Raw genomic sequence first — 72,089 nt, 5'->3', positions numbered from 1 at the left:
TGGTTCCTGGTCTCTCTCATTCTTGTGTGTAGGCCCTGGAGCTGGACGATACTAATGAAAAGGCTCTATTCCGGAGGGGGGAGGCGCTGTTTGCCATGAAGGAGTTTGATAGGGCGAGAGCAGACTTCCAGCGTGTCATACAACTGTATCCTAGCAACAAGGCCGCCAAAAGCCAGGTACTGTACTAGAATGGTCTTTGTGTGCCTCAGTCGAAACTTCCCTCCTCTTCTGGATGCCCCATCTCATGCCCTGCTGTCTGTCTGATCAGGGTCTCTCTGTTTTTCTGCCCTTCCAGGTGGCTCTGTGCCAGAAATGGATTAAGGAGCAGCATGAGAAGGACAAGAGGCTCTATGCCAACATGTTCCAGAAGTTTGCTGAGAGAGACGCTAAGGTGAGACAAACAGCCCTTAGCCCCTACACACTACACACTTTTCCTAGTCCTTCCACACCACACAATTCCCCTTGCCCCAATGTAAGTGGTGATGGAATACTGAAGAAAACACAGAACAAGGCTTTAGTTCTCTAAATTAACCACCAGAGGGCAGACTAACTCACACGTAGCATCCTGTAGACAAGTTGGTTGTTAATCAACAAAACTGACGGTATACCAAAACTTTGGCACTTTTTCGATATTAGAACATGAAAATTAAAAACATTTTGGTATCAGAATGTGTTAATTTCGGTAATTCTCATGTCTCATGGATCAAGTTTGTCTATCAGCACAGTCGACCCCTTATCATAGCTTATTATAACAAACAACCTGCTTTCCTTCCATTTGGGACTTATTATACTGATCAACAACATTTGCATAGAAGTATCTTAATTTATAAATGACTAAGTGGATCAGGCACGATCCACTTAGTCATTTATAAATTAAGATACTTCTATGCAAATGTTGTTGATCAGTATAATAAGTCCAAAATGGAAGGAAAGCAGGTCGTTTGTTATCTTAGCCCCATGAAATCAGCCAACACAAGCTCAATAACTCAATGCGTGTACACACTCTTATTGAAAATGCCAGGCTCTGTCGCAGCCGGTCACGACCGGGAGGTCCATGGGGCGACGCACAATTGGCCGAGCCTGATTCATTTGGAAAGCATTCAGACCCATTGACTTTTTCTGTCCTTATTCTAAATTGGATAAAATATTTTTCCCCCTCAATATACACACAATACCACATAATGACAAAGCAAAAACAGGTTTTTGCCAATTTATTGAAGAAGAAAAAACAGATACATTTTAGATTGTAACGTAAAAAAATGTAGAAAAAGTAAAGTGGTCTGAATACTTTCCAAATGCACTGTACATGGCTGTGTCTGAACAAGGTTGATGTTTAAAAAAATAAATAAATGTGTAACATGTAATGATATTGAACTCGAAAGGTGCCCAACGATTGAACAGAGCAGTAGGTGAGTTTCTGTCTGGATCAAGTGCCATTCTGTGACTTTGGTTAATATGTCATGTTTATGTGGTGCTGAGTATTGTGATACTAAACCTGGTATTGAAGTCAATTCTGGTACCATGACAACACTGCGCAACTATGGGGCAAAATATACTGGGTTGGCTTAGACTGTTGACAACATGCAAACTATAATTAGTCTCCAAATGTTTGTTGAAAACATAAATACATTTGCATTATGAGCACATGTCTCTCAAATACATTGTTATTTGAACCATATTAGCATAGACATGACATCAGTCAAAACACCTAAAAACAAGACATGGTATCATTAACGAGCCACCTACAATTCCCTACATGGTAGCAGCTTGTTGTTGTTGTTGCTAGCTATCTGACCATTCAGAATCATAACCACACACGCCTCCTGGCCACAGACGCATCATTTTCATGACATTGTCAGCCAACCTGTCTATGAAGCTACATCACCTCTGAACATTGAACTAAACTGTATTAATATCTCTCTTACTCTCTCTCTGCTGTGATGATCAGGAGGAGGCTGACAAGGGGATGGAGAACGGAGGAGGGATGGAGGTGGAGGAGAATGGAGGACAGGAGTAATGACTGCTGGAGACAGATGTGTTGTAGTCTGTCTGTCATGAAGACTTAACTTCAGACATTTGTGTTTCTAAAGAGAGAAAGTGTTAGTGTGTTTGAGAGAAGTGCATGTGTGTCCATGGCTCGACTGTATCTCCTGTGTGTCTGTGTGCTATCATCATGGCAGCTAGCTGGCTGGGTGGGCCTTCTGTAGCTGACTGCACTCCAGAGGTGTGGCTAAAAGGATTCCCCCTCCCCTCCCTCTGGTTAGCATGTAGCAGGCTGCCCCCTCCCTGCACACCCCTGCTCAGACTTCTTTGCTTAATGGAGCTGGAAGCTCAGTACTAGATGTGTGTAATCACCCCCCCCCCTTCCAAGGCCAACTAATCAATTCCTGGGGACTGCTCCCTGTGTGTGTGCGACTGTCTGCTGACCGTAGCAGCACCCTCTCTAGCAGAAGTCATGCTCACTAAACAATTGCTCTCTGCTTCTCAAACACTGTATGTTCTTACCCTGGGTTTATGATTTCTCTCTTTAACTTTTCTTAATGGGATGATTTACTTCACGACTGGAAAGTGTGTGTGTGTGTGTAGTAGCTGATATGAACTAGCAGCTTCTCCTGGTCGAACTCAGCCAGTATAAAGCTCAGTCAGATTACATATATAGTCTTATTATAGTCTATGGCTGCATCCCAAATCACACTCGATACCCTGTAGATGACATATGTCCAACTTTTTGACCAGTGCCCTGTGTCTAACCTGAGGAGGCTGCTATAAAGTAGTGCACTATATAGATAATGGGTGTCATTTGAGATGCAGACAGCATCTAGCTCCAGCGGACCTGGCTCTAGAATAATACCTGATTCAGCTAATCACAGTCCTGTATAGCAGTTGGTTTGTAGAATCAAGTGTGTTGGAACAGGATGGAGCAGCTAGGGAGTGAGATTGGTCAGTGGGTGGGGTTTGGGGTGTCAAATTCTTGTGTTGATGGGTGGGGGTCTTTCTGATTGGAGCATTACGGTTGGTTCTCTGTAGGATCTAATAAACAGAAATGACTCAAACTCTTGTTTTTGTGTATCCACATGTTTTGTACAATACAACTTTCTTTGGCCAACTGTTAAATCAGAAATGCATCTTCTGCCCCCCCCGAAATGCATCTCCCCAGTGGTGAAAAAAGTACCCAATTGTCATACTTGAGTAAAAGTAAAGATACCTTAATTGAAAATAACTCATGTAAAAGTCACCCAGTAAAGTACTACTTGAGTAAAAGTCTAAAGTATTTGGATTTAAATATACTTAATTATTAAGTCAAATAAATGTACATTCCTTTATATTAAGAGAACCAGATGGCACCATTTTGTTTACCTTATTTTTTTATTTATTTTTACGGATAGCCAGGGGCACACCAACACTCGGACGTTATTTACAAACAAAGCATTTTTGTTAAGTGAGTCCACCAGATGAGAGGCAGTAGGGATGACCTGGGATGTTCTCTTGTCCTAAAAGCATTTGAAATATAATCAGTACTTTTGGGTGTCATGGAAAATGTATGGAGTAAAAAGTACATTATTTTCTTAGGAATGTAGTTAAGTAAATGTTGTCATATATATATATATATATATATATGTAGTACTCTAAAATATTTGTACTTAAATACCTTATGCCACTGCTTCTCTTCCCCCTACTTCCCCTACACTGATTTGAAGTGTGTGACCTCAATAATGGATCATAGCTTTCACCTGGATTCTCCTGGTCAGTCTATGTCAAGGAAAGAGCATGTGTTCCTAATGCTTTGTATATACCATACAAGCGCATTAGTGGAAAATATGTATCTTTATGAATAATCAATTTTCACCATATCTGAGTATATATGGTATATCTACAGCCTAGCCGGAGTATCTAGGTAGAAAAGTGTTTGTTTTAGATAAATAATACATTTTCACAAAAATATAATTGCGCTCAACTCTAAACTGTCTTCATAAGGCTTCCTTAATGGAAATAGACATCAGTTAGCAGTCTGCGAGGCCTTGTATAGTACAGTATATCTACAACCTGATCAGAGTACCCAGATATAGGAAAATGCATGTAAAACTCAAAAGAAGCCATTTTCACGATCATTGCATTTAAACTTTAAATTAACCAGTCTTGAGCTGGTATTTGTATGGAAGCGTATAGCTGCCAAAATTAAAAATGTAAATTAGGTAAAGATAAATCAATTTTATTTTTATTTCACCTTTATTTAACCAGGTAGGCTAGTTGAGAACAAGTTCTCATTTGCAACTGCGACCTGGCCAAGATAAAGCATAGCAGTGTGGACAGACAACACAGAGTTACACATGGAGTAAACAATTAACAAGTCAATAACACAGTAGAAAAAAGAAAAAAGGAGAATCTATATACATTGTGTGCAAAAGGCATGAGGAGGTAGGCGAATAATTACAATTTTGCAGATTAACACTGGAGTGATAAATGATCAGATGGTCATGTACAGGTAGAGATATTGGTGTGCAAAAGAGCAGAAAAGTAAATAAATAAAAACAGTATGGGGATGAGGTAGGTAAAAATGGGTGGGCTATTTACCGATAGACTATGTACAGCTGCAGCGATCGGTTAGCTGCTCAGATAGCAGATGTTTGAAGTTGGTGAGGGAGATAAAACTCTCCAACTTCAGCGATTTTTGCAATTCGTTCCAGTCACAGGCAGCAGAGAACTGGAACGAAGGGCGGCCAAATGAGGTGCTGGCTTTAGGGATGATCAGTGAGATACACCTGCTGGAGCGCGTGCTACGGATGGGTGTTGCCATCGTGACCAGTGAACTGAGATAAGGCGGAGCTTTACCAAGCATGAACTTGTAGATGACCTGGAGCCAGTGGGTCTGGCAACGAATATGTAGCGAGGGCCAGCCGACTAGAGCATATAGGTCGCAGTGGTGGGTGGTATAAGGTGCTTTAGTGACAAAACGGATGGCACTGTGATAAACTGCATCCAGTTTGCTGAGTAAATTGTTGGAGGCAATTTTGTAGATGACATCGCCGAAGTCGAGGATTGGTAGGATAGTCAGTTTTACTAGGGTAAGTTTGGCGGCGTGAGTGAAGGAGGCTTTGTTGCGGAATAGAAAGCCGACTCTAGATTTAATTTTTGATTGGAGATGTTTGATATGAGTCTGGAAGGAGAGTTTACAGTCTAGCCAGACACCTAGGTACTTATAGATGTCCACATATTCAAGGTCGGAACCATCCAGGGTGGTGATGCTGGTCAGGCGTGCGAGTGCAGGCAGCGAACGGTTGAAAAGCATGCATTTGGTTTTGCTAGCGTTTAAGAGCAGTTGGAGGCCACGGAAGGAGTGTTGTATGGCATTGAAGCTCGTTTGGAGGTTAGATTGCACAGTGTCCAAGGACGGGCCGGATGTATATAGAATGGTGTCGTCTGCGTAGAGGTGGATCAGGGAATCACCCGCAGCAACAGCAACATCATTGATATATACAGAGAAAAGAGTCGGCCCGAGGATTGAACCCTGTGGCACCCCCATAGAGACTGCCAGAGGACCGGACAGCATGCCCTCCGATTTGACACACTGAACTCTGTCTGCAAAGTAGTTGGTGAACCAGGCAAAGCAGTCATCTGAAAAACCGAGGCTACTGAGTCTGCCGATAAGAATATGATGATTGACAGAGTCGAAAGCCTTGGCAAGGTCGATGAAGACGACTGCATAGTACTGTCTTTTATCGATGGCGGTTATGATATCGTTTAGTACCTTGAGCGTGGCTGAGGTGCACCTGTGACCGGCTCGGAAACCAGATTGCACAGCGGAGAAGGTACGGTGGGATTCGATGGTCAGTGACCTGTTTGTTGACTTGGCTTTCGAAGACCTTAGGGCAGGATGGACATAGCTCTGTAACAGTTTGGGTCCAGGGTGTCTCCCCCTTTGAAGAGGGGGATGACTGCGGCAGCTTTCCAATCCTTGGGGATATCAGACGATATGAAAGAGAGGTTGAACAGGCTGGTAATAGTGGTTGCGACAATGGCGGTGGATAGTTTCAGAAATAGAGGGTCCAGATTGTCAAGCCCCGGTGATTTGTAAGGGTCCAGGTTTTGCAGCTCTTTCAGAACATCTGCTATCTGGATTTGGGTAAAGGAGAACCTGGAGAGGCTTGGGCGAGTAGCTGCGGGGGGGCGGAGCTGTTGGCCGAGGTTGGAGTAGCCAGGCGGAAGGCATGGCCAGCCGTTGAGAAATGCTTGTTGAAGTTTTCGATAATCATGGATTTATCGGTGGTGACCGTGTTACCTAGCCTCAGTGCAGTGGACAGCTGGGAGGAGGTGCTCTTGTTCTCCATGGACTTCACAGTGTCCCAGAACTTTTTGGAGTTGGAGCTACAGGATGCAAATTTCTGCCTGAAAAATGCTGGCCTGAGCATTCCTGACTGACTGCGTGTATTGGTTCCTGACTTCCCTGAACAGTTGCATATCGCGGGGACTATTCGATGCTATTGCAGTCCGCCACAGGATGTTTTTGTGCTGGTCGAGGGCAGTCAGGTCTGGATTGAACCAAGGGCTATATCTGTTCTTAGTTCTTAATTTTTTGAACGGATCATGCTTATCTAAAATGGTGAGGAAGTTACTTTTAAAGAATGACCAGGCATCCTCAACTGACGGGATGAGGTCAATGTCCTTCCAGGATACCCGGGCCAGGTCGATTAGAAAGGCCTGCTCACAGAAGTGTTTTTGGGAGCGTTTGACAGTGATGAGGGGTGGTCGTTTGACTGCGGCTCCGTAGCGGATACAGGCAATGAGGCAGTGATCGCTGAGATTTACATTTACATTACATTTAAGTCATTTAGCAGACGCTCTTATCCAGAGCGACTTACAAATTGGTGCATTCACCTTATGACATCCAGTGGAACAGCCACTTTACAATAGTGCATCTAAATCTTTTAAGGGGGGTGAGAAGGATTACTTTATCCTATCCTAGGTATTCCTTAAAGAGGTGGGGTTTCAGGTGTCTCCGGAAGGTGGTGATTGACTCCGCTGTCCTGGCGTCGTGAGGGAGTTTGTTCCACCATTGGGGGGCCAGAGCAGCGAACAGTTTTGACTGGGCTGAGCGGGAACTGTACTTACTCAGTGGTAGGGAGGCGAGCAGGCCAGAGGTGGATGAACGCAGTGCCCTTGTTTGGGTGTAGGGCCTGATCAGAGCTGAGGTGCCGTTCCCCTCACAGCTCCGTAGGCAAGCACCATGGTCTTGTAGCGGATGCGAGCTTCAACTGGAAGCCAGTGGAGAGAGCGGAGGAGCGGGGTGACGTGAGAGAACTTGGGAAGGTTGAACACCAGACGGGCTGCGGCGTTCTGGATGAGTTGTAGGGGTTTAATGGCACAGGCAGGGAGCCCAGCCAACAGCGAGTTGCAGTAATCCAGACGGGAGATGACAAGTGCCTGGATTAGGACCTGCGCCGCTTCCTGTGTGAGGCAGGGTCGTACTCTGCGGATGTTGTAGAGCATGAACCTACAGGAACGGGCCACCGCCTTGATGTTAGTTGAGAACGACAGGGTGTTGTCCAGGATCACGCCAAGGTTCTTAGCGCTCTGGGAGGAGGACACAATGGAGTTGTCAACCGTGATAGCGAGATCATGGAACGGGCAGTCCTTCCCCGGGAGGAAGAGCAGCTCCGTCTTGCCGAGGTTCAGCTTGAGGTGGTGATCCGTCATCCACACTGATATGTCTGCCAGACATGCAGAGATGCGATTCGCCACCTGGTCATCAGAAGGGGGAAAGGAGAAGATTAATTGTGTGTCGTCTGCATAGCAATGATAGGAGAGACCATGTGAGGTTATGACAGAGCCAAGTGACTTGGTGTATAGCGAGAATAGGAGAGGGCCTAGAACAGAGCCCTGGGGGACACCAGTGGTGAGAGCGCGTGGTGAGGAGACAGATTCTCTCCACGCCACCTGGTAGGAGCGACCTGTCAGGTAGGACGCAATCCAAGCGTGGGCCGCGCCGGAGATGCCCAACTCGGAGAGGGTGGAGAGGAGGATCTGATGGTTCACAGTATCGAAGGCAGCCGATAGGTCTAGAAGGATGAGAGCAGAGGAGAGAGAGTTAGCTTTAGCAGTGCGGAGCGCCTCCGTGATACAGAGAAGAGCAGTCTCAGTTGAATGACTAGTCTTGAAACCTGACTGATTTGGATCAAGAAGGTCATTCTGAGAGAGATAGCGGGAGAGCTGGCCAAGGACGGCACGTTCAAGAGTTTTGGAGAGAAAAGAAAGCAGGGATACTGGTCTGTAGTTGTTGACATCGGAGGGATCGAGTGTAGGTTTTTTCAGAAGGGGTGCAACTCTCGCTCTCTTGAAGACGGAAGGGACGTAGCCAGGGGTCAGGGATGAGTTGATGAGCGAGGTGAGGTAAGGGAGAAGGTCTCCGGAAATGGTCTGGAGAAGAGAGGAGGGGATAGGGTCAAGCGGGCAGGTTGTTGGGCGGCCGGCCGTCACAAGACGTGAGATTTCATCTGGAGAGAGAGGGGAGAAAGAGGTCAGAGCATAGGGTAGGGCAGTGTGAGCAGAACCAGCGGTGTCGTTTGACTTAGCAAACGAGGATCGGATGTCGTCGACCTTCTTTTCAAAATGGTTGACGAAGTCATCTGCAGAGAGGGAGGAGGGGGGATTCAGGAGGGAGGAGAAGGTGGCAAAGAGCTTCCTAGGGTTAGAGGCAGATGCTTGGAATTTAGAGTGGTAGAAAGTGGCTTTAGCAGCAGAGACAGAGGAGTAAAATGTAGAGAGGAGGGAGTGAAAGGATGCCAGGTCCGCAGGGAGGCGAGTTTTCCTCCATTTCCGCTCGGCTGCCCGGAGCCCTGTTCTGTGAGCTCGCAATGAGTCGTCGAGCCACGGAGCGGGAGGGGAGGACCGAGCCGGCCTGGAGGATAGGGGACATAGAGAGTCAAAGGATGCAGAAAGGGAGGAGAGGAGGGCTGAGGAGGCAGAATCAGGAGATAGGTTGGAGAAGGTTTGAGCAGAGGGAAGAGATGATAGGATGGAAGAGGAGAGAGTAGCGGGGGAGAGAGAGCGAAGGTTGGGACGGCGCGATACCATCCGAGTAGGGGCAGTGTGGGAAGTGTTGGATGAGAGCGAGAGGGAAAAGGATACAAGGTAGTGGTCGGAGACTTGGAGGGGAGTTGCAATGGGGTTAGTGGAAGAACAGCATCTAGTAAAGATGAGGTTGAGCGTATTGCCTGCCTTGTGAGTAGGGGGGGAAGGTGAGAGGGTGAGGTCAAAAGAGGAGAGGAGTGGAAAGAAGGGGGCAGAGAGGAATGAGTCAAAGGTAGACGTGGGGAGGTTAAAGTCGCCCAGAACTGTGAGAGGTGAGCCGTCCTCAGGAAAGGAGCTTATCAAGGAGATCCTGGTTGAAGACAGCGGAGGTGTATTTGGAGGGCCAGTTGGTCAGGATGAGGTCTATGAGGGTGCCCTTGTTTACAGATTTAGGGTTGTACCTGGTGGGTTCCTTGATGATTTGTGTGAGATTGAGGGCATCTAGCTTAGATTGTAGGACTGCCGGGGTGTTAAGCATATCCCAGTTTAGGTCACCTAACAGAACAAACTCTGAAGCTAGATGGGGGGCGAACAATTCACAAATGGTGTCCAGGGCACAGCTGGGAGCTGAGGGGGGTCAGTAGCAGGCGGCAACAGTGAGAGACTTATTTCTGGAGACAGTAATTTTCAAAATTAGTAGTTCGAACTGTTTGGGTATGGACCTGGAAAGTATGACATTACTTTGCAGGCTATCTCTGCAGTAGACTGCAACTCCTCCCCCTTTGGCAGTTCTATCTTGACGGAAAATGTTATAGTTGGGTATGGAAATCTCAGAATTTTTGGTGGCCTTCCTGAGCTAGGATTCAGACACGGCAAGGACATCAGAGTTAGCAGAGTGTGCTAAAGCAGTGAGTAAAACAAACTTAGGGAAGAGGCTTCTGATGTTGACATGCATGAAACCAAGGCTTTTTCGATCACAGAAGTGAGGGTGCCTGGGGACATGCAGGGCCTGGGTTTACCTCCACATCACCCGCGGAACAGAGGAGGATTAGAATGAGGGTGCGGCTAAAGGCTATCAAAACTGGTCGCCTAGAGCGTTGGGAACAGAGAATAAAAGGAGCAGATTTCTCATCTCATTCGCAATTTATTTGACCATTTATGCACGCATAATCAGACAAACTTTCATGCAAAAATCCAGTTTGCATAATTGTTTTATTTAAGTACTATTTGCCACATTTAAAATTAAAATATTAGCCTAGTGGTTAGTGTTGGGCCAGTAACTGAAAGGTTGCTGGATCGAATCCCTGAGTTGACAAGGTAAAAATCAGTGGTCCTGCCCCTGAGCAAGGCAGTTAACCCACTGTTCCGTGGATGTCGATTAAGGCAGCCCCCCGCACCTCTCTGATTCAGAGGGTTAAATGCGGAAGACACATTTCAGTTGAAGGCATTCAGTTGTACAACTGACTAGGTATCCCCCTTTCCTTTCCCATATAAGGAAATCAGTCCATTTAAATAAATTCATTAGGCCCTAATCTGTTGGTCACAAATACTGTTAAAAAAAAGAAGGTAGAGGCGTGGTCAGAAAACCAGTCTATCTGGTGTGCAGTGCAACACATCTCCTTCGCATAGAGTTGATCAGGCTGTTGATTGTGGCCTCTGGAATGTTGTCCCAATCCTCTTCAATGGCTTTGCGAAGTTGCTGGATATTGGCGGGAACAGGATTACGCTGTGGTACACGCCATTTCAGAGCATCCTAAACATGCTCAATGGGTGACATGTCTAGTGAGTATGCAGACCATGGAAGAACTGGGACATTTTCAGCTTTCAGGAATTGTGTACAGATCCTTGCGACATGGAACCGTGCATTATCATGCTGTCGCATGAGGTGATGTCAGCGGATGAATGGCATGACATTAGGCCTCAGGATCTCGTCACGGTATCGCTGTGCATTCAAAATTCCATAGATAAAATACAAATGTCTTTGTTGTCCGTAGCTTTTGCCTGCTCAAACCATAACCCCACCACCACCATGGGGCACTCTGTTCACAATGTTGACATCAGCAAACTGCTCACCCACACAACGCCATACACATGGTTTGTGATTGTGAGGCCAGTTGGACGTACTGCCAAATTCTATAAAACGACATTGGAGGTGGCTTATAGTAGAGAAATTAACATTCAATTGTCTGGCAACAGCTCTGGTGGACATTCCTGCAGTCAGCATGCCAATTGCACGCTCCCTAAAAACTTAAGACATCAGTGGCATTGTGTTGTGTAACAAAACTGCACATTTTAGAGTGGCCTTTTATTGTCCCCGGCACTTTGTGGAAAATGTGTAATGATCATGCTATTTAATCAGCTTCTTGTTATGCCACACCTGTCAGGTGGATGGATTATTTTGGTAAAGGAGAAATGCTCACTAACAGGGATGTAAACAAATTTGTGCACAAAATTTGAGAGAAATAAGCTTTTTGTGCATATGGAAAATGGTAGGTGTCTCTACTTCCTGTTTCGGTCACACACACACTGGTGTCCTAGTTTCCATATCAAATAATAAGTAAACAGATGAAGATCACATGCTATGGATGGAGAGAAAGAAGGGGAAAGCAGGTTAAAGCAACATGATGGAGGCCGAGCCCAGATATTAGCTTTCACCTGCTCTTTGACATTAATCTAACGGAATAGAGATTCCTGCTGAATGAATTGAATATTGAGCTACATGAGTTAGGGTTCTTATTTTCTAACATATGCCCTTACAACCTAGCATAAAAATAATTATGTATGAAGATTGAAGAATTGACGCTAACCTGTTACGGCATTAACACAATCTGCCTCTCCAGGGTCACAAAGGGTGGAAAAAGTAGCCAATTGTCATACTTTAGTAAAAGTAAAGATACCTTAATAGAAAATGAATAGAAAGTAAACTTAAAAGTCACCCAGTAAAATACTACTTAAGTAAAAGTCTAAAAGTATTTGGTTTTAAATGTACTTAAGTATCAAAAGTAAAAATATGAATAATTTTCCAATCCTTAAGCAAACCAGACAGTAAAAAATGTATGGGGCACACTCCAACACTCACACATAATTTAAAAACGAAGCATTTGAATTTAGTGAGTCCTCTAGATCAGAGGCAGTAGGGCTGGCCAGGGATGTTTTCTTGATAAGTGTGTGAATTGGACCATTTTCCTGTCCTGCTAAGCATTCAAAATGTAACAAGTATTTTTGGGTGTCAGGGAAAATGTATGGAGTAAAAAGTACATCATTTTATTTAGGAATGTAGTGAAGTAAAAGCAGTGGTGGAAAAAGTACCCAATTGTCTTACTTGATTAAAAGTATAGATACCTTAATAGAAAGTTACTCAATTAAAAGTGAAAGTCACCCAGTAAAATACTACTTGAGCAAAAGTCTAAAAGTATTTAGTTGTAAATAAACGTATGTATCAAAAGTTAATGTAATTGCTAAAATATACTATACAAGAGTAAAAGTAAAAGTATAAATCATTTCAAATTCTTTATATTAAGCAAACCAGAACCATTTGATTGTTTTGAAAATTGACAGATAGTCAGGGGCACACTCCAACACTCAGATATAATTTACAAACGATGTATTTGTGTTTAGTGAGTCCGCCAGATTAGAGGCAGTAGGGATGACCACGTGTTCTCTTGATAAGTGTGTGAATTGGACTGTTTTCCTGTCCTGCTAAGCATTCAAAATGGAAGAAATACTTTTGGGTGTCAAGGAAAATATATGGAGTAAAAAGTACATTATTTTCTTTAGGAATGTAGTGAAGTAAAAGTAAAAGTAGTCAAACATATGAATAGGATAGTAAAGTACAGATACCCAAAATAACTACTTAATTAAGTACTTTACACCACTGAGTAAAAGTTGTCAAACATAGAAATAGTAAAGTACAGATACACACAAAAAAACTACTTAAAGAAGTATTTTAACTTAAGTACTTTACACCACTGAGGGTTCCTGCTGGATAAAGATAAACACACACTGGGCGCCAAGGCGTGACATTTTACGGGTACTCTCTCATCTGATAAAACACACACACATGCTGCCGCGCACACACACACACACACACACACACACACACACACACACACACACACACACACACACACACACACACACACACACACACACACACACACACACACACACACACACACACACACACACACACACACACACATAATCTATCTATATGGGGTCATCATTTTTTACGTCCATATCCTATCCTTGAACATTCCTGAACCTTGAACCTAACCTTACCATTTTAAACCTAGTCCCAAGGATTCCCGAAACTACCTGTGCCACTGGCTGCGAATTAGATGTGGGCTACCGAACCACACCCCCAAATCTCTCTCGATGGCCGGGTGCGCAATCTGTTTGTCCGTGTTCTGTGTGCATGTGCAGTGGGTTGGTAGGCATTTTGTTTAATTCGTTCTGCAGCTTAGTCAGACAACCCACGTGCCAGATTCGGTTAAATCCAAGATAGCACTCGAGTCAGAGCAACCGAAGCCAGCGCGGTTTTTTTACGGGATGAAAAAAAACCGTTTCGGGACCATCGCTAGGTGGGAGTGTTGGGGGCGCCGCAGGTGTGTCACGAACAGGGTCGCGAGACTAACGAGTGGTCAGTCTGGTCCAACTTTTCCGAACAAAGCCGTTAAATTCACGGTGGCAGAATCAATGACTGACGGAGTACTCTGGAGCAAGCAGCAGGGAGATCAATCAACATGTTCAAATCGGTCTTCCCGCTGAAGAAGCTGAGACGGAGTCGGAAACATCTGCTGTTCTTAGCCTTGCTGATGCTGGGAGCTTTCGCTGTTTACCAAGAGTTTGTAGCTACTAGTGTGTGGAGGATCACCAATAGCCGTGAGTAGGCTATATTGGCCATCTGAACCGTTGCTATGATGATCATCTTGTGTGTGTGTGTGTGTGTGTGTGTGTGTGTGTGTGTGTGTGTGTGTGTGTGTGTATGTATGTGTGTGTTCGTGCGCATTCGGAAGTATTGTGTATATATTGAAGAAAAATAAAATGTAATTATCAATTTTAGAATAAGGCTCTACCGTAACAAAATGGGGAAAAAGTCAAGCAGTCTGAATACTTTCCGAATGCACTGTGCATGTGTGTGCAGGGCCGGCTCTAGCCTTTTGGGGGCCCTATGCGAGATTTGGTTTGCGGGGCCCCTACCTTTGGGTAAAACATTTTAGTGTTCCCCCCTCTTGTCGTTGGGGAGAAATGTACGTTTTAAAGAAAATTCTCTGCAATTCTACACATTTTGCCATGGCATTGGGAAAACATTGCAATTGTATAACACATTTCATGCACTTCTAGTCATTTTGCCATTGGGCAGGGATAAAACTTGCATTTTTACAGCTACTTTCCTGCAATTCTGCACATTTCGTAATGAAGAATGCATTTTTTTAAACCTTTATTTAACTAGGCAAGTCAGTTAAGAACAAATTCTTATTTTCAATGACTGCCTAGGAACAGTGGGTTAACTGCCTTGTTCAGTGGCAGAATGACAGATTTTTAGCCTGGGGATTCGATCTTGCAACCTTCCGGTTACTAGTCCAACGCTCTAACCACAAGGCTACCTGCCGCCGCAGTATATGTTAATATGACATTTGAATGAGAATGAATAACAAAATCAATAGGGGCCCCCTGGAGGCCTGGGCTCCAAGGCACATGCCCTGCATGCCCAGCTGTTATTCAGCAATGATTAATTCTTCCATACTTACTCAAAAAAAAAAATAATTGGGTCGGGGGCCCTAAGTGACCGCTTATGCCCTGAACCGGCCCTGTGTAGGTGTACTGGTAGTTTTGTTCCTTACACTCTAAAGTGAAAACGTTTCTGGATAATATTTTAGGGGTTCTTCAAATTGAAACTGCGAAGAAGAACGGTGGTTCTTCAAAGAACCCCCATTAATGCTTCCTCGAAAAGGGTTTATTTTTAAGCATTATTTTTGTTGTTATTATTGTTAATAATAATAATCAGCATCACAATATTTTAGTTGTCAGTGTTTATTATGATTTTAATGGAAAAGCAGATTATATATATATATATATGAGCAGAGCCCCAAGTCCAATGGGTACATCCTCTGGCATGTTGATGTCCTCTGTTGGCTATCCATAGCCAGAATGATTTTGCAGTGCATAGTGATCAAACAGATTTTCATTTGAGGTGTAGGGAGGGTGAAGTCTGAATACTAACAATTACAATTATACAGATGATTGTTGTTTAAGGACTTGTAAGTAAGCATTTCACATGTATTCAGTGCATGTTACAAATAAAATGTGTTTTTATTAACAAAAGGTGCACAACAGTATTCATACCTTGGTTTTTGTGATACATGTGAATGAAAAAACATCACTTTTAAAAATGGTTTTCATACACATAGCCTTCCTTGTCCATAATGTAGAGGCCTCTTGGATGTTCATTGAAGAGGTAAGGGAGGAGGAAAATGGCTGATGAGACTGATTCCTGTAAGGTTTTAGAGAAACCATTAATTAACATTAACTGTAGATGATACATGTGATCTGCATAACATTATGAGGCAAACCGATATCAATTGTACACACAGTACCTTTATGTGCATCCTCATCAGTATACTTGCTGACACACACACACACAAAAGGGAGCAGTCACCTGCGCCCTATGCATCTATAGCCTTTAAGATATTCTTACCTCTTTGTTGATTGATATCCATTGAATTGTGCCCATTCTGTTTTAGAAAGGATTTTATAAGGGAGATAAGTGTCAAACAACACATCCATTTTCACAAATATGAAAAGTTAGATGGTATCATCATAAACAATATAAATGTATGTCATACAAGGGAAAAACATGACCTTAAATTGAGATCTTTCAATTCTTCAGTTAATGGATAGGCGCCATTTTTTCCTTGCAATTTTCGCCTAAATGACGTATCCAAATCTAACTGCTTGTAGCTCAGGCCCTGAAGCAAGGATATGCATATTCTTGATACCATTTGAAAGGAAACTTTGAAGTTTGTGGAAATGTAGGAGAATATAACACAATAGATCTGGTAGAAGAAAATACAAAGAAAAAGAAAAAATTCTACCACCATCTTTGAAATGCAGCTAAGGTCCCACGTCTAGCCTTCACTCTAGTTGTAATTCTGATAGTGTCCACAAGATGACAGCAGTGGATGTGCAAAGTTTCAGACAGATAACTTGAAGTATATGAGCAAACTACATGACATTTCGTGTGAAGTCACCCAGGTACATTTGGGCAAATCGTGAAGGAGACATTTGCATTAACATTACATTTTTCTGCAAGAATATTGTCAAATCTGTATACTTGGACTTTTGATTTAGCTTTTCCAGCATTAGTATTCATATTATAAGTTCAACATTTGCAAAACAACCAGTTTTCATAACTTTATAACTCTCCATATTCTTATAATTTTTGTCCAAAAAGAAAAGTCTTGCTGTCGCACAAGGTTAGCAGCTACATTATGCGACTGATACAGGGTTTCTGTCGCAGAATGGGCTTTACTCCCATAAAGCCCAGCTCATTGGCTATCTAGCTAGCTTTGTTTGACCCTGATTGGTGCTTATTTGACAAAGTTACAGTCGATCAAGTGAAGACCGCCCGCGTCATCGGCGTGCAATGAAGGCATCGCTCTCTGACCAAATTTGGTGTCCTATAGGATATACTACACCCTAATGATATAGTGAAGTCTGGTTACGCTCTAGGATCTCTGAGGAATAAATACGGATGGGATATGACTGGTTGAAACAACGTTTAGGGTTAGATTTCCACAGATTCCGATCTTTGCAATACAAAATCAGTCGTGCATGCTATATGGACCTTTTTAGGCTATGAAAAAGGATTTTATCTAACAAAACAACATTTCATATATATATATATCATATATATATATATCTGGGACCCTTTGGATGATAAATCAGAGCAAGATTTCAGAATGTAAGTACACATTTAACCTTTAGAGGTGAATTTATCAAACCTATTGCAGTGAAAAAAGTGTTTTGTTGTTAGGAGCTCTCAAACAATAGCATGTCATTATTTTGCAGTAATAGATGTATTAACAAGAATTTAAGCATTCAGCCAATATAAGACACTTATATGTACCGACATTTGTTGTTTCTCTAAAATCTGCGATCGTGACAGAAGGCGCTGCATGATTTACAACTGTCCCGTTGACGGGATGCCTATCCCTAAGCAGTTTTATTAAGTACCTGCACCAGCCGTTGTCTCAAATTCAAATCAAAATGTTTCTGTTAAGCAGTTAGGTTCCTGCAAGAACCCCCAAGAACTAAAGAGGATCCTCGATGAACCCCAGCTCCTTTGGGGTTCTTGCAACAACTTTTGGGGGGAATTTTTCAGTGCCAACAACCCTAAGGTTCTAGCAAGGCAGAGGGCCTCGGTTCGAGCCTCGTGTGAGCCTAATCAGAAGGAAGTGGTACTTGCTAATCAAGCGGTGTGACTTCCTTTACATGTAGATATTAGTCTTTGTGGATGGCTTTTCTTTCCCACCGTCCTTTTTCTCCTGCTGTCTACACACACACACACACACACACATTTGTTTGTAGCAGTGGTAGCCTCATACCTGGGGCTGGAGGGAACAGGGCTTTGGAACCCTGCTGTCAATACACGCACACGGGTGTATGTTTGTGAAGATGGGGCTATTCTCAGGAGCGAGGACATCACCCTCTTAACATATGTATGTTTGTGCAGGTTTTTGTGTGCATAGTGTTAGGACAGATGTTGTAGATTTGTTTATGTGCCCACACACTTAGCCAGAGGAGAGGAGAGTGCAGAGAAGTTGGGAGGAACAGGGAGAGGAGAAAAAGACTTACAAACATGAGAAGGGAGATAGGAAGGGGATAGAATATTTTATTCCTTGAGTTAAAAATATCATTCTTTTTCTGTCCTCAACTACCACTCTAAAATTACCCTGTGTGTGTCTCCACCCTGGTGATAATTACAGACTTCCAAACTACCAGTACTTAAAGTTCTTTCTCCCCATTGCAACCCCCCAAACACACACACGCTAACCCTGTAGCACTGCCTCTATAAATACACACAGGGTAGCCTAATTGTATTGTTTGTTTGTTTGTGTGGGCACACACCTGGCTAGTGTTTCTGAGTCCAGAAGGCTGTTGTTGTTTACCAGACCCGATGCCTTTAGCTCAGCGGGTTAACATGACCCTGAATCAAGCAGAGGACACTTGTTGGAACATCAGCAGTAGAGGGTTGTACGGGAAGCAAGGAGTGTGTTCAAGTGTGCATGTGTGTGTGTAGTATGTTCAGATTCGTATGTGTAATTTCCATTGTTATGACCAGCTGATTGTGTGTTTAGAGTTAGATCTATGATTTAACTTTGAACTAGAACCAAGGAGATAAAGTGTGTGTGTTTGTTTGTTTCTTGTAAATACTCCTAATTTTAGAGTGGCAGTTTGTTTCTCTTTCTTTCTTAAAATTTCTCCCTCTCTCTCTGCTACAGGTTTCAGTCCTACCAGTGAGGGCAGTCCCAGGAGAAGACCTACCCAAGAAAGAGTGGTAAGGATAGGGGGAGAAGAAGAGAGAGAGAGAGTTTGGAGTGGAGGGTAAGGGAGAGTGGGAGACAGAATTTGTCACATACCAGTTTTTCCATACACACCTATCACAAAACCCAGAAAAGTAGTTACCTCATCTGTGTGTTCCAGGTTGGAGGTGATGTGGGGGAGGATTATTCAGAAGCCTGGTGTTCCAGCTACACCCCACAGCCTTGGAGGCCAGAGGTACATTATTCACCAACAGGAACCTTCCACAACCTGCCCAGGCTTGCCCAAAAAGTGTGTGTGTGTGTGTGTGTGCGTGTGTGTGTGTGTGTGTGTTGGTGTGTCAGTGTAGTATGTGTGAGTTTGTGGGTAGAGCCCGGTAAGTGTGCATAGAGCCAGTGGAAGAGAGTCAATGCAACAACAACAAAAAAGGGGATCAGTGCAAATAGTCTGGGTAGCCATTTGATTAAATGTTCAGCAGTCTAATGGCTTGTGGGTAGAAGTAGTTTAGGAACCTTTTGGTCCCAGACTTGGCGCTCCGGTACCGCTTACCATGTGGTAGCAGAGAGAACAGTCTATGATTTAGGTGGCTAGAGTCTGACCCTTTTTAGGACCTTCCTCTGACACCTCCTGGTATAGAGGTCCTGGATGGCAGGGAGTTGGGCCCCAGTGATGTACTCGGCTGTACACACTACTAGAGGTCGACCGATTATGACTTTCCAACGCCGATACCGATTATTCGATGACCAAAAAAAGCCGATACTGATTAATCGGATGATTTTTATATATATTTGTAGTAATGACAATTACAACAATGCTCAATGAACACTTTTATTTTAACTTAATATAATACATAACATCTATTTAGACAAATAAATAATGAAACATGTTCAATTTGGTTTAAATAATGCAAAAACACAGTGTTGGAGAAGAAAGTAAAAGTGCAATATGTGCCATGTAAAAAAGCTAACGTTTAAGTTCCTTGCTCAGAACATGAGAATATATGAAAGCTGGTGGTTCAGTATTCCCAGTTCTTCAATATTCCCAGTTAAGAAGTTTTAGGTTGTATTTATTATAGGAATTATGACACGTCGACTATTTCTCTATACGGTTTGTATTTCATATACCTTTGACTATTGGCACTTTAGTATTGCCAGCCTAATCTCGAGAGCTGATAGGCTTGAAGTCATAAACAGCGCTGTGCTTCAAGCATTGCTAAGAGCTGCTGGCAAATGCAGTAAAGTCCTGTTTGAATGAATGCTTACGAGCCTGCTGCTGCCTACCACCGATCAGTCAGACTATCAAATCATAGACTAAATTATAATATAATAAACACAGAAATACGAGCCTTTGGTCATTAAAACCTGTTTGGGATAGGGGTCAGCATTTTCACGTTTGGATGAAAAGCGTGCCCAGAGTAAACTGCCTGCTACTCAGTCCCAGTTGCTAATATATGCATATTATTAGTAGATTTGGATAGAAAACACTCTGAAGTTTCTAAAACTGTTTGAATGATGTCTGTGAGTAACAGAACAAGCGAAAACCTGAGAAAAATCTAACCAGGAAGTGGGAAATCTGAGGTTTGTAGTTATTCAACTCTTGGCCTATCGAAAACACAGTGTCTATTGGGTCAAATTGTACTTCCTAAGGCTTCCACTAGATGTCAACAGTCTTTAGAACCTTGTTTGATGCTTCTACTGGGAAGTGGGGGCTCATAAAGGCTCTTTGAGTCAGTGTTCTCGAAGAGTGCCACGAGCTCGTGACGCTCATTCACGTGAGAGTTAGCTCGCGTTCCATTGCATTTCTGAAGACAAAGGAATTCTCCAGTTGGAACATTATTGAAGATTTATGTTAAAAACATCCTAAAGATTGATTCTATACTTTGTTTGACATGTTTCTACGGACTGTAACGGAACTTTTGGACTTTTCGTCTGCTCATGCGTCATGAAGTTGGATTACTGGGCTGACAACAACAAGGAGGAATTTGGACATAAATTATTAACTTTATCGAACAAATCAAACATTTATTGTGGAACTGGGATTCCTGGGAGTGCATCAAAGGTAAGTGAGTATTTATAATGCTATTTCTGACTTCTGTTGACTCCAACATGGTGGATATCTCTTTGGCTTGTTTTGTCCTCTGAGCGCCGTACTCAGCTTATTGCATAGTGTGCTTTTTCCGTAAAGTTTTTTTGAAATCTGACACATTGGTTGCATTAAGGAGAAGTCCATCTTTAATTCTGTGAATAACACTTGTATCTTTTATTAATGTTTATTTTTGAGTATTTCTGTAAATTGATGTGGCTCTCTGCAAAATCACTGGATGTTTTGGAAGCAAAACATTACTGAACGTAACGCGCCAATGTAAACTGAGATTTTTTTATATAAATATGCACTTTATCGAACAACACATGTATTGTGTAACATGATATCCTATGAGTGTCATCTGATGAAGATCATCAAAGGTTAGTGATTCATTTTATCTATATTTCTGCTTTTTGTGACTCCTAACTTTGGCTGGAAAAATGGCTGGTTTTGTTGCTTGGCTCTGACCTAACATAATCATATTTTGTGCTTTCACTGTAAAGCCTTTTTGAAATCGGACACGATGGGTAGATTAACAAGAAGTTTATCTTTCATTTGGTGTATTGCACTTGTTAATGTTATAAAGTTACATTTTTTTTTTTAAAGAAAAAGAATTTGCTCGCTGCCTTTTCAGTGGAATGTTGTCAAGTGGTGTAAGAAGGTCATTAATATGGTCAAATCCAGAAACTATAATTTCGAAAACAAAATGTTTATTCTTTCAGTGAAATACGGAACCATTCCGTATTTTATCGAACGGGCGGGAACCCTAAGTCTAAATATTGCTGTCACATCCTTCAATGTCATGTCATAATTATGTAAAATTCTGGCAAATTAATTACGGTCTTTGTTCGTAAGAAATTGTCTTCACACAGGTTGCAACGAGCCAGGAGGCCCAAACTGTTGCATATACCCTGACTCTGCTTGCACAGAACGCAAGAGAAGTGACACAATTTCCTTAGTTAATATTGCCTGCTAACATGCATTTATTTGAACTAAATATGCAGGTTAAAAAATATGAGAAAGGGATTGATGTTTTTGGTTGGGTACATTGCAACGATTGTGCATTTTTTGCAAATGCGATTTTGTTAAATCATCACCCGTTTGGCGAAGTAGAAGTAGGCTGTGATTCAATGATAAATTAACCGGCACCGCATTGATTATATGCAACGCAGGACAAGCTAGTTAACCTAGTAATATCATGAACCATGTGTAGTTAACTAGTGATTATATGAAGATTGATTGGTTTTTATAAGATAAGTTTAATGCTAGCTAGCAACTTACCTTGGCTCCTTGCAGCCACAAGGTCCTTTTGATGCTGCACTCGCGTAACAGGTGGTCAGCCTGCCATGCAGTTTCCTCGTGGATTTCAATGTAATCGGCGTCCAATAAGGCAGATTACCGATTTGATATGAAAACTTGAAATCGGCCCTAATTAATACACACTACCCTCTGTAGCGCCTTGCGGTCGGATGCCAAGCAGTTGCCATACCAAGCGGCGATGCAGCCAGTCAAGATGCACTCAATGGTGCAACTGTAAACCTTTTTGAGGAGCTTCCTGAGGGGGAAGAAGCATTGCCATGCCCTCATCACGACTGTGTTGGTGTGTTTGGACTTGATAGATCGTTAGTCATGTGAACACAGAGGAACTTGAAGGTCTTGACCCGCACCATTACAGCCTTGTTGATGTGAATGGGGGCATGCTGCTTGAATACTTAGGTATTTTAGACTAGGTCAAGGAGAGGTTGAAAATGTCAGTGAAGACACTTGCCAGCAGGTCAGTGCATGCTCTGAGTATGCGTCCTGGTAAATCCGTCTGGCGCTACGGCCTTGTGAATGTTAAGTTGTTTACAGGTCTTACTCACATCGGCTATGGAGGACGTGATCACACAGTTATCTGGAACAGCTGGTGCTCTCATGCATGGTTCTATGTCGCGAGCAAGATGAAACATTATTGCGCGAGCAAACACTTGAGTCAAGAGAGAGAGAATAAATGTGGTCAAACGAGCAGAGGACAGGCCCCGCGAGTGCAGGCCAGCATGGTGTGCGCAAATGAAACTTGAGTACTTGCGAGTGTGACTTTGAGCGAGCAGAACTGCATTTAAATCGAGAGCGAAGACTTTTGTTCGCCTGAAGAAATACTTACTATATGCCAAGACTTAGAAATTAAATAAGCCCCCCCCCATGCAACAATGTTGATGACAACAATGCTGTTTTCACTTTGCTTCTTAATATGAATCCACTAGCGTTCTATAATTACACTATTAGTTTGTTTCTTACATCAGCAAACAGCTAGTTTGTCTTTTCTTAGCAAGTTGTCCTAAATCTTGTTAGCTGCTAATACATGTACGGGGTAAGAGCAAACCTAGCTAGCTAATACAGCCTGATAATACCAGTGATGGTGTAGACCTAAATCAGCATGTTGTTTGTGCAACAGTATCTTCTAAATCAAAGAGGAATATGCAAAGCAAGAATATGTTAGCTACATGAAGTAGCTAAGAGAGAACATGCAATGTAGCCAAAGCTTATAGGGTCCCCTAGGAAACACTTAACACTTTAGTTCTTACCCTGTCACAATAACTCCTTCCTGGCATTTTAATTTGTTGTCATCTCAAACAACACTGTATTCAAAGTGCCCACTATTATACTCTAACTATATAATTAGAATAGTCATTCTATTTCCATGATTCCAACATTTTTGCTCTAATTCGCAAGTCAAATCGCAATTGCAACATTTGGTTAAAAATAAGTCTTAGATAATTTGCCCATATCGTGCAGCCCTACGTGGCAGCGTGGAAATGATCTCAATTGAGCAGTGGTGTATTTAAGTAAAAATAATTTCAAGTACTACTTACGTCTTCTACTGTTTTATTTTTGCAACTTTTACTTCTACATTAAAGAAAATAATGTACTTTTTACTCCATACATTTTCCCTGACACATAAAAGTACTCATTACATTTTGAATGCTTAGCAGGCCAGGAAAATGGTCCAATTCACGCACTTGTCAAGAGAACATCCCTGGTCATCTACTGCCTCTGATCTGGGAGGACTCACTAAACACATGCTTTGTTTGTAAATTATTTGTGAGTGTTGGAGTGTGCCCCTGGCTATCCGTAAATTAAAAAAAAAAAATTGGGGCCCTCTGGTTTTCTTAATTTAAGGAATTTGACGTTTTACTTTTGATACTTAAGTACATTTGATCAATTACATTTACTTTTGACACTTAAGTATATTTAAAAACCAAATACTTTTATACTTCTACTCAAGTAGTATTTTACTGGGTGACTTTCACTTTTACTTGAGTATGATAATTTGGGACTTTTTCCACCACTGCAATTGAGTGCAGGAAATGCTGAAATTATAAAAGTGCTCATTAAACTCACATACAATGTATGTGTTGCCACCCTAGGACCACTCACTGCTCATTAAGCAAATGTAGAACACTTATTATTCAAAACTCAAAAATACCGTCTTATTTAAAAATTAATAAAAAATATCGTTATATAATATTTTGGCCATTTCGCCCAGCCCTAGTCTCACACCAATTTTTCAGTTTGTGCTCCAAAATCCATTTTGCTCTCGCAACTGTTTACTATACTTTTATAACCAGTGGAAATTCTAGCCAATGAACATAGCCTGTAGCAGTCTACTGAAACGCAATTGGTCTGGTTTTTGGACAAATCACGGCTTGACTGCGCTCTAACCAGATGTTTTACCATAGAGATGAAACGAAGGCTGACCATCATGAAAAGGTAAGTATGATAGTTTTTCCAGTAGAGAATTAGCTTATCAACTAGCTCGCTAATCGACTATGATTTCAAAATTGAAATAGTAAGTAGTTCATTATTCTCTTATAAAAGCAGGCTATTGACGAGGCAAGCTAGGTTAACGTCAGCTAGCTAGGAAGCTAACTAACCAAAGTTATCTAGCTAGCTAACATTTAAACGTGGTTTAACTAAAGCCAAGGTGGTTTTGTTTTCTATACCATCTCTGGCTAAGTCAAGGAGGGGTTTAGAAGAGGAGGAAGACTTGGAAGACCAGCATGGGTGGCAGAAGAGGGAGGAGAGGCAGGGTGAGAACAGACAGGGACGACCTTCACTGGGGAAGAGGTCAGTGATTGAGGAGAGGGAGCCAAGAGATGTCAGACGTTGAACCAAATAATAGCCAATATTGTAAACCGCCAACTGCATACTTTGAGATACAATCTGATTAAAAAAGATTAGTTAACTTTTACTCTTGTTAGTTTTTGCGCAGTTACAATAAATGAGAATGACCTCAAACCGTTTCTCTCATTGCTCTTTCCATCCAGGTCCACTGTCACGAATGTGTTCTCTGCTCAGCTGACAAGATACAGGATCCATTTTGTTCCAAGTAGGTTACCTTGGCTCTCCTCTATGCACAGCACTCTGGGGACTACCTGCAGGTTAACCATGACATCCACCAATCACCCACATAACTTAATCATTAGTGGTACTGAGTTCCTCTAATTTGCTGTATGAGGGCATTGTAAGGCATTGTGCATAGGACATTTGTCAGGTACAGAGTATGATGACCAGCTGCTTTCTATTGGTTAGAAATATTTTTCTACACTGAATGAATGTGACAGTCATTAACCATGTTTCCATCCACAGTTTTTAGTGTTGAGTAAAGTCATAAAATTTTTTTGATAATTTGTTTGTTCAACATGTTGGGATCTTTTTGTGTCTGTAAAATTAATTATGCGAGAAATGGCTGTGGAAACACCAGTATGCGCAAATATTGATATAATAACCATCATATTGAAGTAAACTTGGAGTCACGCAATGACCTGGTGTGTGGTCCTCTCACTAGGACTTGGGAAACCATGCAGTTTGTTAGAATACCAATTAAATAAATGATGAGTAACTTCACAAGGTGGGGAAAGTGCACGGTATGAGCTTGACGCTCCCTTCCAATAAATGTCAAGGGGCTTATTCTGATGACATGATGATTGAAGCTTGACTGCCGTTCAACAAAGAAAAAATATTCTCGTTCTTATCCATAATGATATTATTATGTAGACTAACATACCCGCAGAGTAGGCCTATCTGCCAGCTGTTGGCTAGAGTTCATGTGTCAAGACCAGAGTGGGCTATTTAACGAAACAGCTTGTGACAAAACTATCAGTAGAGTTGAAAATGGGATGGAAACACATTGAACTTCAGATTTGTATTCGGTACATGAAAAACTTTATCGAAAAAGTATGCACTGTGTGTGCACTACGTCATCACGCACGGATCTTTATCTGTAACAAGTCAGTTGGTTGGAAAAATGCCCATATTTTTTTAGATTCTCATAACTCTTTTGCCAATTGGATGGAAACCAAGCTACTGCTAAACAGTATGAGAAGTGTAGGTAAGGGGTGAATTGAAAACCTATAGGAGGATAGGGGGCGGCAGGGTAGCCTAGTGGTTAGAGCATTGGACTAGTAAAATAAAGGTAATAAAAAAATAACAAAAATAAAAATAGCTCTCCTCGAGGTGTGTTGGACATGACATGACAGCAGGCTGTCATAGGGTCTGACAAGTGGTGTGGATTGGTACAGGGCAATTCCACATTATTAAGAGTGACGCTGAGACTCAGATTAATTACTTTAAAATGTATGTCATACAAACCAATGATTGCAAGTTGTTCAAAGTAGTCCTTGTGCATAGAGTTGTGTGGTTTGTTTCACTTTGAAATCATTTGTTTTTGTTTGACATACATTATAAAGTGAGCTGCCCTACAGCTCGGCTCAGTCCCACATTGCTCTTTGTACTCTGCACATTTCTTACATGCATAATTTACAATGTAGCATATAGTGTTCATAGTGTACATACTGTATGTGGATCTTTGGAAATTCTGCATCTATATATATTTTGTTCTGTATATTCTGTTTATTGTGGCAGCACCATTTCACAGTCAAATTCCTCTACATGCAAATGTATTCTGACATGTTAACCTGAGTTTAGTTGGTTTATCATGTCAGTTGGAGTTTACAGTATATTATTTGGGACTGGTTATGTACTGTAGCAGGTAACAGATTATACCCTTTTGTCTTCATATAATAAAAAATTCCCTGTGTGTGTGTGTGTGTGTGTGTCCTTGGGCTTCATACCCCAAATATTGTCTCTTTCCTGCAATTAGTGGACTCGTTTTATGGTGTCTGCTAGAACTGTCTGCTTTTTGTTTTATATACAAAAGTTGCTGGCTAACAAATAAGCTAGATAACTTTAGCAAGTATACTGAACAAAAATATAAACGCAACATGCCACAAAGATTTTACTTAGTTACAGTTCATATAAGGAAATCAGTCAATTTAAACAAATTCCTTAGGCCCTAATCTATGGATTTCACATGACTGGGCAAGGGTGCAGCCATGGGAGGGCATAGGCCCACCTGCTTGGCAGCCAATCAAATGCATTTTCCCCCACAAAAGGGGATTTATTACCTGTCAAGTGGATGGATTATCTTGGCAAAGGAGAAATGCTCACCATTAAGGATATTAACACATTTGTTCCAAAATTTGAGAAAAATACACTGCATATGGAAAATGTTTGGGATTTTTTTTTTTTTACTCTGGAAACATGGGACCAACACTACATGTTGCGTGTATTTTTTTGTTCAGTGTAAAGTCTACTCAACTCAAGGTATAGTATACGTATTATAATTAATTTCACAATTAATTTGGTTGTCAAGTTGCTGGGTTTCTGGCTCAAACCGCTAAACAGATGGCTCGCAATAGCCAATCACAACACTGGACTGGCCAATGGCAGGAATTTGTTAGTTCTTCCTTCACTCCAGTGAAATTTACCAATCTAAGGTTTCTAGACACACACCCGTCCCCATCTCCCTGAAATCCAAACCTAAAGGTGCCAAGACATGAGAGAGCAATTTGAGAAATGTAAATGTTCACAAATTCATACAAAATGAAGAGCTGAAATGTCTTGAGTCACTAAGTATTCAACCCCATTATTATGGCAAGCCTAAATAAGTTCAGGAGTAAAACTTAGCTTGACAAGTTGCATGGACTCACTGTGCAATAATAGTGTTTCACATGTATTTAATTTTGTATCGTCACCTCATCTCTGTAAGGTCTCTCATTCGAGCAGTACATTTCAACCAGAAAGACCAGGGAGGTTTGCAAAGGAAAAGCAGACATTGAATATCCCTTTGAGCATGGTTCCAAAACATGCATCCTGTTTGCAACAAGGCACTAATGTAATACTGCAAAAAATGTATCAAAGCAATTCACTTTTTGGCCTGAATACAAAAATGTTATGTTTGGGGCAAATCCAATACAACATATTACTGAGTACCACTCCATATTTTCAAGCATGGTGGTGTCTGTCATGTTATGGGTATGCTTGTAATCGTTAAGGACTGGTTCAGTCTGCTTTCCACTAAACATTAGAAGATTAATTTACCTTTCAGCAGAACAATAATCTAAAACACAAGCCCAAGCTACAGTTTTGACGTAAATCTGCTTGAAAATCTAGGGCAAGGCCTGAAAATGGTTATCTAGCAATGATCAACAACCAATTTGACAGAGCTTGAATCATTTTGAAAAGAATAATGGGCAAATGTTGCACAATCCAGGTGTGGAAAGCTCTTAGAGACTTACCCGCAAAGACAGCTGTAATTGCTTCCGAAGGTGCTTCTACAAAGTATTGACTCATTTTTCAATAAATTTGCATACATTTCTAAAAGCTGTTTTTACTTTGTCATTACTTTGTCGGGGGCAGGGTAGCCTAGTGGTTAGAGCTCAAGTTCAAATCCCCGAGCTGACGTTCTGCCCCTGAACAGGCAGTTAACCCACTGTTCCTAGGCCGTCATTGAAAATAAGAATTTGTTCTTAACTGACTTGCCTATTTAAATAAAGGTAAAATAAAAAAAAATGGGGTACTGGCTTCGCCAAAAAATTAACAAAATAATTATTTTGCATTTACATTTAAGTCATTTAGCAGACGCTCTTATCCAGAGCGACTTACAAATTGGTGCATTCACCTTATGACATCCAGTAGAATAGTCACTTTGCCAATCAGAGTTGAGCTAAACTGACTGAGCTCAACTGTTAATGGTACTGGCGCACCAAAAAAGTGTCAAGGTAAGCCAGCTTGAATTTGACTTCACTCCCATCACATCGCTTCAAGATAAATAACTCATTGACAGAAACAACTTGAATTGTGGCATCTCGTTTTGTTGTCCTCCGGTGGCTAGATAAAATTTGGACTTTATTCTCCATACAGGCCAATGATTATAAAGGTGATTCTGATCCAATCATAAATTCATAGATTGTGCTCATGGATTGAGAGGAGGGGAGTTCAATAGCTAGATGTAGAAGGCTAATGTTAACCAGCTAACGTTGCCCATGAAAGGAAGTTAGGCTAGCAAGCAAACATTTTAGCCAGGTAGCCTATGACAATCAAATCAAATTAATTTAAATAGCCCTTCGTACATCAGCTGATATCTCAAAGTGCTGTACAGAAACCCCAAACAGCAAGCAATGCAGGTGTTGAAGAACGTTGGCTAGGAAAAACTCCCTAGAAAGGCCAAAACCTAGGAAGAAACCTAGAGAGGAAAAAGGCTATGAGGGGTGGTCAGTCCTCTTCTGGCTGTATCGGGTGGAGATTATAACAGAACATGGCCAAGATGTTCAAATGTTCATAAATGACCAGCATGGTCAAATAATAGGTCTGGGACAGGTAGCACGTCCGGTGAACAGGTCAGGATTCCATAGCCGCAGGCAAAACAGTTGAAACTGGAGCAGCATCACGGCCAGGTGGACGGGTGAGCAAGGAGTCATGCGAGGTAGTCCTGAGGCATGGTCCTCCGAGAGAGAGAAAAAGAGAATTAGAGAAAGCATACTTAAAGTCACACAGGACACCGGATAAGACAGGAGAAATACTCCAGATATAACAGACTGACCCTAGCCCCCCGACACAAACTACTGCAACATAAATACTGGAGGTTGAGACAGGAGGGGTCAGGAGACACATAAAGAGAGCATGGTTTATGTTGTCATTGTTTCACTGTCATGTCCTCTCTCTCTCCAGTATAAGGGACAGGTTAATCTCCATATCTTTGAGGACTGGTGTGGCAGCTCTACAGCTCAGCTCCGCAAGAACCTGCACTACCCACTCTACCCACATGTGAGTCACTCACACACACACTACACGCCCATGTGATTCCCCCAGAAACATATACACGACATGCCATACCTCTGTCTCTCCATCTCTCTCTTTAGTCTAGAACCACTGTAAAGAAGCTGGCTGTTTCTCCTAGATGGACCAACTATGGCCTCAGGATCTTTGGCTATCTCCACCCCTATACTGACGGTACCCTTCCATCCATCCTGGAGTACAAGTTGAAATTCACGTAGGGCATCGAGACAGTTCGGTGGGTGGTAAACACCAAGGTTTTTAACAACTGTGTTTGGTGCAGTAAGACAGCCATTCAACTTTACATGCCACAAGGCGACTAACCCACAGAGGTCCAAACACTGAACCCAGAGGAACAACTAATTAAATTCAAAGAATGCTCTGACAAATATTTGTCATCTAACTGTGTGTGTGTGCTCCAGGTGAGTTTGTGTTTGCGGTGAGCTCTGATGATAACTCTGAGTTCTGGCTGAGCCGGGATGACTCTCCACTCAACCTGCAGCTACTGACCTGGATCGGCAAGGTGGGCTCTGTGTGTGTGTGTTGGTGTGTACCTGCATACCTGAGATAGCTACAGTGACAGGCATGAGTGTGTTTATTTGGAATTATGGCAGCGCTCTTCCTGTCTTTAAGTACGATGAGCTGTCAAGTGTGGGGTGTTTTTCAGACTGGCATGGAGTGGACGGCACCTGGTGAGTTTGGGAAGTACGCCAGTCAGACATCCAGACCGGTTAGGTGAGTCGGCTAAACACTGTGGGTGCTTTTGTATTAGTGAAGGCTATGATTGCCGGGGGGAATGAATCTATGTCTAAACACAGGGCTGAGAGTTATTTTAAGCACAGGTTGTTTTCTCTTTGTTTTTTTGTGGTGTATTGGAGCTATGGCACTGAGCCAGGATGCACACACAGACCTACCTCTGAGGTGAAGTGTGTGTGTGTGTACCTGTGTGTGTGTGTGTGTGTGTGTGTGTGTGTGTGTGTGTGTGTGTGTGTGTGTGTGTGTGTGTGTGTGTGTGTGTGTGTGTGTGTGTGTGTACGATGATGGATGGTGCAGGGAGAAGTGGGTTTGATCCTGACAAAGGACGCTGTCACAAAAACCATAATCAAGCATGGACCGCAGGCTAGAGAGAGGTTAAATGAAAGAGGGAGGGGAACAGGGAGAGAGGTTAAATGAAAGAGGGAGGGGAACAGGGAGAGAGGTTAAATGAAAGAGGGAGGGGAACAGGGAGAGAGGTTAAATGAAAGAGGGAGGGGAACAGGGAGAGAGGTTAAATGAAAGAGGGAGGGGAACAGGGAGAGAGGTTAAATGAAAGAGGGAGGGGAACAGGGAGAGAGGTTAAATGAGGTGATAGAGGGAAGGAGGTGATAGTCATGAGATGGCAGGCATCTACCACCACCTATCAGAAACTAGCAAGTGTGTGTGTGTGTGTGTGTGTGTGTTCTGCAGGCTGTCAGTTCAGAGGATGTACTTCTTTGAGATCGTCCATAAACAGAACGACAGAGGAACAGACCACATGGAGGTGGCGGTGAGTTTCCCTTCTCTACTCTTTCTTCTCTGTGTGTGCATGCAGGCGGTAGTATTAAGTGTGTGTGTGTAATTGTTTTGATACAGTGGCAGCTGAACCAGGAGGGTCTAAGCTTTACAGTCATCAGCTCCAAGTACATATCCCTCTATACCAGTGAGTACACACACGCACACGGACACACACTTCTAATTTATTTGAACTACCTAACCGTTATCTCAGACGTGTGTGTGTGTGTACAGATGAGTCCACTCTGAGGATGAGTGACACCACTCACATACCCCAAACGGCCGCCAGTCACACCCGCACGCCTAGCAACCAGCCTGACAACCAGCTGAGCAGCCAGCCTGTGGCCGACATGCAGAGAGTTGACCCACGGGACACCCTCTACCAGAGTAAGACCTCACACTCTCACTCACACACACTACAGTCGTTAGATAGAAAAAACAACAACTCTGTGTGTGTAGTCCCTGCCCTAGACAGTAGGTACCTCCGTGGTGTGTTACCTGACTGCTCCTATAAACCAAGCTACATCATCAAAGGCTTCCCTCTGCTGCGATACCAGGGTCTGCAGTTTGTAAGTACTGTAACTACTACAATCCCTATAGTTTACAGAAATGAGTTTGTTTAGTGGGTTGATGTGTTGTTAGCTGGCTATGAGTGGGTCTTTACCATGTTGTTTGTGTGTCTCCAGGTCCACATGTCCTACATCTACCCCAATGACTACACACGGCTCACACAGATGGAGACAGAAAACACCTGCTTCTACCACAACAGTCCCCTAGACCTGGACAGGTGAGAAGGGGAGGGAGAGGGAAAGGGAGAGTGATTTTTTTAATGAAATAGAGCCGACAGTGAAATGTATGACCTCTATGGGAGAATCTCAATTGCATACTCCTTGCGTTCTCTCTCCTTACCTCCTTAAAACCCATTGGAGGAGAAGGTCAGAGGGGTGGGACCTCTGGCTTTCTCATCCAAGGCGTTTTGAGAAGCAGGCTGTCACGGTTTTCATATGGTGAAGGAGAGTCGGACCAAACTGCAGCGTGTATATTGCGATCCATGTTTAATCAAACAACGTAAACACGAATAAACACAAACACTACAAAACAATAAACTAAACGAAAACCGAAAACAGCCTATACTTGTGTCAACTAACACAGCACAAGGACATCAAGACACTCAGGACAATCACCCACAATACAACCAAAGAATATGGCTGCCTAAATATGGTTCCCAATCAGAGACAACGATAAACACCTGCCTCTGATTGAGAACCACTTCAGACAGCCATAGACTTTCCTAGAACACCCCACTAATCTACACACCACATACAAAAACCCATGTCACACCCTGGCCTGACCAAATACATGAAAAAAAAACACAAAATACTTCGACCAGGGCGTGACACAGGCGAGGAGAGAGGATGTGAATTGTATGCAATTGAGATTGAGGACAGTTTCCCAAAAGCATTTTAAGGCAAAATGTATCATAAGAACCTTCGTAGGGGCATCTTTAAATCTGTGAGCTGTTTGCCAAAACCACCGTTACGAAAGTTGCACTAGAAAACGCTTGTTATTTACCAACTGCTTCAGACCAGTCTTAGAACAGCTAAGTGTGTCTTTAGATGTGTTTTTTCCCTACCATGTGACTTTATACACAGAAGATATCTGCTAGACATAGAATCAAGATGTTTATCTGTCTCTCTGTGACCACTGATAGCTTCACAATGAAGTTGACTTACAAATACAATGTTGTCAATGTCTTTGCAATTGTTACAAACAAGTGAAGGATTAAAAGATGCTTCCAATGAAAACAGAGATGACTGCAGAAAAAGATGAATAGCCTACACAGTATTATGGATTAACACGGGTAACCGAGATCCCTGGACTGTCCAGGGATCACTTCACATTTCCCTAAACATTTCCCCCAATGTCACACTAATGCAATTCAACAAAATACACAACATGTGGAGCACAGATTGGATAATGTGCTATTACATTTTTTGCCAAATAGGTTGTGGCATGAAAGCATTTAGCCTAACAAGGTGCCATAAATTCGAAGCAGACACATAATTGGCACTCCTGGACTGCACACGAGACCCGCATGCAGTATAGAGTTCTCATCAGAAAATTAGACCCCTGTCCGACCCAAGCCCGGTAATCTAGAGCCCAGGCATGGTCCGACATCACAGAAATTAAATGAGCCCAAACCTGCATTTATCTAGAAAGCAGTAAGCTAAATTGATTTAAACGGGTGTTGAGAACAGCGCTGCGGATGTGGGCAGCAATGGAGTGAAGAGATGAGGAAACAGCCATTCGGCCTAGAAAAAGCCCAGAGAGAGGAAACCTCACCTTAGCTATGATCAACTGAATGTTGAAAATATTGGAATAAAGTAGGCTAATGCAATTAAAGGCATATATAAAATTCTCTCTTATACTGAAACTACCAAAGTCATATACAACCTCTAAACTAATTTAAAGCTATCGTGTGTGGTCACCTAGATTATAATTTCAACACCGTTATGATTGGGACAGTGCCATCGCACTGCTTTGAGACAAGCGTGGGGGACTCGTCTAGATAAATCAATCAATGTCAGATCTTTGTTTTCACTGAATCTCTGTTAGGATAATTGGTAGCAGGCTGATTAGGCTGATGAAATGTTAACTAAATTGAGATGAGTGCTAATGATCATCTTTATTCTAGTTTGCTCATATTAGCTGATCATTTTGCTAGCATGTTATACTCACGTAGTAGCTTGTCCTACTCCCTACCAAAAGCCTGTGACTTGTCTGAAAGTCAATCAATATGATTTTGTTCACAGTCCATTTGAAAGTATTCAGACCCCTTGACTTTTTCCACTTTGATACTTTACAATCTTATTCTAAAGTGGTTAAAAAATACCCCTCAACAATCTACACACAATACCCCATAATGACAAACCAAAAACAGGTTTTTAGATATTTTAGCAAATGTAAAAATAAACTGAAATATCACATTTAAATAAGTATTCAGACCCTTTATTCAGTACTTTGTTGAAGTGATATCAGCCTCAAATCTTCTTGGATATGACGCTACAAGCTTGGCTCACCTGTTTTAGGGGAGTTTCTCCCATTCTTCTCTGCAGATCCTCTCAAGCTCTGTCAGGTTGGATGGGGAGCGTCACTGCACAGCTATTTTCAGGGCTCTCCAAAGATGTTCGATCGGCTTTAAATCCGGGCTCTGACTGGGCCACTCAAGGACATTCAGAGACTTGTCCCGAAGCCACTCCTGCATTGTCTTGGCTGTGTGCTTAGCGTCGTTGTCCTGTTGAAAGGTGAACCTTCGCCCCAGTCTGAGGTCCTGAGCGCTCTGGAGCAGGTTTTCATCAATGTTCTCTCTGTACTTTCCTCTGTTCATCTTTCCCTCGATCCTGACTAGTCTCCCAGTCCCTGACACTGAAAAACATCCCCACAGCATGATGCTGCCACCACCATGCTTCATCGTAGGGATGGTGGCAGGTTTCCTCCAGATGTGACACTTGGAAGTCAGGCCAAAGTGTTCAATCTTGGTTTCATCAGACCAGAGAATCTTGTTGTTTTGGCAAACTCCAAGCAGGCTGTCATGTGTCTTTTATTGAAGAGTGACTTCTGTCTGGCCACTACCATAAAGGCTTAATTGGTGGAGTGCTGCAGAGATGGTTGTTCTTCTGGAAGGTTCTCTCATCTCCAAAGAGGTGCTCTGGAGCTCTGTCAGAGTGACCATTGGGTTCTTGGTCACCTCTTTGATCAATAACCGTTTTCCCCGATTGCTCAGTTTGGCCGGGCAGCCAGCTCTAGGAAGAGTCTGGGTGGTTCCAATCTTCTTCCATTTAAGAATGATGGAAGCCACTGTGTTCTTGGGGACCTTCAATGCTGTAGACATTTTTGGTATCCTTCCCCACATCTGTGCCTCGACTCAATCCTGTCTCAGAGCTCTAAGGACAATTCCTTTGACCTCATGGCTTGGTTTTTCCTCTGACATGCACTGTCAACTGTGAGACCTTATATAGACAGGTGTGTGCCTTTCCAAATCATGTCCAATCAATTGAATTTACCACAGGTGGACTCCAATCAAGTTGTAGAAACATCTCAAGGAGGATCAATGGAAACAGGATGCAGCTCATTGTCGAGTCTCATAGCAAAGGGTTTGAATACTTTTGTAAAAAAGTTTTCATTTTTTTGTGCTTTTTTTTATATGCAAACATTTCTGAAAAGCAGTTTCGTCATATGGGGTATTTTGTGTTGATTGTTTAAAAAATATATTTTAAAATCATTTTTAGAATAAGGCTGTAACATAACTAAATGTGAAAGAAATCAAGGGGTCTGAATACTTTCCGAATGCACTGTATACTTAATAAGCAATAAGGCCCGGGTGGGTGTGGTATACGGCAGATATACCATGACTAAAAGGGCTGTTCTTAGCACAACAACATGCGGAGTGCCAGGACACAGCCCTTAGCCGTTTACACAACGGGTTGGTCTAATCCAGAATGCTGATTGGTTGAAAACGCATTCCAGCCGGTGTCTATTCCACAAGTTACCACCGGCTAAATCTATGACATTAAAATGCCTATTACTCTATACCATCTGACAGCACAATCCACTGTCTCATCAGCCCAGGCAGGGAAGTTATAAACTTGATCTCCACTATAGTAAACTTCTCACATTACATTTTGCTGTCTGTCCGACATTTGCAACATTGTTTCAATATTCAAATTCTATCTCCAACTGTCCCATAGTAATGAAAGTGTTGGGGTCGGGAGTCGGAACGAGAGAAAGGCAGGCAGCGTTTTCAGCCAGTCGAAGTCATGAATCAGCTGGCATCATTTTTTATGGATATACATACAAAGAAATGTCCATTGAAAAAGCTACAACGAAACGAAGTGCAGCTAATTTGCAGTCTTTCCAGCTTCAGTTTGAAGTTATTGTGTTAATTGTGCTGTTGGTTAGCTCCTCTGAATAACGTTAGTGTCCTAACAGAGAATACATTTTCTATTCCAGGTGAAATCACTCCTCATTAGTTCATTGTTATGGATGTATCCAAATAAATGTCACTAGAAACTGCTTAAACAAATGCATCTACTGTTGTCTGCACTGTTTGACGTGACTGTAAGTTAGTTGTAGTTGGCCAGCTCGCAAGTAAGGGATAAGAACGCTGTCAGCCAGTGGAACATTTGGAACGAACAGCTGGGTCGCGTCTCTGGCAACCGAACCAATAGAACGACCGACCAGCCGGCTTGGGTAGCAACTCTAGATTTGTTCCGGACTATATCTTCTGGAAGGATGAAATAGTATGAATAAAATCATCAAAATAAACTTTTAATGAAAATATGTCGGTAACACTTTGTATAAAACTGATAATGCCATCGAAGCCAGTGTTTGGAGGATATATTGGACACTGTGTTATCAAACCTCCAAACGAGCTTCAACGCCATACAACACTCCTTCCGTGGCCTCCCAACCGCTCTTAAATGCTAGTAAAATGAAATGCATGCTCTTCAACTGATTGCTGCCCGCCTGGAGAAATGTAACCACTCTCAGATGAATAGACAGAGCTATGGATGCAAGGACTGAGCATCCATGATATGAAAGTGATTGTTTTAACCATGTTATGAGGCTGTACAGTGTTTGTTTACCGTCACAATGTTCACAAACATTGGAGTAAAACAAGCTTATATTTTGGGTTCCCATGGAGTGTGACAGTTGAACTAAGCTCATGAGGCATTTATACGTTATATTCTTCAATAATCAATGGATATATATATATATATATATATATATATACACACACAGTTGAAGTCTGAAGTTTACATACAACTCAGCCAAATACATTTAAACTCAGTTTTTCACAATTCCTGACATTTAATCCTAGTAAAAATTCCCTGTCAGATAGGATCACCACTTTATTTTAAGAATGTTAAATGTCATAATAATAGTGGAGAAAATTATTTCTTTCTTTCATCACATTCCCAGTGGGTCAGAAGTTTAGGTATGACGGCTGCGCTGTCCCATGGTGTTTATACTTGAGTACTATTTTTTGTAAAAATTAACGTGGTACCTTCAGGTGTTTGGAAATTGCTCCCAAGGAAGAACCAGACTTGTGGAGGTCTAAAAATGTTTCTCTGAGGTCTTGGTCGATTTCCCCATGATGTCAAGCAAAGAGGCACTGAGTTTGAAGGTAGGCCTTGAAATACATCCACCTCCAATTGACATCAATTGGAGGTGGATGAAGCTTCATATAGCCATGACATCATTTTCTGGAATTTTCCCAGCTGTTTAAAGGCACAGTCAATTTAGTGTATGTTAACTTTTGACCCACTGGAATTGTGATACAGATAATTAATTATAAGGGAAATAATCTGTGTAAACAATTGTTGGAAAAGTGACTTGTGTCATGCACAAAGTAGATGTCCTAACCGACTTGCCAAAACTATAGTTTGTCAACAAGAAATTTGTGGAGTGGTTGAAAAACGTGTTTTAATGATTCCAACCTAAGTGTATCTAAACTTCCAACTTCAACTATACAGTTGACTTATAACTTATAAGTCAAAAGATGGATGTAGCAACTACAGATTGCCCCTTTTAAGTCTATCAAAAGTGTGCGAGCTTGAGCATGTGTCCATTAGGCCTACGGATATATTTTTTTATCAGCATGAATCAGATTGATCAATAAAAGCCCCACTTTTATTCCATATGCTGTAATCCACACTATGCAGCTGTTGCAAGAGCACGTTTTTCACTGACTCTCCACTGGTTTCAAAACCAATGATTGATAGGCAGCTTAAACTTCTTGAATTCAACCATTATTGGGTTCAAATACACATTTAGATTTGTGAACAGCCATCCACAATAAGAAGACCGATACTAAAGCAGCGCAGCCTTTCTTTCGATCCTATCAGTATCAACACTATGCCTTAACGACAAACTTAACATTCTCTCTGCGTGGTTCTTTGGGAAACGAATGTTACATATTTGGCCGTTGTAGGAAAGATGCATCTTTAAAATGCTCGTTAGCTTAAATTCCATCGCTATTGGGAAACCGGGCCCCGGTCTGAGCAGAGGCTTATTCTGAGCAGAGGTCATTACCATTACCATCCAGCAGAGGGCAGGGTGCTATCACTGATGTTATGGATAATGGCGTCTGAGAGAGAGACAGACAGAGTGCAATGATGAAATTCTCTCCCTTTCTACTCCCTTCCTTATCTCCACTCTCTAGGTATGGCTTTTCCAGGTACATGCGGCTGGATGAGCCAGAGGGGCAGGAGGGAGAGAACAGAGCCAGAGGTAGGGGAGACACATACATTTTTCTTCTGTTAAAAAGTATATGAAATGTCATCGGCCAGTGTTCGTTTTATATGAACACTCTTCTCCATCTGTGTGTTGACTGGTAGATATTGGCATCTCGATGAGGAGAAAGGCGGTCCCAGAGGAGGGGTTAGATGGCGAGGCTCCTCCAAATGTGGGAGGGGCTAGTGAGACAGACCACACCCCTCCTGACTATGGAGACGACTATGACGATTACGCCAAGAGACGACGACGCAAACTCTTCTCCCTGCCACAGGCCGACAGGGCACCTACACATAGAAACATGTCTGATACTCTCACATACAAGAAGAGGAGGAGGAAGAAGAGGAGAGGATCTAATGCAGCAGCTGTAGTCCAGACCAGAGCAACAGAAATGGATGGGTTAGAGATCCCTCATGGTCCTGGGTCACATAAACCTATACAGACTACACCAGAAGAAAAGCTGAGACCAGCAGACAGACCAACAGATAGAGCAGTTGAACAGCTCAGACCAGCACAAAAAAAAAAGTCCCGAACAGGGGAACAGAAACCAAGAGGGAATACAGCAGACAGAGAAGATCTGGGTCCAGCAGACAGAGAAGATCTGGGTCCAGCAGACAGAGAAGATCTGGGTCCAGCAGACAGAGAAGATCTGGGTCCAGCAGACAGAGAAGATCTGGGTCCAGCAGACAGAGAAGATCTGGGTCCAGCAGACCAAAGTCAACCCAGACCAAGAGAGGGACCAGCAGAACAGAACTCAACTGGGATAAAGATTTTACCTTCACCACAAAAACTAGACCAGAACATGCCAACAGACAGATACAGACCAGCAGAGAGATACAGACCAGCAGGCGGACCAGCAGACAGAGACGGACTAGCAGACAGATCAGCAGACAGAGACAGACCACAAGTTCGGCTTCCCCAGCTGCAAGGGAGGCGCCGGCGCATTCAACAGCCTGGTCAGATGGGTGGGACTAAGATTAAATCACCTCTAGTGAAGTTGTACCACAAAGCAACTGTGACTAGGAAGAGAGTCCAGGACCTAGATACAGATATCATCCTCCGAGCACAAACACATATAAAGTCACGACCGCAACCTGACTATGACAACACAGTCCACAGGGCTCTGCCCCCTGGCGAGGTCAGAGGAAGGAACCATCTGGTTGAAGGGATTGACAGAGGGGAGGAGGGTGAGAGAAAGGGGGAGGAGATGGGTGTGAGTGAGTCTTTATGGAGTCTGGGGGGAGACTCTGAAGAGGAGGAGGGGCTGGCTTATGACTCCACACCTCCACCGGTGTTTGACCCTGAGGTGAACTGGGCTCAGACATTCCAGGTGACCCCTGTTAACCTCCAGGCGATGCGTTCTGATTGGATAGACCTAAGCTGTAACGTGTCTGGTAACCTGCTGCTCCGCCCTAGTGATGCTCTGCCTGTCGTCAAGGCCTTCATGGACAAACTAAACCACAGACACAACAGGTCAGTGTGTGTGTGCGTGTGTGTACAGTACATGTGTGTGTGGAAGTTTGTGTTAACCCTGTCCCTCTGTCCCTCCCTAGGCATTTCTCCCTGGTGCGTGTGCTGAATGTTGAGAGGAAAGTGGATGGGGTTCAGGGCAGCAGGTACTTCCTGGAGCTGGAGCTAAGGGACATGACTGGCCAACACCTTCGTTTGTCACACTACATCTATGCTCTGATTCGCCATAATCGATCTCGCCCCAGGGGAGTCCTTCGCCGTGCCCCTGAGACGTTGCTATGCAAGCCTCTAGGCTTCCACTGGAACCCGACTGCCACTGTACACTTCATAGTACCAGGTACCACACACACACACACACACATGCACTGTTACTCTCCTAATGTTGTATGGTGACATAAGGATGTATTACTCTGTGTGTACGTGCTTGTGTGTTTCAGTAAAGAACCAGGCCCGCTGGGTGCAGCAGCTGATAGATGACATGGAGGGTCTGTACCAGACCACTGGAGATCCCTACTTCAACCTCATCATCACTGACTACAACAGCACTGACATGGATATAGAGGCAGCACTAAAGGCATCCACGCTGCACAGGTACGCAGAGTGTGCCATAAGCACAAGTAATCAAATGTTAATAACATTGTCAAACAAATCACCTCAAAGGCTCCCGTAGACTACCTGGGCACATTCCTCCACTCTAAAATAACTTCAGCATCCAAACAGTGATGGAAATACATCTGTTACAAATCACAAAAAAGTGGAATGACATTTTGGAATTGAGACACATGGAGCCTAGATTGAGTTTAGGTTGATGCATTCCACTGTTGTCTCTGTCTCGGACATTCATCTATGCCTTGGCAAAATGTCACAACATTCTCATCGCAGAGACGAAACCACACCAGATTTTGTAGCACATACTACCAGTTTTCAACTCAATTTACACATTTTTCAAGTGGCTGAGATGCGGTAATGGTTAATGATGGTGTTATAGCCTACAGTTTTGTTGGCATCTTTATTTTATTTATTGTGATAGGCTAATGTTTTAATCGTATGGCTTACTTTCACCCCTGATAACGTTCACCCCTGATTCATGCCTCTGTGTACCAGGTACCAGTACGTGAAGCTGAGTGGAAACTTTGAGCGTTCCGCTGGTCTACAGGCTGGCATCGACCTCATCAATGTGAGTATGACATCCTCAGTGACACCATCACTATGTGATAGACTGGGTGTGTCCTGTTTTGTGTCCTTAGTTTCATGAAATGGGCATGAATATTCTCTCTTCCTCCTCAGGATGAGCACAGTATAGCGTTTCTGTGTGACCTTCACATCCACTTCCCCCCGTCCATCGTCGACTCAGTCAGGAAACACTGTGTGGAGGGACACATGGCCTTCGCCCCCATCGTCATGAGACTGGACTGTGGAGCTACGCCCAAGGAGCCCAGAGGTACACGCACACACACATCAGAGGAGGCTGGTGGGAGAAGCTATAGGAGGACAGGCTCATTTTAATGACTGGTATGGAATAAAAGTAATGGTTATCAAACACATCAAACATATGGAAACCACATGATTGACTCCATTCGATATATTATATTCTAGCCATTGCAATGAGGCCGTCCTCCAATAGATTCTCTCACCAGCCTCCACTGATATACACACACACACACACCTCCCCCTCTCTTTATTTCTCTCTCGTCTCTCGCTGTGTTCCAGGTTACTGGGAGGTGAATGGGTTTGGTCTGCTGGGGATCTATAAGTCTGACCTGGATGCAGCAGGAGGCATGAACACACACGACTTCACTGACCGCTGGGGCGGAGAGGACTGGGAGCTGCTGGACAGGTGTGTGTGTTTGTTTGTTTGTCTGTGTTGGGTTGTTTGGTGCATGTCTGTGTGTGTTTTATTGCTCATGCCTGCTCTAACAATCTGATCTTTAATAGAATTTTGTTGCTCTCCCCTGCTCTGTGTCAGGATTCTGCAGTCGGGTCTGGAGGTGGAGCGTATCTACCTGAGGAACTTCCTGCATCACTACCATTCTAAACGTGGCATGTGGAACCGGCGCACTCAACGCAGTGGCACGTAACCCACAACCACACAGCCAAATTGTACAATGATGCAGCCATAACCCACTACGACACAGCTGTAACTCACGACGACACATCCGTGGCCACAAGGAAATCAAGGAAACTGGCGCACTTTAATTTCCGCACTCCTCGCATCAGCCATTTACAGCTGTCGACTGGTTAACGAGAGGGCAGGACAGAGGAGATTCCTGACATACCATTGGGTGATATCTCCTGTCATTCAAACTGTTTGAGGGTGTGGTGATTATGAAATACAGAACATAGTACTAACTGTCCTGGAAGAAGAGCTGAGCTCGTGCAGAGGTACTTAAATCTTAACATGGAGGTCCACAGTACTACTAGTTAGCCAGAGAGTCCACTCACCCAAGTCTGAATCAGTACACACACACACACACACACACACACACACACACACACACACACACACACACACACACACACACACACACACACACACACACACACACACACACACACACACACACACACACACACACACACACACACACACACACACACACACCTTGTTAAATATCAGTGATCATACAGTATTTGTATGTAATCAGGACCGTGCTTATTTATTGACAATGACAGGATGCACCAATGTTACACTTTATTCTACCAGTGTAATACTTTATTTCAGTTTAAAACATGGTTTTATTAATATAATGAATTAAGATGGGGGGGGGATGACTTCTGATAGAAGAGACTATTATTGAGGCATGGGGGGCTTACTGTACTGGATGGGGATATTTCCCTTAAAGCAATGTGCATCATGAAGCCCTGAATTCACCCGAGTGCTTGCTGTATAGCTCTACTACCTCAGAGCTCTACTACTGACTCTTGGATGTGACATTGTGCCTATTGAATGTGTCCTTCAAAGCGCTGTCCATTTCATTTTCTTTGGATTATACTTCAGAGGATCCCGCACCCAAAGGTGTTTGGAGAGATTTTAAGCAAGTTAACAATTTTTTTATGCAACACTGCGCCTTCTCTACAGCTCCTCTAAAATGAGAAAACTTTTGGAATTGGGAAGTACAACCTGAACATGTCAGTTAAATGCAAACTGTTGTTTTCTATTTCACAATAGGATAAGGGGTATCACAGGACCTTGTATATACAGTTGAAGTCGGAAGTTTACATGCACTTAGGTTGGAGTCATTAAAACTAGTTTTTCAACCACTCCACACATTTCTTGTTAACAAACTATAGTTTTAGCAAGTCGGTGAGGACATCTACTTTGTGCATGACACAAGTCATTTTTCCAACAAATGTTTACAGACATATTATTTCCCTTATAATTCACTGTATCACAATTCCAGTGGGTCAGAAGTTTACATACACTAAGTTAACTGTGCCTTTAAACAGCTTGGAAAATTCCAGAAAAGGATGTCATGGTTTAGAAGCTTCTGATAGGCTAATTTACTTCATTTGAGTTAATTGGAAGTGTTCCTGTGGATGTATTTCAAGACCTACCTTCAAACTCAGTGCCTCTTTGCTTGACATCATGGGAAAATCAAAAGAAATCAGCCAATACCTCAGAAAAGACCTCCACCAGTATGATTCATCCTTGGGAGAAATTTCCAAACGCCTGAAGGTACCACATTCATCTGTACAAACAATAGTACGCAAGTATAAACACCATGGAACCACAGCCGTCATACCGCTCAGGAAGGAGACGTGTTCTGTCTCCTAGAGATGAACGCACTTTGGTGCGAGAAGTGCAAATTAATCCCAGAACAACAGCAAAGGACCTTGTGAAGGTGCTGGAGGAAACAGGTACAGAAGTATCTATATCCATAGTAAAACAAGTCCTGTGTCAACATAACCTGAAAGGCCACTCAACAAGGAAGAAGTCATTGCTCCAAAACCGCAATAAAAAAAGCCAGACTATAGTTTGCAACTGCACATGGGGACAAAGATCGTACTTTTTGGAGAAATGTCCACTGGTCTGATGAAACAAAAATAGAACTGTTTGGCCATAATGGCCATTGTTATGTTTGGAGGAAAAAGGGGGAGGCTTGCAAGCCGAAGGACACCATCCCAACCGTGAAGCACGGGGTGGCAGCATCATGTTGTGGGGGTGCTTTGCTGCAGGAGGAACTGGTGCACTTCACAAAATAGATGGCATCATGAGGTTGGAAAATGATGTGGATATATTGAAGCAACATCTCAAGACATCAGTCAGGAAGTTAAAGCTTGGTCGCAAATAGGTCTTCCAAATGGACAATGACCCCAAGCATACTTCCAAAGTTGTAGCAAAATGGCTTAAGGACAACAAAGTCAAGGTATTGGAGTGGACATCACAAAGCCCTTACCTCAATCCTACAGAAAATTTGTGTGCAGAACTGCAAAGGCGTGTGCGAGCAAGGAGGCCTACAAACCTGACTCAGTTATACCAGCTCAGTCAGGAGGAATGGGCCAAAATTCACCCAATATATTGTGGGAAGCTTGTGGAAGGCTACCTGAAACGTTTGACCCAAGTTAAACAATTAAAGGCAATGCTACCAAATACTAATTGAGTGTATGTAAACTTCTGACCCACTGGGAATGTGATGAAAGACATAAAAGCTGAAATAAATAATTCTCTATGGTGTTAATGTCTGTCTGATTGCAACAGGGCCTACACAACAGGGCCTACACACACTCGGCAACGTGACAAAGAACACACAGAGAGGGCGGGACTGAGACAGGTAATGGCGGACTGAACGTTGTTATGTCGAGCACCTCAAGACAAAAACGTAATATTCAATATCGGCAAGTTAGACTAAATATTGGCACTACACAATCTGTTGGGGGATATCCTTCAATCTGGATAATAACACAAAACAAATCTTAAGACAAGAGACGTTTATCGACAAATATTATGAAAACAAGCAACACCCAAACATGGAGAGTAAAACAGGGGAACCGATTTCAAAACGAAAACGTGACTCTTCTACAGACACAGACGATTTAATATTTTCACCACCGGGGATGGTAAAGGTCGAAACCGATCTGTTAAAATCAATAAATGACAAACTGGGTATACTTGAATTAGACAGTAAGGATATAAAAGTGTTGAAGGCAAGCCTCGAGATGAGTGACGAAAAATCTGTGACATTGGAGAAGGAAACAAAGAAGCTAAAAGGGACAGTCAATACGATTGAACCCGAAGTGAATTAACTTAAAAAGGAGAACATTGTTCTGATAGAAACCTTGCTTAACATACAGACTAGATCCATGAGAGATAATCTGGTACTTACAGGTATCCAAGAGAAAGTTCCTCCTTACAATGCTTCAGATTCCACGCGGCGCTATCGACAAAATCCAACTCGAACATGTACACCGCTTTGGACAGAGAGGGCAAAGGTATGAACGCCCAATCATTGCCAAATTTGCTTCCTTTAAGGATAAAATAATGGTTAAAAGCCTGGGTTTAAGACTTGCTGGGACCAAAATTTGCATGAATGATCAGTTCCCGAAGGAAATTGCAGAACGGAGTAAAGTTCTGTATCCAATTTTCAAGGAAAATAGATTAAAAGGGAAACAAGTAGCTCTCATCGTCGATAAACTATATATTGATAACCAGTTGTTCAGAAACACAAAGACTACTCCATGGTTATTTTAAAAATGACAAAGTTCTTATAGACGAGGAAAATAATTAAACAATTCTATACATCTTCAAATATAAGTAATTGGAACACACAAGCACTAATTCAACATGGTGAAGATAAACACTCAGTAAACAGAAGACACAGTATGTGTGGATGGTGTGGCATGTGTTTATTTATTATTATTTTTGTTATGTTTGGGAAAGTGTGGTGTTGAGTTAGAAAGGAAATGGTTGCATATCCCAGAGCCAATGTATTGCTGTGAGCAGGGGTGTGAGAGAGCTTTCAATGTTGTTCAGATGATGGATATACTTTTAATAATGAATTATACGTCTTATTTATTGTCCTATCATGGTTGTACTGTTTTAAAATACATTATACATTTATTATTGATGAAGCCAGTGACTGATGTGGTGTACTCCTCAATGCCATCGGAAGAATCCCGGAACATGTTTCAGTCTGTGAATGCAAAACTGTCCTGTAGTTTAGCATCTAGACTATTATGGTGGGAGATTTTATTACAGTCTTAAATACCTCTATGGACCGGAAAGGAAATCACACTGCAAACTATCTCCCTCAGGCACTTAAGAAAGTAATGAATGTCATGGATATATTGAAATTAGTGGATATATGGAGACTTAAATACCCTGACCTAGTTAGATATACATGGCGGAGGCTTAATCAAGGTAGTCGTCTTGACTACTTTCTTATGCCATTCTATCTGGCACCAAAAGTTTAAAAAGTGTTGATAGGGGACAGAATGCGATCGGATCATCACATAATTGGCATATATATTACTCTTACATAATTTACACGTGGGCGAGGATGTTGGAAATTTAATCAAAGCCTACAAGATGATAACTTGTTTAGGACTACAACAGAAGAATTTATAACAGACTTTTTCAGACATAACATAGGTACAGCAGATCCCCTTATTGTATGGGACACTTTTAAATGTGCCTTTAGAGGCCATGCAATTCAGTACTCCTCTATAAAACAAAAGCAATTTAGATCAAAAGAGTCCATATTAACAAAGGAAATTGAAGGACTAACAGTACAGTTAGATAGCAATAAAAACTACCATAGAGGCACAGAATAAGTTGGAGGAAAAACAAAAAGAAATGGAAGAACTTATTCAAGAAAGATCCAGTGTAATATATTATAAAAATAAAGTGAACTGGATGGAATATGGGGGAAAACGCACCAAATTCTTTTTCAATCTTCAACATAGAAATGCCACCAAAAATGTTTTATTGAAAGTTGTTACAAATGATGGAGTCACGCATGATTCACCGAATGATATTTTGAAAGAGGAAGTAAAGTAAATTATAAAGTTATATAAAGTTAAAATGAGAGATCTCTTACACTTCAGTGTTGTGATGCAAAAATTCTAGCAAAATGCTTGGCGCATAGAATTAAAAAAGTATTGTCAGATATGATTCATCCTAGTCAGACAGGTTTTTTACATGGACAATACATTGGAGATAATATAAGACAAGTACTGGAAACAATAGAATACTATGAAATATCGGGGACACCAGTCCTGGTTTTCATAGCTGATTTTGAAAAGGCTTTTGATAAAGTACAACTGGAGTTTATATAAATGCCTAGAATATTCCAATTTTGGGGAATCTCTTATAAAATGGGTTAAAGTTATGTATAGTAACCCTAGGTGTAAAATAGTAAATAATAGCTACAGAAAGTTTTAAACTATCTAGAGGAGTAAAACAAGGTTGTCCACTATATTTATTATTTCCATCGAAATGTTAGCTGTTAAAATTAGATCAAACAATAATATTAAAGGATTAGACATCCGTGGCTTAAAAACTAAGGTGTTTCATCATTGTATGCTGATGATACATGTTTTCTTTTAAAACCACAATTAGAATCTCTCCACGGCCTCAGAGGATCTAGATACTTTTGCTATCCTCTCTGGATAAAACCAAATTATGATAAGTGTATTTATTATATTATGTATTGGATCACTAAAAAAAATTCACATTTTACATTACTGTGTAGTTTACCAATTAAATGGGCTGACGGAGATGTGGACATACTCGGTACACAAATCCCAAAATAAAGAAATTATCTCGCTCCTATACATTTTTATAGAAAGTTAGCAAAAATAGATAAGATCTTGCCACCATGGAAAGGAAACTACCTGTCTATTTGTAGATAAATCACCCTGATTAACTCTTTAGTCATATCACAGTTGACCTATTTTCTTATGGTTTTGCCTACACGTAGTGACCTTATTTTTAAATTATATGAGCAAAAAATATTCAATTTTATTTGGAATGGCAAGCCAGACACAATTAAAAGGGGCTATTTATATAACGAATATGAATTCGGAGGGCAGAAATGATTCAATATTAAAGCATTAGACCTCTCACTAAATGCATTAGTCATACAAAAGTTATATTTAAATTTACTAGAGAACCAGTTCAGATTTAAGTATAACTTTTGTTTAGTGAGAGGTCTTGTTCTTTCTTTTTTTTCACCTTTATTTAACCAGGTAGGCCAGTTGAGAACAAGTTCTCATTTGCAACTGCGACCTGGCCAAGGTAAAGCGTAGCAATTCGACACATACAACATCAGAGTATAATCAAAACATACAGTCAATAATACAGTAGAACAAAAGAAAACAAAAAGTCTATATACAGTGAGTGCAAATGAGGTAAGTTAAGGAAATAAATAGGCCATGGTGGCGAAGTAATTACAATATAGCAATTAAACACTGGAATGGTAGATCGGCAGAAGATGAATGTGCAGGTAGAGATACAGGGGTTCAAAGGAGAAAAAAAAAAATACCAGTATGGGGATGAGGTAGGTAGATAGATGGGCTGTTTACAGATGGGCTATGTACAAGTGCAGTGATCTGTAAGCTGCTCTGACAGCTGGTGCTTAAAGCTAGTGAGGGAGATGTGAGTCTCCAGCTTCAGAGATTTTTGCATTTCGTTCCAGTCATGGGCAGCAGAGAACTGGAAGGAAAGACGACCAAAGGAGGAATTGGCTTTGGGGGTGACCAGTGAGATATACCTGCTGGAGCGCGTGCTACGACTGGGTGCTGCTATGGTGACCAGTGAGCTGAGATAAGGTGGCGCTTTACAGAAACTTGTAGATAACCTGTAGTCAGTGGATTTGGCGACGAGTATGAAGCGAGGTCGCAATGGTGGGTAGTGTATGGGGCTTTGGTGACAAAACGGATGGCACTGTGATAGACTGCATCCAGTTTGTTGAGTAGAGTGTTGGAAGCTATTTTATAGATGACATCACCGAAGTCGAGGATCGGTAGGATGGTCAGTTTTACGAGGGTATGTTTGGCAGCATGAGTGAAGGATGCTTTGTTGCGATATAGGAAGCTGATTCTAGATTTAATTTTGGATTGGAGATGCTTAATGTGAGTCTGGAAGGAGAGTTACAGTCTAACCAGGCACCCAGGTATTTGTAGTTGTCCACGTATTCTAAGTCAGAGCTGTCCAGAGTAGTGATGCTGGACGGGCGAGCAGGTGCAGGCAGTGATCGATTGAATAGCAGGCATTTAGTTTTACTTGCATTTAAGAGCAGTTGGAGGCCACGGAAGGAGAGTTGTATGGCATTGAAGCTCTTCTGGAGGTTAGTTAACACAGTGTCTAAGGAGGGGCCAGAAGTATACAGAATGGTGTCGTCTGCGTAGAGGTGGATCAGAGAATCACCAGCAGCAAGAGCAACATCATTGATGTATACAGAAAAGAGAGTCGGCCCGAGAATTTAACCCTGTGGCACACACAGAGACTGTCAGAGGTCCGGACAACAGTCCCTCCGATTTGACACACTGAACTCTATCAGAGAAGTAATTGGTAAACCAGGCGAGGCAATCATTCGAGAAACCAAGGCTGTCGAGTCTGCTAATAAGAATGTTGTGATTGACAGAGTCGAAAGCCTTAGCCAGGTCGATGAATACAGCTGCACAGTAATGTCTCTTATCGATGGCGGTTATGATGTCGTTTAGAACCTTGAGCGTGGCTGAGGTGCACCCATGATCAGCTCTGAAACCAGATTGCATAGCGGAGAAGGTATGGTGGGATTCGAAATGGCCAATAATCTGTTTGTTAACTTGGCGTTCGAAGACCTTAGAAAGACAGGGTAGGATAGATATAGGTATGTAGCAGTTTGGGTCTAGAGTGTCACCCCCTTTGAAGAGGGGGATGACTGCGGCGGCTTTCCAATCTTAGGGAATCTCAGACGATACGAAAGAGAGGTTGAACAGGCTCGTAATAGGGGTTGCAACAATTTCAGCAGATAATTTTACAAAGACAGGGTCCAGATGGTCTAGCCAGGCTGATTTGTAGGGGTCCAGATTTTGCAGCTCTTTCAGAACATCAGCTATCTGGATTTGGGTAAAGGAGAAATGGTGAGGGCTTTGGCGGGTTGCTGTGGCGGGTGCCGGGCAGTTGACCGGGGTAGGGGTAGCCAAGTGGAAAGCATGGCCAGCCGAAGAAATGCTTATTGAAATTCTCAATTATAGTGGATTTATCGGTGATGACAGTGCTCTTATTCTCCATGGACTTTACAGTGTCCCAGAACTTTTTTGAGTTAGTACTATAGGATGTAATTTCTGTCTGAAAAAGCTTGCCTTAACTTTTCTAACTGCCTGTGTATATTTGTTTCTAACTTCCCCGAAAAGTTGCATATCACGGGGGCTATTCGATGCTAATGCAGAACGCCACAGGATGTTTTTGTGCTGGTCAAGGGCAGACAGGTCTGGAGTGAACCAAGGACTATATCTATTCCTAGTTCTACATTTTTTTGAGAGGGGCATGCTTATTTAAGATGGTGAGGAAGGCACTTTTAAAGAATAGCCAGGCATCATCTACTGACGGGATGAGGTCAATGTCATTCCAGGATACCCCGGCCAGGTCGATTAGACAGGCCTGCTCACAGAAGTGTTTCAGGGAGCGTTTGACAGTGATGAGGGGTGGTCGTTTGGTCGCAAACCCATTACGGATGCAGACATTGAGGCAGTGATCGCTGAGATCTTGATTGAAAACAGCAGAGGTGTATTTGTAGGGCGAAATAGTTAGGATGACATCTATGAGGGTGCCTGTGTTTACTGATTTGGGGTTGTACGTGGTAAATTCATTGATAATTTGTGTGAGATTGAGGGCATCAAGCTTAGTTTGTAGGATGGCCGGGGTGTTAAGCATGTCCCAGTTTAGGTCACCTAGTAGCACGAGGTCAGAAGATAGATGGGGGGCAATCAATTCACATATGGTATCGAGGGCACAGCTGGGGGCAGAGGGAGGTCTATAGCAAGCGGCAACAGTGAGAGACTTGTTTCTGGAAAGGTGCATTTTTTAGAAGTAGGAGCTCAAATTGTTTGGGTACAGACTTGGATAGTAATACAGAACTCTGCAGGCTATCTTTGCAGTAGATCGCAACACCTCCCCCTTTGGCAGTTCTATCTTGGTGGAAAACGTTATAGTTAGGAATGGAAATTTCAAGGTTTTTGGTGGTTTTCCTAAGCCAGGATTCAGACACGGCTAAGACATCTGGGTTGGCAGAGTGTGCTAAAGCAGTGAGTAAAACAAACTTAGGGAGTAGGCTTCTAATGTTAACATGAGAGGTCTAATGTTTAGTGAGAGGTCAAATAGTTAATAATAGGAATGTCTCATCCTATGTTCAAGAATGGCCGTTTCCCCTTTATTCAGATTACACCTGCTCACTTTTGGTTGTTTGAAAAGGAAATAATCTCCAAAAGAAATTAAATAAATTTACTGGGCCATACGCACAACACTCTATAACGCCTTGCGGTCAGAGGCCGAGCAGTTGCCATACCAAGCAGTGATGCAACCAGTCAGGATGCTCTCGATGGTGAAGCTGTAGAACCTTTTGAGGATCTGAGGACCCTTGCCCAATCTTTTCAGTCTCCTAAAGTGGAATAGATTTTGTCGTGCCCTCTTCACGACTGTCTTGGTGTGTTTGGACCATGTTAGTTTGTTGGTGATGTGGACACCAAGGAACTTAAAGCGCTCAACCTGCTCCACTACAGCCCTGTCAATGAGAATGAGGGTGTGCCAGGTCCTCCTGTTCCTGTAGTCCACAATCATCTCCTTTGTCTTGATCACGTTGAGGGAGAGGTTGTTGTCCTGGCACTGGTCTTTGACCTCCACCCTATAGGCTGTCTCGTCCTTGATCAGGCCTATCACTGTTGTGTCATCGGCAAACTTAATGATAGTGTTAGAGTCGTGCCTTGCCATGCAGGCATGAGTGAACAGAAAGTAGAGAGGGGGACTGAGCACTCACCCCTGAGGGGCCCATGTCTTGAGGATCAGAGTGGCGGATGTGTTGTTACCTACCCTTACCACCTGGGGATGGCCCGTCAGGAAATCCAGGATCCAGTTGCAGAGGGAGGTGTTTAGTCCCAGGGTTCTTTGCTTAGTGATGAGCTTTGAGGGCTCTATGGTGTTGAACGCTGAGCTGTTGTCAATGAATAGCATTCTCACATACTAGGTGTTCCTTTTGTCCAGGTGGGAAAGGGCAGTGTGGAGTGCAATAGAGATTGCATAATCTGTGGATCTGTTAGGACGGTATGCAAATTGGAGTGGGTCTTGGGTTTCTAGTATAATGGTGTTGATGTGAGCCATGACCAGCCTTTCAAAGCACTTCATGGCTACAGACGTGAGTGCTACGGGTTGGTAGTAATTTAGGCAGGTTACCTTAGTGTTCTTGAGCACAGGGACTATGGTGGTCTGCTTGAAACATGTTGGTATTACAGACTCATACAAGGAGGGGTTGAAAATCTCAGTGAAGACACTAGCCAGTTGGTCAGCACGTGCTCGGAGTACATGTCCTGGTAATCCGTCTGGCCCTGCGGCCTTGTGAATGTTGACCTGTTTAAAGGTCTTACTCATATCGGCTGAGGAGAGTGTGATCACACAGTCGTCTGGGACAGCTGATGCTCTCATGCATGTTTCAGTGTTACTTAACTCGAAGTGAGCATAGAAGTAATTTAGCTCGTCTGGTAGGCTCGTGTCACTAGGCAGCTCTTGGCTGTGCTTCCCTTTGTAGTCTGTAACAGTTTGCAAGCCCTGCCACATCCGACGAGCGTATTCGGAAGCATCCCGGAACATATTCCAGTCTGTGCTAGCAAAACAGTCCTGTAGCTTAGCATCTGCTTCATCTGACCACTTTTTTTTATTGACTATACATTTTTCATCCACTTTCCCTAAATGTATCACTTCTATGATAATAATTGTTAACATTTTTATGAGATAGACACTTTGAAATCCTTCATTCTAGGTTATACAATCTAATTAGTATGGTAATACTATCATCATAATAGAGGTTATACTTCTATTAACGGGAGTGAATTAATAAAAAATACACAGCATGTTATTAACAAAATTATGCAAACTAAGCAAAAAACACACGCTGCAGCCCATTTGGCAATTTGGGATCCCCAACTTCCAAACAGGGATTCCAACCAAGTTACAGGTGCCCACTCTAGTTGTGGGGAATTATTCTTAGCAACAGTGGCAATATATTTGGCAAGATCAGTCATATTAGAAGAGTGATCTGGGACAAAAGTTCAACATTCATCGCCAATGATTGCATGAGTGTCCCCTTGACCTGCCAAAAGATAGTCAAGAGCCTCTCTGTTTTGCAGAGCCAATTTACGCAAATCTTTTAATTCCTCATCCAATTGTTTCAGGGAATTTCGAGCAACATTTCCAATTTTCTAGTGTCTAGAGATTTGGTCTAGGGCACAGAAACTCCATACCCAGGGAAAAACACACTATAGAACCTGGAGGCAGGTGCCTGAGTGTGAGTAATGTCAGCTAGAGACAGGAGGTTTGTAGTCTCTTAAACAGAGCCTTCAGATCCTTCTGATTGTTTGGAATGGTTCTCATAGCTATCACCACAAACCCATCAGTGCAAGCATTTGATCCATTAAGATTCATAGAACATTGTTGGTCATAGTCTTAAAAGGCATTTTTCGGGGCCTCTCGGGTGGCGCAGTGGTTAAGGGCGCCGTACTTGTTCACCAGATGTGCTACCTTGTCCCGGATCTGCTATTTTCGACTCGCTCTCTCTCTACCGCACCTGCTGTCTCTATCTCTGAATGATCGAATATGAAAAGCCAACTGACATTTACTCATGAGGTGCTGACCTGTGGCACCCTCTAGAACCACTGTGATTGTTATTATTTGACCCTGCTGGTCATCTATGAACGTTTAAACATCTTGGCAATGTACTGTTATAATCTCCACCCGGCACAGCCAGAAGAGGACTGGCCACCCCTCAGAGCCTGGTTCCTCTCTAGGTTTCTTCCTAGGTTCCTGCCTTTCTAGAGAGTTTTTCCTAGCCACCGTGCTTCTACATCTGCATTGCTTGCTGTTAGCGGTTTTAGGCTGAGATTCTGTATAGCACTTTGTAACTTCGGCTAATGTAAAAAGGGCTTTATAAATACATTTTATTTTTTATTTTTTATTTCACCTTTATTTAACCAGGTAGGCTAGTTGAGAACAAGTTCTCATTTGCAACTGCGACCTGGCCAAGATAAAGCATAGCAGTGTGAACAGACAACACAGAGTTACACATGGAGTAAACCATTAACAAGTCAATAACACAGTAGAAAAAAAGGGGAGTCTATATACAATGTGTGCAAAAGGCATGAGGAGGTAGGTGAAAAATTACAATATTGCAGATTAACACTGGAGTGATAAATGATCAGATGATCATGTACAGGTAGAGATATTGGTGTGCAAAAGAGCAGAAAAGTAAATAAATAAAAACTGTGGGGATGAGGTAGGTGAAAATGGGTGGGCTATTTACCAATAGATTATGTACAGCTGCAGCGATCGGTTAGCTGCTCAGATAGCTGATGTTTGAAGTTGGTGAGGGAGATAAAAGTCTCCAACTTCAGCGATTTTTGCAATTCGTTCCAGTCACAGGCAGCAGAGTACTGGAACGAAAGGCAGCCGAATGAGGTGTTGGCTTTAGGGATGATCAGTGAGATACACCTGCTGGAGCGCGTGCTACGGATGGGTGTTGCCATCGTGACCAGTGAACTGAGATAAGGCGGAGCTTTACCTAGCATGGCCTTGTAGATGACCTGGAGCCAGTGGGTCTGGCGAGGAATATGTAGCGAGGGCCAGCCGACTAGAGCATACAAGTCGCAGTGGTGGGTAGTATAAGGTGCTTTAGTGACAAAACGGATGGCACTGTGATAAACTGCATCCAGTTTGCTGAGTAGAGTGTTGGAAGCGATTTTGTAGATGACATCGCCGAAGTCGAGGATCGGTAGGATAGTCAGTTTTACTAGGGTAAGCTTGGTCAGCGTGGGTGAAGGAGGCTTTGTTGCGGAATAGAAAGCCGACTCTTGATTTGATTTTCGATTGGAGATGTTTGATATGGGTCTGGAAGGAGAGTTTGCAGTCTAGCCAGACACCTAGGTACTTATAGGTGTCCCCATATTCAAGGTCGGAACCATCCAGTGTGGTGATGCTAGTCGGGCATGCGGGTGCAGGCAGCGATCGGTTGAAAAGCATGCATTTGGTTTTACTAGCGTTTAAGAGCAGTTGGAGGCCACGAAAGGAGTGTTGTATGGCATTGAAGCTCGTTTGGAAGTTAGATAGCACAGTGTCCAATGACGGGCCGAAAGTATATAGAATGGTGTCGTCTGCGTAGAGGTGGATCAGGGAATCGCCCGCAGCAAGACTAACATCATTGATATATACAGAGAAAAGAGTCGGCCCGAGAATTGAACCCTGTGGCACCCCCATAGAGACTGCCAGAGGACTCGACAGCATGCCCTCCGATTTGACACACTGAACTGTCTGCAAAGTAATTGGTGAACCAGGCAAGGCAGTCATCCGAAAAACCGAGGCTACTGAGACTGCCGATAAGAATCTGGTGATTGACAGAGTCGAAAGCCTTGGCAAGGTCGATGAAGACGGCTGCACAGTACTGTCTTTTATCGATGGCGGTTATGATGTCGTTTAGTACCTTGAGTGTGGCTGAGTTGCACCCATGACCGGCTCGGAAACCAGATTGCATAGCGGAGAAGGTACGGTGGGATTCGAGATGGTCAGTGACCTGTTTGTTGACTTGGCTTTCGAAGACCTTAGATAGGCAGGGCAGAATGGATATAGGTCTGTAACAGTTTGGGTCCAGGGTGTCTCCCTTTGAAGAGGGGGATGACTGCAGCAGCTTTCCAATCCTTGGGGATCTCAGACGATATGAAAGAGAGGGTTGAACAGGCTGGTAATAGGGGTTGCGACAATGGCGGCGGATAGTTTCAGAAATAGAGGGTCCAGATTGTCAAGCCCAGCTGATTTATACGGGTCCAGGTTTTGCAGCTCTTTCAGAACATCTGTTATCTGGATTTGGGTAAAGGAGAGCCTGGAGAGGCTTGGGCGAGGAGCTGCGGGGGGGCCGGAGCTGTTGGCCGAGGTAGGAGTAGCCAGGCGGATTGATTGATTGATTGATTGATTAAGGAGTGTATTGTGTGCTATAGGATGAGTGAGTGAGGGACTACGTTTGTGTGTGTGTGTGAGTGAGAATGTAGTCTACTGCGAAGTGCCTGGGGTATGTTTGGTCAACAGCAGATGTTCTACTGTGTTCTATTTATTCAGTAACCTTTCTGCTACTATGTCGGTTCTCAACACAATGCTGCTGCCTGTTCCTCTCCATGTCTCCCCCCCCCCCAGCCGCTGCTACACCATAGGTCAGGGGTGTCAAACTCAAATACCCAGTGGGCCAAAATGTAAAACCTGAACAAAGTCACGGGGCAACATTGAACAAATTAACCTTTTAATATGGACCCAAACAAGTTTTGCTTTAACATTGAATATGGAACAAGCATCGCTTATTACCATACAATATATAATTTAATAGTGGAGACATGCAAAATCGAATTTCAAATGAAAAAACATATCAATGGTATTCATTTATTAAATAAATAAAATTTAAATAAAAATTGTATGCCTCTTTTCTATTTGCAGCCTTCTGATTTAAATACCAAAATCAACTTTTTCCACTGGCTAATAATTTTACAAATAAAATGATAATAAATCAATCAACCATTCAAGCCCATGCCTTGTAGCAAGAAAAAGTGCATAAAGAAAACGTTAATTATTGCACACTGGTCTAATCTGATGTGCCCAAGCCAGATACCTGGCATCTCTTCTTGGATGCTAGTTCATCAATGTCTGGGCTCAAGCTCTGAGCTGAAGAAATCCTCACTATCGAGCGAAGATGTTCATCAGTCAGACGTCTCCTGTGAGTTGTTTTGGTCATCTTCATCGAGGAGAAAAGTTGCTCGCATAGATACGTGCTGCCGAACATGGAGAGCATCTGAGCAGCTTGTGTGCGGAGCTGAGGCATTGTGTCAGGGATGAACCGTGGAAACTGTGCGGCGCCCACAGCATCATACTTTGACTTCAGCGTGTCGTTGCACTGGAGTTCAATCAGCTCCATTTGGACGTTGGTTGGTGCATTTTCCACATCAACTGCGAAGGGATTACTAAGCAGTTCAAACTTGCATTTCTGGGCATCGAAGTCGGCAAATCGCCGGCTAAACTCAGCGGCGAGAACACTGAGTTTTTCAGAAAACTGTGCGCATGGGAACACGGCGGTAGAGATCTGCGCTTTTATGGATTGGCAGCAGGGAAAATGGCAAGGGTTTCCTTGCAGCATCTGATTCTCCCACAGGCACAGTTTAGTTTTGAAGGCCCTCACTGCAGCGTACATGTCTGTGATGATTCGCCCCCGCCCCTGAAGCTGCAGGTTCAGCGCATCGAGATGGCTCGAGATGTCACAGAGAAAGGCCAGCTCACACAGGAACTTTTGCTCCCGGAGCTCTGCTGTATCCTTCCCTTTGGTTTCCAGGAATTGACATATTTCCTCACGCAGCTCGAAACATCTGTTCAGTACTTTTCCTCTGCTTAGCCATCTCACCTCTGTGTGATACGGCACGTCTGCGTATTCCGAACCACACTCCTCCAGAAAAGATTTAAACTGGCGGTGATTTAGACCTTTGGCTCTTATAAAGTTAACTACCTGTGTTACTGTGGTCATAACATGTTCCATCTTTAGGGCTTTGGCACACAGTGCTTCCTGATGTATGATGCAGTGGTAAACAGTTAGCTCACCTGCACAGTTCTCTTCCCGCATCTTCTCCCGAACCATTCCCACCAGTCCACTCTTTTTACCGCACATCGCTGGCGCACCATCTGTCGTTAATCCAACGAGTTTATCCCACGGCAGCTTTATTTCAGTTACACATTTGGAAACCTCCTCAAAGATTTCCTTTCCTGTGGTTGTGCCATGCATTGATTTGAATCCTAATAGCTCCTCCGTAACACACAGATTTGAGTCCACTCCACGGATGAAGACTGACAGCTGAGCAGTATCAGATGCGTCGCAGCTCTCATCCACAGCGAGGGAGAACGCAACAAAATCTTTTCCCTTTTCCATCAGCTGGTCATACAGATTGGTGGCAAGATCACATGTGCGATTAGCTACTGTGTTCCTGCTCAGACTCACGTTTGAAAATGCTTGTTTTTTTCTCTGGGCATACGAGGTCACAAACCTTCATGCACTTTTTCATGAACTCTCCCTCATTAAAGGGCCGGGCTGATTTTGCGATCTCTGCTGCCACTATATAACTAGCCTTTACAGCAGCCTCGCTTTGTGATGTGGCTTTTTTAAACATATTCTGTTGTGAAACCAAACTTCTTTTCATCTCCTCTACTTTCTGGCTTCTTTGAGTCATGTCCAGGTCCTTGTATTTGTCATGGTGTTTCGTTTCATAGTGTCGTCTAATGTTGTACTCCTTACTTACAGCCACGTTGACTCCACAAACAAGACAAACAGGTTTGTCTTTTACATATGTAAACAGATATTCTGCCTCCCACTTGTCCAGAAAGCTCCTGTTTTCTGCCTTTCTTTTCGCCATTTTTGGGAAGGGTTAGCTCGCTGACAGTTGTAGCGTCTATGTTGCTATGACTACTGTCACAGAGGAGAGAGCGTTTCTGGGTCCTGTCCTGATTGGCGCGCGAAAACAGCAGAGCATTATGGGATTCGTAGTATTAGTGGTGAATGCGCTGTATAATACCGGCGGGCCAGCTCTAGTAGTAATTTGGTATCGTCTCGCGGGCCAAATATAATTACCCCACGGGCCAGAGTTTGACACCCATGCCATAGGTCATTCACATGACAGACTCAACACAACCTTGTGTTTTACCTAGCCTCAGTGCTCTTATTTCCTTATACCCCAACCTAACACAGCCCCAGCCTTCTCTCAAAGTCCTGTATCCCAGCCCAAACTAACCCAGTCACATCCCAGCCCCTACTACCAAGCCACAGTCTAACCCTGTCTAATCTCCAGTGCTTAGACTGACATGCATATCTCTGGAAACAGAGAAGCATATCTCTGGTTACAGTAATTCATTCTCTCAACACAATGTTTTGACTTCTCTGATACTATCATGATGTAGCCTCCCCGGTGATTTATGCTTTTTCCAGCATCCACAGTGTTTACTGTTTACGGTCATAAATAAAGGCAGTCTCCACAAATGGCATGCAATGGCAGTCAAGTCTGTAACCAGAGGGCCAGTTGAAGCAGATGGATGTTAAACCCTACACCATTAGGTGATAACACTCATTCCTGACTAGCTGGACCCAGGTTAGAGTTAAAGGTACACTCTCTGAGTCTTGAGACATTAGCACTGGGGCCCCGAAGGGTTGTGTGAGTTCTCCCGTCTTTTTCACACTGTACACAAAGTAATGCACCGGCGGTATTCCTGATAATTACAATGTCAAGCTTTCAGAAGATACCAACGTTATTGGTCAGATGTATCAAGATGCTGATAGTACTGTGTACAGGTCAGAGATCCAAAAGTTTGTCAAGTGTTGTGATGAGCACCATCTCCTCGTTAATGTAAAGAAAATGGAAGAGATGGCGTTTGACCTCAAATCTGTCGGTGACCATGTGCTTGTGGTTGTCCGCAATGCCAACATAGCACAGGTTAGTTCGTACAAGTACCTAGGTGTACATACATGTATGGACAATGTATTTAGCTGGAAGGTCCAAGTAGAGAGTGTCTGCTCGAGGGTCCTACAACACCTCTACTTCCTACATAGAGTTGAACAGAAAAAATGTCCCTGATCTACCATGCAGTTACAGACTATCCTGAGATACGGCATCACAGTCTGGCTTGGTCATTTCAAATCAAATTTTATTTGTCACGTGCCGAATACAACTGGTGTAGTTTCTAATTAACAATAACAACAAAATAGTAACACAAGAGTAATAAAATGAAATACACGAGAACGGAGATATATACAGGGAGCACCAGTACCAGATCAATATGCAGAAGTACAATGTTTTTGAGGTAGATATGTCATGTATTTGAAGGCAGGATAAAGTGACTAGGTATCAGGATAGATAAAAATATGAGTAAAATAAAGAACAGAGTAGCAGCAGCAAATGATGAGTGTAAAAGTCTGTGAGTGTGTGTGTAATGTGTGTTTGTGTTGTGTCGGTATACGTGTGCGTTATACATGTCTGTTATGAGTGTGTGTGCGTGTGTATGTGAATGTCTGAGGGTTTTGTGTGGGAGTGTTAATGTAGTGTGTGTGAGTGAGTGAGTGTGTATATATAGTCTAGTGAGTGTGCGTACGGTCAGTGAGAGAGAGTCAGTGCAGATAGTTTGGTTACTATTAATTGACTATGTAGCAGTCTGGCTATTTAGAGGTCTTATGGCTTGTGGGTAAGAAGCTGTCTCTAAGCCTGGTACCGTTTGCAGGACGGTAGCATTGTGAAGTCTATGGCTTGGGCGGCTGGAGTCTTTGGCAATTTTTCAGGCCTTCCTCTGACATCGCCTGATATAGAGGTCCTGGATGTACTGGGCTGTCCGCACCACCCTCTGTAGCGATTTGCGGTCAAGGGAGGTGCATTTGCCATACCAAGCTGTGAGGCAGCCAGTCAAGATGCTCTCGATGGTGCAGCTGTATAACTTTTTGAGAATGCGAAGGCCCATGCAAACCTTTTCAGTTTCCTAAGGGGGTAGAGGCCCTGTCGTGCCCTTTTCACGACTATGCGGGTGTGTGTGGACCATGTTAATTCCTTAGTGATGTGGATGCCAAGGAACTTGAAGCTCTCGAACAGCTCCACAACATCTCCGTCGATGTGTATGGGCGTACACTCCCCTCTTTCTCCTATAGCCGACAATCAGCTCCTTTGTCTTACTGAGGTTGAGGGAGAGGTTGTTGTCCTTCTCCCTGTAGGCTGTCTCATCACCATCTGTGATCAGACCTACCACCGTTGTGTCGTCAGCAAACTTGATAATGGTGTTGGAGTCGTGAGTGACCACACAGTTGTGGGTGAACAGGGAGTACAGAGGGGCCCACGTGTTGAGACTCAGCGTGGTGGATGTGTTGTTGCCTACTCTCACCACCTAGTGCCGGCCCATCAGGGAGTCCAGGTTCCAGTTGCAGAGGGGGGGATTCAGTCCCAGGGTCCCCAGCTTGGTGATGAGCTTGGAGGGGACTAGGGTGTTAAATGCTGAGCTGTATACTATGAACAGCATTTTCCCATAGTTATTTCCCCTCTTGTCCAGGTGGGAGAGGGAAGTGTGAAGTTCAATTGACATTGTGTCATCTGTGGATCTGTTGGGGAGGTATGTGAATTGGATTGGGTTTAGGGTGTCTGGGATGATGGGGTTGGTGTGTCATGCCCAGCCTTTCAAAGCATTTCATAATTACAGTTGTTAGTGCTACAAGGCTATAGTCATGTAGGCAGGTTACCTTGGAGCTCTTGGGAACAGGAACAATAGTGATCAGTTTTGAACATGTTGAGATTACAGATTGGGACAAGGAGTACCGACAAGGAGTTCCGTCTGGCCCGGAATACCAAGTCCGACTGAAATCTCAAATTGGATGTATTATGTTGAGTGTATAATGACCAGTGTCTATTTTTGTATACAGCAGTACTATGTGTCCAAGACAATTTTCCCATTGGGGATATTAAAGTTCATCCTACCTGGTTCCTATCCTATCCCAACCGGAGGGTCACCGGTTTGAATCCCAAGTGTTACATGGGATAATCTAGTGGGATTTTCTGTATCCTAAATGCCTTGGCAGGAATGAGAAAATAGGTTCCTTGCATGCTATGGATATCTGTGTGCTGACAGAATAAAATACCAGCCTATCTCATAACATCCCCCTGGAGTAACTAACCAGGTGACAAGAACAAGACTTTATGATTATATTCAGACAAATCCACCTAGCAAACAGTAGGGACACAGACACAGACAGATGCACACAAACACACACCCCACTCTGGGTGCGTTTCTTTGTTCAGGCGATGTGACGCAAAAACCAATGGGTGAACTCGGTTCACACTGGGCTCAAAGGCAAAAAGAGTGTCACAGCGGTAAAAGCAAAAGGCATCGCTGAAGGAAGTAGAGTCACTGCCTGCATTGGTGAAATTGCTGCGAATTGCGCAGCACTGTAGTTGGTCTCCACCACCTAGCTCATAAAGCAACGGCTGCTCAATAGACGGGTTGGTTGTTTAGCAACAAAACTGATGAGTGCGCAACTATGGGGAAAAACAGATGGTGTTGGTTTAGATTGTTGACAACATGTAAACTATATTTTGTCTCCAATGCAATGTTTATAGAAAACAATCATTTATTGTATGGTGACCATGAGGTAGTCAGGTGAAGGTGCACAGGACAGTACACAGAATTGCCTGTTTAAAGAAATGTAGCCAATTTATTCATTACTACATTTAGCTAACATTATGGAGTTAATCCAGAGATGCTTACCTTTCCAGATTATCATGGCATTTGTAGTTCTTTATGGTAGCCACATTAGCATCCAATTATCATTTCATTTTTGGGGGGTAAATACAGGCAAATTCAGTATATTGAGAAAAGTAATCTTGTCCTGGAGAGATATACACTGTTATCAAAATGTCATGCCAGGGTAAGCCTACATGAAACACAGCCCTTATTTGAAGTGTTCTAAAGTCCACTATGGGAAAAATGAATGGTGGAAAAACGATTGGAAACATTTCCCTGTTTGACCTCTGTTTGGATTCATACTGTGGTACTATTTTCCCTTTCTTTACAAAAAATATGCCTCAAATAGGAAACTCGACTCGAAAGTCAAGAAATAACTGAAAGGTTGTTAGAAACTGCATGTTAAGGCAAATCCTAAATTGAGAAATAGAGACAAACAAACATTCCGAAACAATGTGATCAAGTCGCTGACAACTTGACTAAAGTGAGTTTAGAGACACTATTAACAGAAATGCGCACTGGCAATGAGAAACTGCCTAAGCAGATTAAGAACTGATATAACTGCTATGACTGACCTGGGCAAATGTGTGGAGTTTCAGCAAACCATGGATGAACAAAAACAGCGGGGCTTACTGAAAGACTAAACAGGATGGAGGACTTTCAAATCCTTTGTCGTTCAAATCTTTGTATTGGCCATCAAAGCCAAAAAGTCAGGAGTCGGACCTTTGATGTTTGAGGGCCTTCGAATCTACATCAACAATGACATGAGCAGAGAACTCTATAAAACGCAGAAAATTCAACCCCAATAAATAAAAAGCAATGTGGAAAAATGAATCCTGTTCACTTTGGTGTACCCCAGCGCACAACTACAGGTCAAATGGCAACGGAAGGAAAGAGACATCACGCTGAAATCAGCAAAAGAAGCTACGCAAATCCTGGATAACATGGACAAGGAGAATGGTTGAAATAACAATTCATTAAATGTATAGACCACAGGACAGCCTCTTAACAGATGATGTAGGACAGATGGGGTACGGGACTATTGAACTGTTGAGCCAAATTAAATGATGTGAACGATGGACTATTACAGCCCAACACATCAGACACAATGGAGAAAGGTACGTGTTGTTAATGCCTTCACTCACACGCTTATTGAAAAGACAATCACAGCACCACACAGTCGATCCGTCTCAAAAAATAACACTTTAATGACCATTTCTGCAGCCTAAATGACAACCCATTAATTGGTAGGCTATATCCATGATCTATTTGTTTAAATAAGGAACTGACAAGTGAACAAGACAACATGATGATTGCTATGACCAGGACAATTGTTTATGAATGCTCCATAAGCTATAAAAGTCCTTCTTCATTGTCTTCTCCTTCTACGAAATCACGACGGTCCTCAAACAAACATTTAAAGTGCATGCCGCCACCTACTGTGCTGGAATGTACTGTACGATCAATCATGATCTGCTCAATTCTGTACTGCCATGAAAATTCAAAACCAAATAAATCCTGAAAAACTTCTACCACACCCTCCCCCAACAGCCTTCCCCAACCCCTCTGCCCCGTTAAACGATCTATATCATGCTGAAACACTCCAACCTTAGGATTGTTCAGCATGTCAACAACCATTTCAACAGTAACATCTGTTACCCCCAATATCTCTTTTGCAGTATCCACAATAACCTTCAACCTGACATTTCTATTTTCCACAACACGAGTCGTGTAGGATAACCTTACCAATAAAATATATGAAGTCAACTTCATTCATTATCAAAGTGTCCTTTGACACCACACGTTAATGAGCGCAATATTTCTGAACAGGCCTCGAAACCATGCCTGGACCATCAGAAGCACCAGCCCAGACAGTAGGTCCACTTACTACAGGAACATCCATGTAAACTCCATGAGTATGCACTGTAGTTACACCAATCTGTCTTATAGCCTCTGCATATGATACATCATGACTGATCCTATATCTCTGAGCCTCTCTAGCCTCTCTCTGCACCTGGCATCCACTAAATGCTGCACTGTGTTCTCCCCCACAATTACAGTACTTAACCTTCACATTGCTTCCACATTCTCCGTAATCATGTTCCTCTCCACACTTGGCACATATTTTCTTTCCTTTACACTGAACAACTACATGTCCCATTATCTGGCATTTAAAACACTGCAGTGCATATGGGACAAATTCTCTAACATTGATACTAAGAATTCCTATCTGTACTTTTCCCAGCAAAACTTTCTCAAACCTCAGCATCACTTATAAGCTTTCACTTCTTTGACCCTATTTCCTACTGATGAACATTTTGGCCTCCCTTCACATGTTCTTCAATATCACTCTGCCTCCCTTCACATGTTCTACAATATCATCTGTGGACATAGATATTGGGACCCCAGTGATGGCTCCCATCAACCTTGCAAAAAGCACGAGGTACATGGCTTTTAATCTTCTTCCCATTAAGCTTTTCCATTGGCAGAATCTTCCCTTGCTGATCCTGGCTTCCACAAAATATGAGCAATCTACCATTTCCAATGACCCGGGCTAGTTTAACTTCACCTGTCTCTTTCTCTACGACATTAGTTAGTTGGATATGGTGTAAATGAGGCCCTGTGGTCTCATCAAACACCATCACAACATTCCACTCCAACACATTGTAACGTTCATCATTGGGAGAAAGAGAGGAGGACCAAGGTGCAGCGTGGTAAGTGTTCATCTTGTTTTAATACGAAATACTGAACACTGAACAAAACAATAAATAACAAACGAACAGTCCCGTAAGGTGAAAGACAAAAAACACTAAACAGGAAATAAGCACCCACAACTCAAAAGTGAAACCAGGCTACCTAAGTATGGTTCTCAATCAGGGACAACGATTGACAGCTGCCTCTGATTGAGAACCATACCAGGCCAAACACAGAAATCCCAAATCATAGAAAAACTAACATAGACAACCCACCCAACTCATGCCCTGACCATACTACAACAAAGACATAACAAAATAACTAAGGTCAGAACGTGACACACATCAATACTCTTGCTTTCTACTTTGACCCTCTTTTTGCTTTCTACACTTGATGCCCCACTGCTTTCAGTATCATGATCTGTCTTCTTCCTATGTCTTTCCACTACAGACCATTCAGATCCTTGACCCTCATCCTCCTGCTCCATATCATCAGAACGGTCACCCATATTGATCGCACTCCAGTACAGCTGTTGCTTCTCCAACCTTCTCTCCATTTCCTCCAAACTACTTGCCGCCATCTTCGCTATTATGGCCTGAATGGGTGGGAAGAATATATATGACCCACATGTGGAAAAGGACTGGGAGAGATCAAATATCAATATGTGTTATCAATGTGGCAAACATGATATCATCACATGTCGATTATCCTTTTCTTTTTATTCTCCCATAGAAAGAACAATGAATAATGTTAATGAATTGGTTGAATGAATGTTGAATAAACATGGGCAATTGCCGAGTTTCTAAAAAAGAGACAAACAAGCGGGCTATGTGCGCGAAGCTATTATTTTTATTATTTCCAATTATAATGAAATTAATTAATTAACTGAATCTCAAAGTGGAATGTACAATTCCTGGATGCCTAGATAATCACATTAGTTGAATTCTCAATTAACACAGTGATGGCAAGTGCTTCTAATGTTGTTTTTCTCTTGTTATTGACCCTGAAAGGGATAACCTATTCCTTTCCTTTGGTTTGAAAGAAAATAGAAGTAGGCCGATCACACTGGCCTTCACATCCCTTGACTTTTTCCACATTTTGTTGTTTTACAGCCTGAATATAAAATTGATTAAATAAAGATTTTGTGTCACCGATCTAAATATAATACCCCATAATGTCAAAGTGGAATCATGTTTTTTTTTTTTTAAACAAATTGATTAAAAATGAAAAGCTTAAATGTCTTCAGTCAATATGTATTCAATCACTTTGTTATGGCAGGCCTAAATAAGTTCAGGAGTAAACATTTGCTTAACGAATGGTAGACCATTCCATTCTTGTGGGCGGGCTAAGAAATATTGGCATCTCTGATGGGTCTTTGACCTGGTTTGCTAACTACCGCGCTCAAAGAGTGCAAGTCAGAACATCTGCTGTCTCAGCCACTGCCTGTCACCAAGGGAGTACCCCAAGGCTCGATCCTAGGCCCCACTCTCTTCTCAATTTACATCAACAAAATAGCTCAGGCAGTAGGAAGTTCTCTCATCCATTTATATGCAGATGATACAGTCTTATACTCAGCTGGCCCCTCCCCGGATTTTGTGTAAAACGCTCTACAACAAAGCTTTCTTAGTGTCCAACAAGCTTTCTCTGCCCTTAACCTTGTCTGAACACCTCCAAAACAAAGGTCATGTGGTTTGGTAAGAAGAATGCCCATCTCCCCACAGGTGTGAATACTACCTCTAAGGGTTTAGAGCTTGAGGTAATCACCTCATACAAGTACTTTGGAGCATGGCTAGATGGTACACTGTCCTTCTCTCAGCACATATCAAAGCTGCAGGCTAAGGTTCAATCTAGACTTGGTTTCCTCTATCTTAATCACTCCTCTTTCACCTCAGCTGCCAAACCAACCCTAATTCAGATGACCATCCTACTCACGCAAGATTACAGGGACGTAATTTATAGTTTGTCAGGTAAGGGTGCTCCCGAGCGGCTAGATGTTCTTTACCATTCGGCCATCAGATTTTCCATATAGGACACATCACTGCACTCTATACTCCTCTGTAAACTGGTCATCTCTGCATACCCGTCACAAGACCCACTGCTTGATGCTTATTTATAAAGCCCTCTTAGGCCTCACTCCCCCCTATCTGAGATACCTACTGCAGCCCTCATTCTCCACATACCACACCCATTCTGCCAGTCACCTTCTGTTAAAGGTCCCCAAAGCACACACATCCCTGGGTCGCTACTTTTTCAGTTCGCTACAGCTAGCGACTGGAACGAGCTGCAACAAACACTCAAACTGGACAGTTTTATCTCCATCTCGTCATTCAGACTCAATCATGGACACTCTTACTGACAGTAATCACTGCTTCGCGTGATGTATTGTTGTCTCTACCTTCTTGCCCTTTGTGCTGTTGTCTGAGCCCAATAATGTTTGTACCATGTTTTGAGCTGCTACCATGCTGTGCTGCTGCCATGTTGTGTTGCTACCATGTTGTTGTCATGTTTTGCTGCCATGTGTTGTCATGTTGTTGTCTTACGTCTCCCCTTATGTAGTGTTGTGGAGTCTCTCTTGTCGTGATGTGTGTTTTATCCTATATGTTTATATTTTATTTTTAATCCCAGCCCCGTCCCCGCAGGAGGCCTTTTGGTAGGCCGTCATTGTAAATAAGAATTTGTTCTTAACTGACTTGCCTGGTTAAGTACAATTTTAATTAAAACAAAATAAATAAACAAGTCACAATAAGTTGCATGTACTCACTCTGTGTGCAAAAATATTTCTGAACAAGAATTTTGAATGACTATCTCATCTCTGTACCCCACTCATACAATTATCTATAAGGTTCCTCAGTCGAGCAGTGAATTTCAAACACAGATTCAATCAGAAAGACAAGGGAGGTTTTCCAATACCTGGCAAAGGGCACCTATTGGTAGATTCGTAAAAAATAAAAAAGCGGACATTGAATAATTAATTTGAGCATGGACAATAACCTAAGACACAAGGCCAAATATACACTGGAGTTGCTTACCAAGAAGACAGAATGTTCCTGAGTGGCCTAGTTACAATTTTGACTTGAATTTGCTTGAAAATCTATGGCAAGACTTAAAAATGGCTGTCTAGCAATGATCAATCTTACAGAGCTTGAAGAATTTTCAAAAGAATAATGTGCAAATATTGTACAATAAAGGTGTGAAAAGGTCTTAGATACTTACCCAGAAAGACTCACAGCTGTAATCGCTGCCAAAGGTGATTCTAATATGTATTGACTCAGGGGGGTTGAATACTTATGTAATCAAGATATATTACCATTTTTTTTAATTATGATTATTTTTACCAATGTCAGAATTGACATGAAAAGTATTTTGTGTAAATTGTTGGGGGGGGAGGTTCTCCGAAAGCTGCGCGCTGCCAGGAAACAGTGGGGGAGTGGTCTTGGTAGATGGAGAAGCTCTGTCCTTGAAAGCTCAGAGTGGTATTGCGGGCTCGTCGTCGGATCTCCATATTCTCATGAAAAAAGTGCACTCGAAGAATTATGTCACGGGGCCTCTCCCCATCCCGGGGCTTTGGGCGCAGCGACGGGTGGGCTCAATCAATCAGGGGCTTTTCATCTAAGGCAAGAACATCCTTCAGCAGCCCTGAAACGAAATCCGTGGCTCGATGCATTTCCGCTGACTCTGGGACCGATACAAGTCTCAGATTATTGCGGCGAGAGAATCCCTCTAAACTCACACAGCTCTCCTTCACCTTTTTCAAATCCGCATCTAGGCGTTTAATTTCAATCTCCAGGGATGTAGTTAAATCGGAGACATTAGTAGCGAAGGTCTCCAGTGCTGCAATCGTTGTAGTGTGTGACGCAGTTGTTGTTTTGAGTAATGTGATTGCTGGCACAGTCTCGTTCCGCAGGATGGTTAAATCTGCTTTTAAAATATCAGAAACCTTCTGTATTCTGGCATCAATCGTAGAAACCACCTGTGTTTTCATTTCAACTATCTCAGAGCTTTGACGGCCTCGGGAATGTTCATTTCAGCGCCGCCAGGCCAAGCCGCACCCCCGGGTAAAGTGTGCGTCCCCGGGCCCTCAGACTCAGGAGAGGGCGGTGATGAGAGCGGGTCTTGTAGGCCGGGTTTTCTCAAAGTCATGCTTTTGGCCTTATGTTTGGTCGACATGCTGACATTCGGAAGCAAACTAGTCTTGGTTTTTACGGAAAGGGATCACCAAATTAATATTTGAAAATAAATACGGTTCTGCTGCAAAATTCACATAAACTTTAAGAATACCACGGGAGCAAACGGAAAACACGTCAGTCGCACATGGCGTCCCTCCTATCCCCCCCATTCCTTTAATTTTTAATTTTCCCTACCATTTTTTTAAGGGTATCTCTGACCAACAGATACATAGCTGTATTCCCAGTCATGTAAAATCCATAGATGCGGGCTTAATGAATTTATTTCAATTGACTGATTTCCTTATATGAACTGTAACTCAGTAAAATCTTTGAAATTGTTGCATGTTGCATTTATATTTTTGTTCAGTGTAGATTTTACAGACTCTAGTGCCCTCAAACTCCACTCTGGTCTTCGAAGCCAGTTCCACTGTGTTTTTATATTGTTCACCTCTAATCAGGGACTGATTTAGATCTGGAACACCAGGCATGTGCACAATGGCAGATTTACCATTTAGGCAGAAGATCATTTTTGTTTGTTAAATATATGTTAAATATATATATATATATATGGCAGACATATATATATATATGCAGTGCCTTTGGAAAGTATTCAGACCCCTTGTCTTTGCCCACATTTTTGTTAGGTTACAGCCTTATTCTGAAATTGATTAAATAGTTTTTTTTCCCTCATCAATCTACACACAACACCCCATAATGACAAAGCACAAACTGAAATATTACATTTACATAAGTATTCAGACCCTTTACTAAGTCCTTTGTTGAAGCACCTTTGGCAGCAATTACAGCCTTGAGTTTTCTTAGGTATGACACTCACTACAAGCTTGGCACACCTGTATTTGGGGAGTTTCTCCCATTCTTCTCTGCAGATCCTCTCAAGCTTTGTCAGGTTGGATGGGGAGTGTTGCTACACAGCTATTTTCAGGTCTCTCCAAAGATGTTCAATCGGGTTCAAGTCCGGGCTCTGGCTGGGCCACTCAAGGACATTCAGAGACTTGTCCCGAAGCCACTCCTGCATTGTCTTGGCTGTGTGCTTAGGGTCGTTGTCCTGTTGGAAGGTGAACCATCGCCCCAGTCTGAGGTCCTGAGTGCTCTGTGTACGGTTTTCATCAACGATCTCTGTGTACTTTTCTCCGTTCATCTTTGCCTCAATCCTATTCTCCCAGTCCCTGCCGCTGAAAAACATCCCTACAGCATGATACTGCCACCATCATGCTTCACCGTGGGGATGGTGCCCGGTTTCCTCCAGATGTGACGCCTGGCAATAGGGCAGATTTCAATCTTGGTTTCATCAGACCAGAGAATCTTGTTTCCCGTGGTCTGGCAAACTCCAAGCGGTCATGTGCCTTTTACTGAGGAGTGGCTTCCATCTGGCCACTCTACCATAAAGGCCTGATTGGTGGAGTGCTGTAGAGATGGTTTTCTTCTGGAAGGTTCTCCCATATTCACAGAGGAACTCTAGAGCTCTGTCAGAGTGACCATTGGGTTCTTGGTCACCTCTTTGACCAAGACCCTTTTCCCCCGATTGCTCAGTTTGGCTGGGCAGCCAGCTCTAAGAAGAGTCTTGGATTTTAGCACAGGTGGACTCCAATCAAGTTGTTGAAACATCTCAAGGATGATCAATGGAAACAGGATGCACCTTTGCTCAATTTCAAGTCTCATGGCAAAGGGTCAGAATACTTACGTAAATATTTTATATTTTTAATACATTTGCTAACATTTCAAAAAACTGTTTTTACTTCGTTGTTATGGGGTGTTATGTGTAGATTGCTGAGGATTTTTATTTATTTAATACATTTTAGAATAAGGCTGTAACGTAACAAAATGTGGAAAAAGGGAAGGGGTCTGAATACTTTCCGAGGACACTGTATACATATAGTACCAGTCAAAAGTTTGGAAACACCTACTCATTCAAGGATTCCCCCCCCCCCCCACATTGTACACTAACAGTGAAGACATCAAAACTATGAAATAACACATATGGAATCGTGTAGTAACCAAAAAAGTGTCAAAAATCTAAATATATTTCATCTTTTAGATTCTTCAAAGTAGCCACCCTTTCCCTTGATGACAGCTTTGCACACTCTTGGCATTCTCTCAACCAGCTTCTTGAGGAATGCTTTTCCAACAGTCTTGAAGGAGATCCCACATACGCTGAGCAAACGGGTGAATGTGGAGGCCAGGTCATCTGATGCAACACTCCATCACTCTCCTTCTTGGTCAAATAGCGCTTACACAACCTGGAGGTGTCTTTTGGGTCATTGTCCTGTTGAAAAACATATGATAGTCCCACTAAGCGCATACCAGATGGGGTGGTGTATCCCTGCAGAATGCTGTGGTAGCCATGCTGGTTAAGTGTGCCTTTAATTCTAAATAAATCACTGACAGTGTCACCAGCAAAGCACCCCTACACCATCACACCTCCTCCTCCATGCTGCACGGTGGGAACCACAAATGTGGAGATCATCCATTCACCTACTCTGCATCTCACAAAGACACGGCAAAAATGTGAAATTCGGACTCCACAGATCAAAGGACAGATTTCCACCGGTCTAATGTCCATTGCTTGTGTTTCTTGGCTCAAGCAAGTCTCTTCTCCTAATTGGTGTCCTTTAGTAGTGGTTTCTTTGCAGCAATTCCACCATGAAGGCCTGATTCAC

At 42.7% G+C, this 72,089-nt stretch overlaps 2 protein-coding genes, 1 long non-coding RNA gene and 1 pseudogene across 6 annotated transcripts in view; 2 read left to right on the top strand and 2 right to left on the bottom strand.

Moving 5' to 3' along the window:
• The window catches only part of LOC118401167 (peptidyl-prolyl cis-trans isomerase FKBP4-like), a 6,926-nt gene extending 3,582 nt beyond the window's left edge, over positions 1–3,344 (top strand). Inside the window, exons 9-11 of the mRNA XM_035798456.2 lie at positions 33–176; positions 296–391; positions 1,949–3,344. Of these exons, the coding sequence (XP_035654349.1) occupies positions 33–176; positions 296–391; positions 1,949–2,017 (309 nt within the window). The 3' untranslated portion in view covers positions 2,018–3,344. The remainder of the gene's footprint in view (positions 1–32; positions 177–295; positions 392–1,948) is intronic.
• Positions 3,345–13,202: 9,858 nt separating this feature from the next.
• LOC118401171 (beta-1,4-N-acetylgalactosaminyltransferase 3-like) lies at positions 13,203–42,679 on the top strand. Of its 4 annotated transcripts, XM_052474891.1 has the most exons (21): positions 13,798–13,890; positions 18,513–18,615; positions 18,715–18,789; positions 24,637–24,741; positions 24,942–25,003; positions 29,686–29,781; positions 29,877–30,028; positions 30,213–30,313; positions 30,458–30,525; positions 31,237–31,315; positions 31,402–31,468; positions 31,555–31,889; positions 32,007–32,107; positions 38,546–38,613; positions 38,721–40,089; positions 40,170–40,423; positions 40,524–40,677; positions 41,191–41,263; positions 41,374–41,527; positions 41,797–41,923; positions 42,053–42,679. In XM_052474891.1, the coding sequence occupies exons 9-21, from the start codon at positions 30,464–30,466 to the stop codon at positions 42,162–42,164; spliced, it is 2,955 nt and encodes a 984-aa protein (XP_052330851.1). In that variant the 5' UTR covers positions 13,798–13,890; positions 18,513–18,615; positions 18,715–18,789; positions 24,637–24,741; positions 24,942–25,003; positions 29,686–29,781; positions 29,877–30,028; positions 30,213–30,313; positions 30,458–30,463; the 3' UTR covers positions 42,165–42,679. The 4 variants fall into 4 exon arrangements, with proteins under 4 accessions (XP_035654353.2, XP_052330849.1, XP_052330851.1 ...); XM_035798460.2 differs by lacking the exons at positions 24,637–24,741; positions 24,942–25,003 and having other exon boundaries at positions 13,203–13,890; positions 18,513–18,568; positions 29,877–29,967; positions 31,555–31,707; positions 31,780–31,889; XM_052474889.1 differs by lacking the exons at positions 24,637–24,741; positions 24,942–25,003 and having other exon boundaries at positions 13,203–13,890; positions 18,513–18,568; positions 29,877–29,967.
• On the bottom strand, positions 27,676–58,899 carry LOC127910601 (general transcription factor II-I repeat domain-containing protein 2-like; annotated as a pseudogene).
• LOC127910603 (uncharacterized) lies at positions 27,676–69,974 on the bottom strand. Its single transcript, XR_008075439.1, has 2 exons — positions 68,459–69,974; positions 27,676–29,446 (listed from the first exon to the last, which is right to left on the bottom strand). It is a non-coding gene; the product is annotated as an uncharacterized LOC127910603 (long non-coding RNA).
• Positions 69,975–72,089: the final 2,115 nt, after the last annotated feature.

This window comes from Oncorhynchus keta, chromosome 22 (genome assembly GCF_023373465.1).
Source record: "Oncorhynchus keta strain PuntledgeMale-10-30-2019 chromosome 22, Oket_V2, whole genome shotgun sequence".
Classification (NCBI taxonomy): domain Eukaryota; kingdom Metazoa; phylum Chordata; class Actinopteri; order Salmoniformes; family Salmonidae; genus Oncorhynchus; species Oncorhynchus keta.
The sequence above is the reverse complement of the archived record's forward strand: the minus strand, read 5'-3'. Positions and strand labels throughout refer to the sequence as shown.

Coding starts and splice junctions, on each gene's coding strand:
- LOC118401171 (XM_052474889.1), top strand. CDS start 13,752: ATGTTCAAATCGGTCTTCCCGCTGAAGAAGCTGAGACGGAGTCGGAAA. Junction 30,526..31,236: donor CAGACATCCAGACCGGTTAG/GTGAGTCGGCTA, acceptor TGTGTTCTGCAG/GCTGTCAGTTCAGAGGATGT. Junction 31,890..32,006: donor GATACCAGGGTCTGCAGTTT/GTAAGTACTGTA, acceptor GTGTGTCTCCAG/GTCCACATGTCCTACATCTA.